Source organism: Amphibalanus amphitrite, unplaced genomic scaffold, assembly GCF_019059575.1.
Source record: "Amphibalanus amphitrite isolate SeventyFive unplaced genomic scaffold, NRLGWU_Aamphi_draft 000150F_arrow, whole genome shotgun sequence".
Classification (NCBI taxonomy): domain Eukaryota; kingdom Metazoa; phylum Arthropoda; class Thecostraca; order Balanomorpha; family Balanidae; genus Amphibalanus; species Amphibalanus amphitrite.
The window spans coordinates 612,537-683,428 of NW_024881645.1; the positions used below are offsets into that span (position 1 = coordinate 612,537).

The window sequence follows — 70,892 nt, forward strand, 5'->3', positions numbered from 1 at the left end:
TGATAAATTAAGTGCCATAATAGATCGCCTCTGACATATTTCCGAGAGATGCCAAGTTAATGGTTTGGATTGATTTATTAGGAAGATGTGCGACGCACGACTTTCTGGTCCCTTAAATGCGTAATGTGATAGCAGGCACCGGATTGGTTACGCATTCGTTCCTAGGTGCCTAGATTGCAAACAATGTCTTTATTACGGAGCGAGCGAAGCGAGCGGAGTCTTACGTAGAATAACGGAAATTTCTGAGTATGAGCGGCCGGCCTGCCGGCCGGCCGTGGTCACGATTCTGCGACGCTTATATCTCAGCAACCACTTGACCTATTTACATGCGGTAATTTTTGTAAGGTAGCTTCCTTCCTTCTACCAAGTACACTGAGAGCTTTTTTGATTCCTTTTAAGCATATTAGGGGAATTGGTCTAAAACAACACCCTGATCATTTCTCCGAATATACCCCAGATACACTTTCTTTGAATACCGCTCTGAAATTCTTCTAATATACCCTACACTGAAAACCTTTTTGATTCCTTTTAAGCATATTAGGGGTTTTGGTCTAAAACAACACCCTGATTATTTCTTCGAATATACCCAAACTATACCCTTGTTCTTTAAAGGTAGTGTGCCAGCTTTCCTGGACCGTATGGAGTTAATGGCCCAGCTAAGGCGAACCGGATTTTTAGAACTTATCCATACCTTCAAAACTCATGGAAACGTCTTAAATTCTTCAAATTTTGAGTACCCCAGTGCGAAATTCGCCCCTACGGGTTGTCGGTCGTACCCCAACCACATTTCACACCACTATGAGCAATAAATGCACACACTGAAATCGCTATTACCGATAGGCTCATCCAATCAAGTTTCGATAAACCCGTTCATCATCATCTCCTGCGGTTTCGAACACGCCTGTTAGGTGGTGCGGTAGACCGCGCCCAAAGCCAGGGCCCCGGTAACGTGAGGTAGCCGAGTCGGGGCAGCGTGCGCTGACCCAAGCCGGGGCCGCGCGTGCGCGTCCTCCCGGTGTCATGTGATAGCCCGGGGCTGCCCGGGGATGCGGTAGACCGCGCCCAAAACGCGGCCCCGGCTTGGGTCAGCGCACGCTGCCCCGACTCGGCTACCTCACGTTACCGGGGCCCTGGCTTTGGGCGCGGTCTACCGCAGGTGGCTTCTGCTCATACTTTGTGGTGCGGTGGTGGTGCGTCGGGCCGCGCGCTCTGACTTCGGCCAAGAAAAATGCGTCAGCTGATTATTGTCATTTCTGCCACTTTCATGCGGTGAGATGGGGTCATAACTTTAGAGACGGCTGTTTCATATCAATTATTTTACATAAAATAATATTTCAAACCATAAATTAATGTTCGACAGCCAAATTAAAGAAACAATACCAACACAGGCTTACAGTTTAAATTCGACATTGTGTTGTCTACGATTAGACAGCTGATAACTCATTCCCGTACGTCGTAACTCTATAATGACCTTTGCTTATTGTCACATGTGCGCCGCATTCGCGATTGTTGCCGACGCCTGTTTGCAGTTAGCCCACTACAGTTGTTATACATATCGAAAAACCGATAAACTTTTAGGCGAAAAAAGCACTATTTTAGGCCCATTTTTGATTTTTTTGCGATATTAGGTAAAAACAGAAGCTTCTTATCCTAGGAAAAATAAAATGGGAAATCATTGGAAGGTGGCATACTACCTTTAAATAGCTCCCTTGAATTCTTCTAATATACCCTAGTAAGTACCGAAGAGGAAAGAAATATGATTCCTGTTCTATTCCCTGCCATACCCACAGTACACTCCTTTTAACCTACCAAAATACCCTTACATCGAAACCTCTAGTATTCCTTCTAAGCGTATAAGGGGAATATTTTGCAAACTATACTCGCATTATACCACTTAACACTCCCGTATTATTCTCTGATTTCCATCACTGATCTCAATGTATTCCTGCATTAGACCCAACATAAACCCAGAAGGGAAAATAATAATGCCCTAGGTATATTCGTCGTAGAACTTGCTCAGAAACTGTCTCATTACTCTCAGCTCCCTCGACCGATTTCCCTTTATATATCGTAACACATCCAAAACTCACAGACATTTGGTCTTTTATTATTATTCATGTTTTACATCGGTGACAACAGCATGGACATAGCTCCACCGTTTCTCTTCCGATAAGACGCAACTTGTGATAAGTAAATCTGAGATCATCATGAATGGATATTTAATATCTATTTCGGTTATAAAACACGAAAATCAACGGTGGTTTCAGCTACGCAAAAATGACGCGTATGTTAAATAACTGTTCATTACCAAAGAGATGTCATTAGAGCATTGCATATCCTGTAACAATTGCTGACTTTCACCTAGCAGCTTACACGACACATTTTTACAAGACAAAACTTATATGCCGGACCCTGTAAAAGGGATAATAGGACCAGATACTGCGCACTGCTCGGGTCCGGGCGCTGACCGTAAAATAGTCATGCAGATCTACACCGGGTGCGGGCAAACACTCCCACCAAGGGTCTCTTGGGTGAATTTTCCGGTTTCCGGCACGCCGAAAAGTCGTTGTCGTGCAGGCTTCGTCTTTTCTGGGTTCCACAGCTGTGCTTTCGATGTCCTCCACGACGTCCTTTGCTCGAATGATCAATGCACACACTACACACCCGCTATCACCCGCGCTGAGCACAACCGTCCTTCTCCACTGCACGCTCAAACTCAACTGGCGCGCTCAAACCCTCTGAAAATTGGCGTGCTTTCGGCCCAGCTGTCTGATCACGTGTCATGTACGTCACTGCCGGCGCTGGATTGCAGTATGCTGATTGGGTGGCGGTTGCGAATCACCTAGCTCAAACGCACTTGCGCCGCGACTGGTTATAGCTGCCCATACCGCGCGTCAAAACAAGCTTATAGCTGCCTGTTATGTCGTCGCACCGCCCACACGCACTCAGCGAAGACGGCACCGCGTTTGGTGCTGTACTAGTGGTCAGCAACGCGTCCAGGGAGCGACTGCCCGTCCTCCCCGCCCGCCCGGCCGGCCAGTCCCGGCCCGCCGACCGGTCACCGCCGGAGGCGCCGAGCGGCACAGGTACGGTATCTGACAGTAGCGGCAGAGACTGTACACTAGGGTATATTTGAAGAATTCAAGGGAGGTCTTTAAAGAATAGGGGTATAGTTTGGGTATGTTCGTCAGGGTGTTGTTTTAGACCAAAAGACCATTTGCTTAAAAGGAATCATTTGAGGAATCATTTGAGTATCTTAAGGGCATTCCGCCAGGAGAACGGCAGAGTTATAGGAGCATGACACACCATGATCAAAGGGAATAGAGAATCGTTTTGGTTGTCAGTGTATTGGACTATTCCCGATGCATGTGGGTGACCCCTTATGCACGTGCCACGTGCAAAACGAAGAGGTTGTCGTGATTTGTGCCTAGCGCCGTTTAGTTTGTTACGCGCTCAGCGGTAGCGGTCAGCCGGCCGGCGAGCGGCCGGCGCGGTGGGTGCACGCGTACATACGGGTCGTGGGCCGTGTGCTGTGTCTATGGCCCGGGGCGGTGACCCGAGCTTATGTCAGGGCCGGTCAGGTAGCGCCGGCCAGTTGATCTCTGGACCTCCTCGCGAGCGGGTACGGTACTGTTACCGCCCCGGTCTGTGAGGCAAGCGCCGGTCGTATCAACTCGGGCTCCGGGTGGAATCGGTTTAGCTACCGGTCCACTGCACCCCGGTGTCGGCGAAATTAAACACTGGCAAATAACTTAAACTATCAATGTCCCCACTTGAATATTACGTTGTATTGATCTCGATGTAAGGTCCGCTGGTTTAGTTTGCCTCGTTTGGGTCGCTTCGATTAGGCATAGTGTGAGCCTTGTCATATCTGTTTGCTCAGTTGTATGCAATACAGATCCACTTGAGTTAATTTCTTGTTATTTTGAAAATCAAGGCAAATCGTTCGGTTGGTGTCGTCACCATCGTTCTGATCGAAAGACGTTAATGTAACAAATACAGTCCACTTTTATCAGTAATCACAACAGAGGTGTCACTTTTGTAATAGTTGCAATATCTCGGTAACTACTGGGCCGATTGCGCTGAAAGTTGGCATGTAGGTAAGCACCCACTAGGCAATGTATATCCATGTGCCAGAGTTGGGGTGCTGCTGCACGTGCGCACGTGCAGGGGTCGATTCCAGATCTCGAGAACGGCTGGACCGATGGCGCTCAAATTTGGTACATGGTTAGGGACCGGTTAGTAGGGTGCCGTGCAAAAGTCAGTTGGGACCCATTTTGCACGCGCGCACGTGCAGGGTGCCGCTTCCAGATCTCGAGAACGGCTGGGCCGATTGTGCTCAAATTTGGCACATCGCTAGAGACCGGTTAGTAGGGTGCCGTGCACCAGTCAGTTGGAGGTACCCCCTCGCGATTTCGCGCGTGCGAGGCCCACCCTCTCGCTCGCTCCGTTGGTCGCCCCCAAAAGGCGCTATACTGGTGCTTAAGATTCCTTGCACTGGATTTTGTTGAAGCTTTGTTATCTCCTACGCATGCATTGTTAGACGTTGGATGCTTTCAGGCTGTGACCGTTAGTGATATTATACCAATCCATCCATGCTGTGGCATACCATACCAGTGCCAAGGACAGTGAAATATGTAGTTCGAGACTTAACCCTTGCCCTGGCAGGGGGGGGGGTCGATGCGACCCCCCCTAAGGTTTTTCAAAGATAGCGTAAAAACGGCGGCGCACAGCGCCGCCAAATTTGGCACAGCCTATGGGGCAACCTTCTTACATATGACCTGAAAATTTCAGGTCCATGTGACCTTGGGTCAGGTCACCAGGTCAGAAAAACCGGTATAAGGTCATGGTCAAATTTCAATTTTCTTTTTGCACCTGCCGAACTCACAGTTTTTGACTGATTTCCTTCAAACTTTCAGGATATGCTAAGTTCACCGAGTTGTACAACATATAGTTCGGGTTTTTTGAGGTCATTGACCTGAGGTCAGTTAGAGGTCATTACGTCGTAATGTTAAGCCTATGGGAAAATACTAAATTCGGAAAATACTGCAGATATCCGCTTTGTTCTATCACTTTTGTGCTTTGAAACTACAGCACTTAACAGCAGGTCACTTGTCGCTTCTTTGTTTGATGTACTTATCCATGGGTCAGGTCAAATGAGGTCAACTGAGGTCAAATGACGTTTTTGCCAATAACTTGGCACATAATGACGCTAGAGCTTAAAAATGGTGTCATTGTGTTCCTGGTGATCAGCTAAATCGAATGATATGCAATATGATACAATTCGGTTAACTTTAAGTTAATTAATTAATTTAAGTTTACTTAAAAATTACGAAAAAACGTTAAGTACACTTAAGCAAGCAAAAAAGTATATCATTCGACGCGCCTTGACGTGCAGAGTTTACTGGTGCTTTTCTTTTTTCTCTATCTTAATTAGTTCAAAAGTTATAAGCGAAAAACGTTTGACCTGTTTTTAGCGAAATTTTTACATTTATACCCCCCAAAACCCCCCTAAATATTGACCTAGAGCAACCAAATTTGCACAGGACCGATAACTCCAGGGGGCCCACCTACCTGCCAAATTTGGTGTTTCTAGGTACCATAGGAGCCAATCGCGAGGGGGGGGGGGCTCGCATCGACCCCTGCCAGGCCTGCCAGGCCCCTGCCAGACCGTGTTATGAAAAATGCCCTGCCAGGGCAAGGGTTAACCCGCGCCCCGTTGGGCTCTGCCGAGCAACGCGCCCCGTTGGGGGGGGGCCATTTTGGCCCCCCCCCCTAAGATCTCGAGAACCACGCAACCTAGCGACAAGCGGCAAACGGTGTTGGATAGCCCTATCAGGGAACTACCTTGTGACCCAATTTTATTGACCTGGGTCAAACCGATGACGTCACAGGTCAGGTCAAAGGTCCAATTTTCACCGTTTACAGGCATTTCAAGAAATGCGTTGGTAAATCGAGTAAAATGCATTTCATTGAAAATCATCGATGGGGAAATGTTCTTCAAACACATATTTTGCTATTTGAGGTCACTGATACCAGGTCAAGTCACAGAGGTCAGGTCACTGGGGGGTCACAATATTGAAGTGTCGTGTGATATGTTTTATGGTCCATTTTACATGACAAATGCGATTATGTGGGTCAGGCAGCCTTTGGGGCCAGCTCAGGTCACGTTTTGGTCAAGATCAGGTCAAGGTCAGGTCAAGGTCAGGTCAAATTAGGTCAAATTTCAAAGTTAATATTTTTGCATAAATTGGATATCGAATCGATGCAGCTCGTCACGGGGAGTTCAATGGTGGTCTTTGTTTTGCCGTACGTAGTCTAGAATCGCTAAAAATTGAGTTCAAAAATTTGACGTCATCATTTTTGAACAGTTTTTTCGCTATAACTTGGCCAAAAAACGAGATATCGATCTGAAATTTGGTATGTATATAGAAGGAGGTAGGGACTATCACATATATTCCGGTTTTTTTCGAAATTCGGAAAAATTTTGGATTTCTTTTTTAGTTTTTCTAAAAAAAATCAAATTTTCAAATTTTTTGGGTTAAAAACCCAAAGTTTTCAAAATCCGAGATAGCAGTTTTGTAGCGCCGCTTTTTGTCTACTAGACCATATAAAGAACTTTGAAATTGCTTGATAACTGTAGATTTGGTGAGCGTTTCAAGATTGCATGTTTTTTGCTCATTTTTGCTCGAACATGACCTCAGTTTGACCTCAATAACTCCTGACCTAAGGTGACCTAAGACTTGAAATTTGGTGTGAAGGTGTCAAATAGATGCCCGGGAAGGTACTAAAAATTTGGCGGCGCTGCGCGCCGCCGTTTTCCTGCTATTCAGGAAAAACCACAGGGGGGGCCAAAATGGCCCCCCCCCAACGGGGCGAGGGTTTTAATACGGCACATAATTACGGTCGGATAGCTCTTAGCAGCCTATTGCTGAATGAGCCCAATGGACAAAACCATTGAGCGGCCGATTCTTGTGTTTAACCAAAATGTCACGTCTCACTCTGAGAGCTGCCTGAATACAAGCGACCCCGAACTGAAAAGACCCGTAACTACCATTGCCTCGAGTGGCATTTATATGACAGCGACTTCGTATTGGAAATGAACACACTCATGAGCGGACTCCACTTTCGCAGCCGAAATTTGGCTTTGGAACGTAATCTTCTTTAAGAACTTCGCCTAAGCTAGAGGCCATATGAGCTTTCGACGTGCCACCGCATGGATCCGCCAGGATACTAGCCGCTGCTATATTCCAACTTCAATCCATGTCAGTCCAGATGCTAGTTATAAACGTTGTCCTACGCGCAACACGAAACGTGCCTCCGCATCAGAACGGCTCTTGCCCGCTCCCAGAATGGCGTCCGATTGTGCGACGGATCGAATGAGATGAGCCTCGCGTAGGGTGGCTGTGTTGAGCTTCATGACGAGCAAGTTTGAATGTTGAGCGCAGCAGGACGCATGAGGCTTTATGACATTAGAGACAATAGAGAGCGGACACTGAACACGTCGAGATCCTGGTCGACACTTCATCAGCGAGAGTGCACAGCTGAATTCACGTCGCCAGTCGGGCGCCTCTCGCCTGATGATGGTGATAATTTGGATTATAGGGTGTCCCAGCCACGGAGGCCATCGCCTGAGGTCGGGTAGACGTCCGACACCTCTCCGCCAGGGCTCGTGTCGACGCCTGGCACGTCCGCGACTGAGCGGTGCTCCTCGCGAGCGTCACAGCCCGTCGGCGTCAGATTAGTGCTGTCTGGTTAGCGTCCGACGTGGTCCCAACCAGCTCACCGAAGAAAAGTGGGATTAAATGCTTGGCTCGCCCGGCGGCCAACTAACCGACCATTCGTATCTGGATTCTTCCGGCTGCTCTCCCACCTTACGCATCTTATTTTGATCCACACCATTTATTTACTCGCCGACTGATTTTGACAGATGTGTGAAAATTCGATCGCTTCTTTCATCCGTTTCATACAGGCTTCTGTAACAGCGATATACGTTATCCTCAACTGGAGGCGAGCTTGCTGTGGACGTTTAAAGGCCGGGTCCCGAGATCGGATGGATCCCTGTGCTCTTGACAAGCCCTCCACTGAAAAGACATTGAGAAAACAAGGTCCATCTGCAGTGCTATCTCGCTGTTATGTGCTGCGTTCAGTAACCGTGAATGAACTTCATATCGATACTGACCTCGGGATTCCGTTGTAACCATTCTTCGGAGAACAGCTGTTGGAGCCGCGGCTGAGCTGAGCGAGCGCTGCTTTATCTGACAGCACGGACCGAGCTTCTACTCGTCTGGTCAGGCAAGCCTGTCCGCCAACTTCATTTTGACTTACTAACTTGTATCGGTTCATAGGACTTGATCGGCCTAACAATGGACCTCGCCCTCACAAAGAAATGGCATACCTAAGAATAGCCATTTACAAAGCACAAATGGCGTTATGTTTAACTTTGCCTCGAGTTAGGGCGGAGGCTCCGCCTTAACCGCGGAGGGCACCGTTCAATCACCCCAGATTTGATTGACAAGAATTGTCGATCAACTGCAGTGAAGAGCCTTTTTGCGTTCAGCTCTTCCGATTGTAGACGTTGTAACTTGTAAGCGACGGAGGAACCAAGAAGGTTACTTAGTCTCGGTTCGGAATTTGATATCCGTTAACGCAATCCGGTTGAAACTTAAATATCATAACCATATTCATTCGTGATGCCCCCAAGATTTTTGACCAAACAACAAACATGGCTAGTGTCCGAAACAAGTCACTATCTCAGCGCTATCTGGAGCCGTGAGCCTTCGGAACGACGCTGGCTGTGGCGACATCGAACCGTGAACCGTGACATTTTCTCGGGAGCTGGGCGCTACGGGCTTTATCGGCCCTACTTCCTCGGACGATCCGTCAGAGGAAGCTATAAATAGGGGGACGTCTCTGGTAAACTGCACAGTCGGACACAGCGACGGTGGACGCTGAGTACTGTTCAGCTTTCAGCTGTCCAGATTAGAACTTGGACAGTGCACACAAAGGCCATTGTCGCGATGTTGTACGGTAATGCGACTGTCTGCTAGACTGTCTAGTGCCATACGGGATACTGCGACTACTGCGTCATTGCATGACCCCACGATGGCGTTCCAGCGGCCGGGGTGCTGGAACGCCGCGCACCGGCCGGACGGGGCCGCCGCTGCGAAGACAACTGGTCAGACAATAGAGACGGTGACCAAAGTGCGGCTGCTGTGGCGTCTGGCCAGCGGCGCCGGCCCGAACACTGAGAGCCGAGGCGGCGGCACCGGCAGGGTGCCAGCGCTGAGCAGTGAGCAGCCGCTCCAGAACTGGGCAGCCGGCCGGACGTCGGATACATCGATCGTATTGAGACACAGCGGCGCCGGAGACACGGCGGACGGTGGAGAATGGACGGCACGGCGGTGGATAGAGAAACACAGGGGACGGTGGATAGGGGGAGCCGGGGGAAGCCCGGCATAGTAAGCTCTTTTTCATTTTTATTACGTATCATACGTGCTGTATAAAATGTTGATATGCTGTTACCTAGATGAGTTAATTGGCCGTGTTTTCCCAAAAAATCGGTTTCGTGGAAATAGTATAAGGCTGAGAAAATCGAGTTTTAAAAAAGTGCTGATCTTTCTGGGGTAAGCCCGGCATAGGGGTAACGCCGGCCACCTCCCCAGCGCTTCACAACGAGTTGATGAAACCATTACCTATGTGTCTTTCAAATATTGACTGAAAGTGAAATATTAAGGTGCCGATTAGCTCTGGACATCTTAGAGTTTATGTCACTACTGGTATTTTAGCTAGCGTCTACCACATATACAGTACAGGTCGATGAAAATCGTGATGCAAAATTGACAAAAAATGTGTATTTCAAAATTCCTTAAAATTTATTTTTTATTTACCTAAATGCATCATATTGCATATCATTCGACTCGGCTGATGAAGAAGAACACAACGACACCATGTTTGAAGCTCTAGCTTCCTTGTCTGTTGCGTTATCTGCAAAAACGTAGTTTGACCCTAGTTGACCTCAAGTGACATGACTGTTCCTGTAGCATACAAACATAAACTTAGTCACTTATTGATATAAACTGATGGAGGGTAACTAAAAACCGTTAAAATGGAGCGGATATCTCCCATATTTTACAGTAAAAACCAGGCAAGCAATCGCCCTTCATCCATACCTGATATTTATAGGCACTGGAATAGAGCGACAGGCCGAAGGGCTTTGTCTATGATAACATGTTTATTTTCGAAATTTATCTTTGCTCTAGGTGTAAACCAAACCTACTCAGTACCTATTATCTCACGGAAAACAGTGGTTTAGTGGCATTGCTCTCGGTTGGGGGTAAGCTTGGCCACTCGCCCGGGGATACCCCAACGTGCTAATTTTTATTTTAGAACAGCGATGCTCGAAAAAATGTCATACTTAAGCCAGCCTGCCTCGTCACCCCTCACTACAAACACTTAAACGGTCCTTGCATAACATTCGTATAAATATTAAGACTGTATGGTATAACCATAGTATAACATTAACAGTACAACATATCTCACTTTCTAGCTAGAAGCCCTTAAAATACCATTTTTGCTCTATAACTTTAAAAATATACAATTTTTGTTAGCCTTAGCTTTTTTGCTGGCGTTACCTTAGCTGCCACGCTGAAAGGACAAACAGTTGAGCATTTTATTGTGAATAATTTAGCCGGAAACGGGGTGGCCGGGCTTCCCCTGCGCCCGGGCTTCCCCTAAGTGGACGGACACATGGCGGACACTAGACAGTGGACGGAGATACCAGTACGATAGATGGCGGAGGGTGTGTTACCGGCATCCGCTGGTCACGGTCACCTGACATTTCCCTGACCATTCGCAGTTCTGCCAAACTGTCAGTCCTGCAGGCAGCCACAGGATCATCAATTCCAGATCCCACAATTCCACCACTTCACATCCGGACTAAACGAGCACCTCCCGCACTCCCTCATGGCCTAACCAAAACAGCACCAATGATAAACTCATTAGGATGACAGTTCAGATCTCACAGCATATCATCCGATCATTCGAATAAAGCGAAGCCGGGTCAAACCATCCGACCAGTCAAACCAAGCCCAGGCCCGGGGGTTTTCCCGGTGCCCATCTCGAGCTAATTGACACTTGATATCTGAGCGTGGATTTGGGGCTGCACCGCCACGGTCGGTTAAACCCGCTAGGCACGGCGCCGCCGACCGAATGAGATTCATTAAACTCCACACAGTGGCGTCATTCGTGACGTACACGATAGCGTTAAACTTTCAGCCGCCATGGGAGAGCCCACCTTCCACGGAAGGATCCGAGGGGTGGACGGAGCCAGACAAGGCTGCTACACTGCTTTACGTCATCCGTCTAACTAATGACCCGCTAGAAACGGTGAAACGAGATTCATTATTCAACAGCACTCGTAACGGCTCCGTCGGGTGCCATTTCATTCAGCATCGCCTCAAAGCAGACCCATGCTTCAATCAGCAATGACAGCCTTAGCCCACCACGCTACCTCCAGTTTCCATGTCCGGGATATTATCCTGTACTCGCCAGCTTTCGGGAGCGGTCGGTCGGCGGCCTCGGTAGCCGCGCTTCGTCCACCGGTCATTAGGAGAGCTCAGGAGCCGGATGACGGCGTAAGCTGAACGCCTGTCACTTAGTGGCCGCTAATAACAAAGGTAAACACGGCCCCACCGCTGGGTCAGAGCAGAACGCAGAAGCAGGGTAACTGGCCGGCCGTGCGTGCAGGTTTACGGGTAAACGAGTCGGTTTCTGCACGAAATCAGACCAATTCCTAGAACAGCACGTATACAGCGGTTGAATGTTTCATACGGGGCCTGTGCTGCGCGAGATTAACATGTAACGCGGTAACACGGAACTGACAGGCGCCTTTGCATTATTGCTTTCCGACTCGTGAGTCCAAATCCCAGGAAAGCTGATCCCTAAAAAATAAAACTCAGCACGGAAGCAGCATTTGTAAATGCACCGGTGCTCGGGAAATCATCCCGCAGAGACGATTTCGTTTGGGCCTACTAGCCCAACTTTTCTTCACTGTCCGATTCTCTCCCGACCCCTCCCTGTCCACTGGGGGAGCCAGGACGGAACGGCGACACGCGGCTAACGTATGGCTCACCGGGACGTATAAATCGCGCTGCGCTGCAGTCTACAACTGAGGGAGCGCTTCAGCCATTCGTCTTTGGTCGGGCACGCAGCCTGCGGTGGCGTGCACCGACAAACCACTGACGTCGGTGGGATTTAGTGGAAGGAAACTGCAAGGTGGATCGGTTACGATAGAAGTTGAACGCGGGTTGTTCGTGATAGAATACTGAGATCTGAGCTCACTTTGCACGCCGTTGATTTGTTTATGAGGGCTTCAGGGCACACCGACTGCTGAAATTATTTTTTCCTTACTCCATTGCACACCGAACCTTCTTAAAATAAAACAACACGTAGAGTGAAGAACAATGCATGAAAAAAACTTTATCTAGCTCAGGCATAGCAACATCGCAAAATTTAAGATTTCATCACCGCGATGGCATACACGGCTTCCCGCTTGAGCCCTCCGATCGGTAAGAGGTGCTCCCCGTTGGCTGCTCGCGAGGGCGGGTCCATCCGGGTGGGGGTGGAATGCCTCCATCGAGTGGCCGCGACGTGCCCGAGAATTTCGACAACGAGCGCGCCGGCCGGCGAGTGGCCACTCGGCGCGTCCTGTTCAATATTCAAAGTGGAGTACTCGGGGCGTGAATTCAATACTGTCCACCAGTGACTGCGGGCCGGGCGGACCAGTCTGCCCGACCACAGGAGAAACTGGCTCACTCTCTGTTTAAGTAAGGCTGGGAGATTGGGAGCCGTCGGACCACAGCTCACAGGGCGTTGCTTTACGGCGTGAAAGACAATCAGAAGCGACCAGGCGAAGAACAATTCTGCTGTAAGTCAGGCTTTGAGCGCGAATTTGTTAGAGACTGTGGGTAAAACCAAGAGAGAAATTCTAAGCACGCTGTACGAGGCGTGTCCTAATCCCTAGATCCCGGCATGAGTTATATCCGGTAAAATTAGAAGCACAAGTGATCTTCAGGTGTTGCGATGGTCTCGTTTTGGAGAGCACAACCACACACCTCTAAACGTTTTATCTTCAAGTTTCTGAACAGGTGAAACATATGAAAATGATATTTTATTACCTAGACCATTAAATATCAAATCATTGTCATGGTAGGATAAAACACAGAATGAAGATTGTCTAAAAATCGTGAGCATTCACAAGATTTATTGTGTCCTTAAAATAACAGGCTGACAACAATGTGACAACAGGGCTAGTCATAAAAACAGCCGAGCATGATTTAGCTCGGGCTATTTCCGGCACGGTCGCTCTCACAGCTTGGTCTAGCGGCTCGGCCATTTAGATGTTCGAGCTACAAGGAGCGCTGTATCTGGTTAATGGCAACAGGACAGGCGTGGAAGACTATACAAGAGACACTGAAGACGGTACGGTAGTCTATGGCACCGCTACAAGTTACAACACTAGCCGATAATGGTTACGGCGGTGCGAAGCGACGTTAAATGCAGCTATCGCAGAAGCTTATCTCACACTTCATCTTGAGGTGGACCCGAATCATTGACGTCATGCTTTCAGGCATTACCAAACAAATAAGTACAGGAAACCGACGTACGAAGACTTTGGTGCGAACATTCTGACAACGTTGAAATCAAACTATGAAGGAACACAGGTAGAGTGTTTCAAAGATGTTTTACGGATGCTCTTCATTAAATTTCGAATGAAGCGAACTTCCCGTTTCATTGCTCACAGCTGAGCTCAAAGTATCTTTCAACATTAATCGGCCATTGTTTCATCCCTCGATAGGTACCAACGCACAAATTACATCAATACCACTGCTGACCGCCGTTGCAGCTTGCAATGCGCACCACCAGACCTTCTCAGACCCCGCTCACTCTCTCGGAGCCACCTTCGCCCCCTTTACGGTCACTCTCCCTCCTCCGCGCACTAGTGCCGGACCACGGCGGGCCGCGCGCTGCGGACCTCGCAGACGCTCACCTCCATGTACGAGGCGTCCGAGCTCTGGGTCATATCGCAATCGCTGACAGAGCGGCGCATCGGACGCACCCGCACAGCCATGTCTGGCACAGAGAATTCGTCATTCCAGCGGACTCGCCGGGAGGCGACACTCTTGTGGCCTGCGAACAGAGAAGGGATGGGTCAGATCGATGAGTGTAGCAAGGCGTGATATAAGACAACACAAAAACGCATTGTAGAAGATCCATCTCAGTTTTCTGATTCTATAGCTCATTATATCAGACATACGCTACCACCTAATTCAAAAAGTTTTCTAAAAGAAACGCACGAAATTTCCATGCATCACTCCGCAGAAATATGCTGTGCAGTACTGAACATAACAACTGATGAAGAGGCTCGTAAAAAACGCACGGCGGGTTCTATCAGTTAGTAGCTGCCAGTTTGCCTCATTCAAACAGAACCACAGTGCCCACAACGCCTCCCCATAATCAGGTAGCGGCCCTCGCGACTGGTCATCCCTAGTGAGGCTGTCCGCTGCGACCAGCCGATGACAAAATATCCATCACCTTACCTGTGTGTTTGACAGCAATAACCGGAGACGGGTTGGGCAGGAACCGCCCGGCCTTGCGATTCTCGGCCGTGTTCTTACGAACCAGTTTGTTCCACGCCGTCTTGTCCTGCGGGGCATGAGAAAGACAACGAGTTACATAGCCGTCCGGATACGCCAGATTTGAAGAGACAGTTGGTATGAATCAAGTACACTATACGATGAAAAGCGCATGGGTCAATATACAGATACAACACAAAATATGTCTAGGTGGACCTCACGAACATAGTTACGCCTCATAAAATTGATAACCAAATATGTGAAAAAAACAGCCAGGTGACAGAACATAGTTCACCAAGCTACACGCTGTTCCATAACATTCCGTTGTTGCCCCTGGCCGTACCTCATCGAGGTGAAACCAATCAGCGGTCACACCGGACCAATTTATCAGCCACTCGACCAGGCCTCGCTAGTTCGAACCACCGTTCGGCAGTGAAAACAATCCCTCTCCTTCCTCCCCTTCGCGAGACGGCCCCGGGGTGACACTGGACTTGCAGTATCCAGAGTCCGAGCCATGGTCCGACGCCAGAGTCCTCAGTTAGTCCCTGGCCGGGGATCGACACTGTGGCGTCGACGGCGTCGGGGCGGGACGGGAGGCGTGACTATGACCGCCGCCGCCGACCGTCGAGCGTTCCCCACACTGATGAGATCAGCTAATCGAATCCGACTTGCCGACCGACCGACCGCCGAGCCCGTCGGGGACAGCGACGGCGGGTCTGCCAACCCCCCCGTCGAGGACATGAGTGTCGGCGTGTCCATCCGCTGCTCTTAGTCGGAACATAAATTGGCACAGTGGATAGGACGTAGAGGTAAGACACAACGTCACTGACCTATCAACCCCAAAGAACGTCACCACTCGTAACCGTGCAGTCAGGATCACCAAAGTCGGACATGACCCACTCAACCGATTACCAAAATGAGCCGTCTAGTGCTGGTGTATAAATCGACACGTCAATGTGCGAACCTCCACACAGAAGTTCCATCTCCGCAGATCTAGTACGAGTACTTCTCTCACAATGGCGGACCGTCCCCCAGGAGCTGTATTTGTTAGCGAGGTGCCAGCATGGAGACGCTGCGCAATACCTTCACTAGTTCCCGGAGTCGGGTCGGTCGCAGCCGCCGGCTAGTTCAGACCGAGCGGCGGCCAACGCCTCTATTGACGCCACGGCCCGGCTCAGCTGCCGTCCGGAGCTCAGTCTGATTGATTTTCATACCGATATTGGTATTCATAGCGTTCTTCGGTCAGAACTCACGGGGCTTTTCCTTCAAGCATTTTCTGGCAAACCTTCCGGCGATGGGTGATACAAGTATTCCGCATAAGTTCAATTCCGCACTTCAAACGTATCTTGTAAGCCCACGAGCCAGTCTGGCAAATCGCAACCAAAGTAACAACAAATTTCTTCCGTTTCCATCATACGGCTCAGGCACCCAAACGGAGCATTTCAGCTCAGCCGGAACCGTAGAAAGCGGATAAAACTCTTTGAGCAAGCAGCGTCTCCTGGCTGTCGAGCCTCTGCGGCGCTCGAAACCCCTCCGAAAACATCCGTCTCCTCGGATCACGCAGCGCACAAATACCAGTCTTAGAGACCCGTCGTTCGTCTTCATGTTTTCACGTCTACTCGTCTAGAGGCCCGCCTTTCGTTTTCACGGACCAGAGACGCGTTTACCCGTCTTGAGATCCGTCGCTTGTTTTTATGCTCTCATGTCGACCCGTCTGAAGGTCCGTCGTTCGCCTTCATATCTTTACGTCTACTTGTCTACAGAGGTCCGTAGCTCGTCTTTATGTCGTCATGTCCACTCGTCTCGAGGTCCGTGACGACCGGTCGCGACAGCTCCGTCCCCGGGTCCCCACGCACCGGCGGCCAGCGGCGCCGGCTAATGAGACGCGCTGCTAATAGCCCGCCAGCACGCACAACGGCGACAGGGAGGGGGCGACTCGCAGATGGGCCACCCGTGCATGACCCCTTGTCATGAGCCGTGTCACGACCTGTGTCAAGCTGTGTGACACAGACTATGTCATGAGCTGTGTCGTGAGCTTTGTCATGAGTTCTCTCATGAAGTTTGTCAGGCGCCATGAGGTGTGTCATGTCAGGTGTCACGAACTATCACATGGTGACACCTACAACATGCACTGTCACGATTCTGTCATGAGCTGACACCAACTGCATTATCAGCTGTGTCACGATCTGTCCTGTTAGATGCGTCGCAAAACTCACTAGTCGACAGTCGTGTTAGGGGATGTCACGATCTACGTCACGGATTATCGTCTCATTAGTCGTGACACGCAGAGACACGGGCTCTGCCAGGACGGGGTACACCGTGCCAGGAGTGGCGGTGCCGCGCGCGACGGAGTGGTTCTCACCAGCCGCCAGCGACCGTTGTAGCACTGCCCGGCGACGGCAGCACAATAAATAACAACCGAGCGAGCGCCGGCGCTCGGTTCCGAGTCACACAAATCAACGGTATCGTGGATACGACGGACAGACAGCGGTGAGCAATAGCGCCGCTCATTCTCATGTGCCGTTACTATTTATTTCATGACGCTGTTTGCGTCAGACCACAAAAATATCGTGACATGTGCCTTCATTCGTAAAATTTAGAGCGCGGATTACGTGTACGCTTTTTCAAATAAATGATGTCATTCATGGGATGTCAGCGACCGCGTAGCACAGAATCATCATCCCCGCTTCTTGTCAACAAAAGACACCCACAGAATCACCAAAGGGGTTTGACTCTAGACATTTCAATTTGTTCGGTCCATGTCCACAGTCGACACTGCAATAATATGGTAATATGGTGGCTTATAGGGGGCAACAGATAGAGTGACGCGCAAAGGATAAGGCGCAGATGGAGACCTTGCTACAGCCGCTAAAGCACTCAAAGACTTGCGAGTAGTGATGATACCGATACCAGTCAGCCCACATCCACCCTAAAACACCCCCGTGTTGTCCGCCTCCTCTCTCTCTCTCTCTCTCTCTCTCTCTCTCTCTCTCTCTCTCTCTCTCTCTCTCTCTCTCTCTCCCCGACAGAGGTGGTATCGTCGTCGCCGTCAGCGGCGCGGCGCGGCGGTCACGCGCCGTCGCCGGACGCGCTGAGCTGGCCGACGCGGCGCTGCTGACCTGGCCCGACACGCTACCGTGCGACAGAGCGCCGGCCGGCCCTAATACGCAAACAAGCACCGATCGCAGCGGCATCAGCGGTCCGGGCGGTCCGGGCCCACGCCCACGGTCAGACGACAGCATGACAGGGGAATAGAGATGGGAGATTTCTTGAGCGAGGGAGTTAATTGACCGTCGTAAACCGCAGACCACCACGAATAAAGGGCGATCGTTAAATGATAGCGACTGGAAATCATAAAGAAGATAGTGCAGGAATTAATTAAAGAAGTGCGGTTATAACCAGCTAATAGCTACTGGCATTTCCAGATGAGTAGCAAAAATGGCTCCGATTAACTAAAAATAGCAAAATGAACACCATGCAAAACTCCCTACGTCACTGCAGTGTAGCTTTATTTCATTATTTATATAATCAATATAACATCACCCTTTTAGAAGCCCACGAACTGCGCTCGCAGTTAGAGCTAATCTCGCTGCTCACAAGTTTTCGACCGCGAGTTGAACAAAGAAGACGCGACTCTGGACGGCCGCCACCCGTCATTGAACGGCCAAGAGTGACCCGAGCCGGCCGATCACAAGAGGCCGTCCGCAGTTGGCAACTCTAATGGAATGAACCGAGGACCACCCCCGCCAGTTCTGTCCGTCGCAGAACGACGCGGGACGCGGCATTGCGGCCCGGCGCTAAAGAGCTGACGATCCTTGGGGGAGGGGGAGCGTCCTGACTGCATTGATCACTGGTGAACAGAGATTTGATCTTCCCAAAATCGGACCGAGGGTTAATCCCCTCAAACTCAGCCTACTGATCTGATCTTCCTGAACTTGGATCGCTCGGTACAGGGTCGTTGGAGTTCAAAGGCCAGTATTGTGAACTCTACTGTGATTGAGGTAAACAGTCCGCGGCACCAGTGTCGCCGGCCGCGCCCAATCAGACAAATGGCGTTGATCCCGTCAGACTGAGCAGTAATGATGTTTGTAACCGTCATCCACACGGTACAATCAGCCTATGGGTGTCTGTGACACAGAATCAGGGCCGCTCCCAGTCTGATTGACAGTTGCGCAGCAACTGATACTTAGTCAATTCGCCTTATGAGATGTCGTTGCTTCAAATTTGAATTGACAGCTTACAGTAATTTAAAAACTGCAATAGCTTAGCCAAGAAGCTTCATGCCATTCTCTGCACAACACATGCAAGTAACGTGGCAACTATTCAATCCACTTTCCCAAAGCCGTCCCCGGTGCGGATCTGGCACTGCACGTGAGTCGTGGACTGGAATGGGCAGGCCGAGAGGCACTCACCATGACCAGATTTCCCGAGGTCTTGTAGGACACTTTGGGCAGCGACGCCGCCGGCGGCTGATTCTCCTGGTCGGCGGCCGAGCGGGACACCTGTAACGAACGACAAGGGACGGTCACTGGTCAGTGGTGGGGTGCGGACAGGTTAAGCAGAGCTTGGGGACGGGTTTAGCAGAGCTGCAGTGCGGACACCTGAAACGGATGGCAAGGGATGGTCAGTGGTGGGTTGCAAACCGGTTAGAAACGAAGCTGCGGACGGGTCAGAAGGGGGAAAGGGGAAGGACTGGAAAGAGCGCTGTCAAAAATATGTGAGTGGGGAGGGCTGTGGACGAGTCAGAGACAGAGCTGCTGTCGGGTTGAGGACGGAGCTGCCGACCGGTCAGAACTCAGAAGGAGAGGCTCAGGGTGGTGAAAGGTCAGTATCGAGGGGGGGGGGCACGGACGGGTCACAGACGGAGCTATTAACGGATTACAGAGGAGCTGCAGGCCACGAAGTCACCGTTTCAATGGACGAATCTTCTGTTTCTGGTGCATTAGATAGATAACGGTCCGGTCTGGCAAGTTGCTGATAGTTTAAAAGTTTGCAATGCTTTCAGCTGATAGCAGAACTCAGCGAGACGGCAGAAATGACGTCATCAGTCGATTGTCGACCTATCATGGTCGTATGAGGGTCAAAAACCCCAGTTGTGTACGAAACACCAATGATTCAGCCACCACTGTCAGTTTGGGATAACGGGCATCTTCTATGATAGTGTCTCAATCCTCGAAGTAAGGCAGGAGAAGAAACGCAATGAAAAGCAAGAGATAACAAATAGTTTTATTTTCGTAACTTACGTAGCATGCATGTCTTGGCCCTACTTGAAACTCCGCAAACCATTGACACCCACATTCTCCCAAGCATGTCCTCGGTACCCTCGGCGTCACCAACCGACTTTGACACAATCCGTGAAGACTGCCCGTGACGGGACACGGTTACAACGCCTCAGATCGTGCCGACAGCCGAGCAGTGCCCGTGCCGCTCTCTTTACGGCCGGCCGGTTCGTCAGAGAAGCTGTCCGGCTCAGGGACGGGATTCGGTCGTCACCCGGAGTCGGCGGTAGGTCATCGGGAGGTCACGGGGGCGACTGGCGACAGCCGGTGACCGCAGATGTGCTGAACGGTGGACGGAGGAGAGGAGAGGAGAGGGGAGAAAAGGAGAGAAGAGGAGATAGAGAGAGAGAGAGAGAGAGAGAGAGAGAGAGAGAGAGAGAGAGAGAGAGAGAGAGAGAGAGAGAGGAGAGAAGAGGAGAGAAAAGTAGGCGGCGGGGTTATCGGAGGGTAGGAGGCCGAGGGCTGTAGGGTGACCACAGCTGTACTGAATGATAGACGGACAGGGAACAGCGAGAGAAGAGAACTGTTTGTAGAAAAATGATGATGACCTGAGGCGGTGGATTGCGGCCTACCGGAGCGGCGATGGAAGGTGGACGACTAACCGACCCCTGAAACCATATTCCACACAGGCGGACACTGCTCTGGCAGCCGAGTTCCCTCCCTCTCCTTTTCTCTCCCTCCTCCGATGTGCGTAACACCCGGCGACGGCGCGACTGTCGCGGTCTCCGCCGACGAACCAGACCCGCCCGAGGCCGTGACAGTCTGTGATCACACGGCCCGGTCCCCGGCGCGGACCGGCGGGTCGTAACGACACGGCGCGCAGCTGACACGCCGACCGAGGCACACACGCACAGACACCAGCGGCCGCTGTAAACAACCCGCAGCAGGGACCCGGGGCAGGTGGACGTGGGTTCCGTGAACGATCGAACGCAGGATAGATGGTGGCTGGTGAGCGACCTAAACAAAAGAAATGACGCCAATGACTAGGCACACCTTACTTGTCCTGGAAGTCAGGACAGTGAGCGTAGTATGCTGAGGGCAGGAGAAACGATTGCCGAAAGTATCATAACCCTTGCAGTGACAAACTCCCAGATACTAGACCCAGCTTCAAGCCTTTTCCAGTGATAGAGAAGCGTCTATTGATAACCACCATTCGATCCATCTCGGGCTATCTTTTACAGCCGACAGTCCAAATAAAAACCCGGCAACTGCAATGATCGCTAACTACACCATTCTTCGATCTATTAACGCCAATGAAATGTTCTGTCACATCCACTCCGAAAACCAGGCAAACATATCATCCCGACTTATGAAGCGCATCTTACTGGACAGAGCTGTGTGGCGTTGCTATGCCGTGACCGGTCAAGTGAACCTCGCACCTGCCCAACGAAATAATCCTTACCGTCGCTAAGTCGAGGGCCAGAGCCGCATTGGAGCGCTGAATAGAGGCCGCGTTTTTCTTCCTCTAGGTCAGCGGGGCACAATGGCAAACGGGGTGTATGGAAGGGTAAGCGATTGAGGACCATAGTCTAGAATTCGATCGATAGCATGGGACGCATTTAATAAAAATGGCAGGACAAGTAGTTTGGCAGGAACCTGAAGCACCCATGGGCAATCTAGCCATCGAGCGTCGCGATGTAGGCTATGAAAGCACGCTAAATTACTTAACGTTACATTTCATGAGGATTAATTGAAGCCCCTTAAATATTTGAAAGGCTCTCTGACAAATTGGCCGCTGACATGCCTCATCGTCCATGTCCTAGAGCTCATTGAACCATTATTACATTCAATGTGGGTCTTCATCACTGAACACTAAATTTCACCCGTGCTGGCTTGACCCATCCAGGCTACAAAACACTGAATCGCCGGACCGATTCAGGTCACAAAGCACTGACGCCGGACTGGCCCAGAATACAACACTACCCTGACTGTCTAAGCTGACGACAGCGGCAGCACGTCACCCAGCCCCTGCCCGGTGTCATCTTACTGCCGCGATACAGATACGATCAATCCCCCTCCCCCCCCCCCCCCAGACACACACAGAGACCGCGGCGCCTCAGATTCCGCCCGACCCCCTCCCCAGGCGGCCGACCCCACCGGGTGGGGCAGACGGCCGGTGTCCAGTGTCCACAGAGCGTCTGGCGGCTCGTGTCACAGTTTGGGCGGCGTCCCGGCCGGCCAAAGGTCAGGGGTCAGGCCGCGCGGTGCCGGCCGCCGTAGCCACCCATCAGCGGGGTCCCAGAACGGCCGCTCATGGGGGCGACCCCACCAAACGGCCCGCGGCACCGGCTGACAGACGGCCTGATTTGGACGACCCATGCTCACAGAAAGGCATTTGCATGGGGTGGACTCATGTGAGTGCGCTGTATCATGGTGGTAGTCGGGTAATGCGAACGATTGGTGCATGTCTGGAAATAAAAATGGAGAACAAAGTGATGTCGCCTGGTCAAACCAGACTTAACCGGTGTCAGCTCTCAAATCTAAAAGCGATATAAAACAAAAATCAATTAAAGGACACACCTAAAACCAGGATACAGCGGCACAGGCAGCTGTTCGCGGCTACGAAACTTCCCGTTGTTCCAGGCACGTGCTGCCGCCTCGGCTTTGTACCGTCCATCGTTCCGCACCCGGGCTTTGTAACATAGAGCGCAGTTCAAGTTCGGCCCTCCTTTGACCTGTCGGAGTGCATCGTGAGCCTTTGTTCAGCTCACAGCTCCGAACTATACCGTACGACGGACACAGCGATCGTGGTGAGCGGTAGCATAGCATACAACGGCAGCTGGCAGCAGAGGGAAGTAACGACAGTCGACAATGCCAGACGACAGAGGAGAGCGAGTAAAGGGAGCTAACAACGCTCGACAACGGGAAAAGCGAGCGAGTAAACGAAGCTAGCAGCGCCCGACAACGGCAGAAGCGAGCGAGTAGCGGCAGTCGACAACGCCAGACAACTTCAGAGGCCAGCGCGTAACGCCAGACAATGTCAGGGACAAGTAACCGCTTAACTACAATAAAAAACTCGCCAACGGCTTAAGTGAAAAGCCGCGTTATAACAGCGAGCGACCTCTGTCTACGTAAGAGACGAACAACTGTGGCGAACAACACGTCAAAAATACAGCACGAGTCGTCATCATCGGGCGTGGCTGTCGTACGGGACGAGGCTGCGGGGATGACGGACACGTCGCCCGGCGCTGGACGTCCCGAGGGGCTCATTACGGGCCGCTAATCCAGGGAGGCTGAAGTGGCCAGCGGCGACCGGACAGCGGCCACACAGAGCGAGGCGCCGCGGACGTGACGAGAGAGAGGAAGAAGGAGAGAGAGGGAGGGATATAGAGGGAGAAGGAGAAACGGACATAGACGGCACATGACGAAGCAGAGGAGGGAGATGTGGAGAGAGAGAGAGAGAGAGAGAGAGAGAGAGAGAGAGAGAGAGAGAGAGAGAGAGAGAGAGAGAGAGAGAGAGAGACAGAGAAACACAGACAGAGACATAGATATATAGGGAGATAGATACAGACAGTCAGCGAGACACAGGGCCGAGCTACACGCGAGTCCGGCTATCGACCCTGCGGCGACCGCCGACAGCGACGTAAAATGGCTGTCTCTCACAAGGACATGTTGGTAAATGCACCAACTGATGCAATTACACGACCACCGCGAGATTGCCTCAGAAGCGAGGCGAGGAGATGGGTCTGCCGCCAGATCCAGACGATAAGAAACAAGGTCATCTTTTCCACATGCATACACATATCTTGAGAGAAAATGTGAAAAAGTGAATTATTCTATCTTGCTCTCTATCTATGTTTCAATACCTATAAGCAGAACGCTGAGTTCATAGCTAACTGAAGATAGCTAATAGAGAATATTTATTTTATAAGAAGATGCTCAAGCACAAAGTTATGATGCTAAACAATAAACAGTAGACATGAAAACGCAAAACAGCCTTCACCATCGCTCCACTCGAAATGAACGAAGAAGCGGGGCGATTCAGGAGACCACCCAGGGTCACTCTCGGAAAACACAGCCGGCCGCGTGACGTCAGTTCGATCCGGACTGGACCGGACCGGGCGGCGCCAGCCGGGGGTCACAGAGAGGGAATCCAGGGATGAACCGAGCACGTCACAGCCGGCGGCGGCCGCCCGGCGCGCGCCATTACCCGCTGCCCGTACCGCGCCGCTCCGCCGCCGCCCACGTCCATATTCATGGCCGCCATTGGAGTCCCTCCACCCGTGAAACGCGCTAATGTTTGTGAAAATGAGCCGGCGCAGCCTCCTAACCTCAGTGGGAATCGTTTGAATCCGACATTTCCCACCCAGGACCGATCCCCGCCCCACCTGCCGGTTGGGACAGCGGTACGGCATTCCTGACAGGTCAGCGGTGTTGGAGTAATCTGTAACCGCGTCAGACAGCCGACACCGTCTGGAACCGCCTGTCGACTGATCGGTATATCCGGCGGGCGGCGAGTGAGGAAAGGTACGACCGGGTGAGCGAGGAACGCTTTAACCCGCGCCCAGCTGGGGGTCCTGGATTTCCACGCCCTGCTGGGGGGGGGGGGTGTTTGAACACCCCCCCTTCTAACTCGGCTCCTGGGCCACGTAGCGATACGCAGAAGGCGGCGTTCGAAAGAGCGTCAAAAATAATGAGGAAATCACTTCGGTCAATTTTTTGGTCAGGTCAAAGGTCAGGTCACCAGAGGTCATTGAAGGCAAAATTTCGCCGATTTCCAGGTCGAATGTCGACAATTTCCAAGAAGCCAACGCATAACTCGGGAACCAATAGAGCTACAGCGCCGCGGAAAAGCGCATTCGATAGCCCTATTAACGTCCTTTCTGAGTAATTCTCTCAGATTTGACCTAACGTCAACGGTTTTGCCTGCAGGGGGCAAAAACTGCAAAAATAGCCGATTTTTTCGGAAACAGTTTTTCTGCAATAACTTTTGACCCAAGCCATGTACGAGCTTACTTTTACCGGCATCGTGTTCCTCTCGTCAAGACGCATCGAATGAACTATAACTTGACCTTGAAAGGTCAACTTGAAAATTTGACCTCAGGTCAAGGTCATGACCTGACCGGAAAGGGTCATGTTGCATATCAGTCGATCCGTATCGTCGAGCTGAACACATCTAAGGCGTTTTCATTGCTCTAGCATGCCTCTATCAAAAGTTATTTGCGAAAAACTGTTAGATACCATTCGTGACCTAAGATGACCTCAGGCCATAAACAGGGGTCACGGACACCATTTTCATGTTCAGTGTGTATAAACCACTTGTAATTCAGTGTTTGGGAGTGTTTATAATGTCTTTCGTCCAAAAGAGGCGCATTTCAATTTTCTCCCATTGACTTAAAATGGGGAGGTCGCAAAATTGACCTGACCTTAGGTCATCGATATCAAAATTCTGAGATATACATTTTGTACATGCTATTGCTCTTAGCAATCGCTGAAAGTTTCAAAGCGATCGGTCACTCGGTGTAGCTATGACAGACATTGAAACTTTTTATGAGGTGAGGTCACTTCAAGTGACCTGGTGACCTGACCTTGAATGACCTTGGTCTGAAATTTTCACAACATGTGTAGAATTGATGTATGATAAGGTGTACCAAAAACGGCGGCGCTCCGCGACGCCGTTTTTGAGATATTCGCGAAAAACCACAAGGGGGGGTGTTCAAACACCCCCCCCAGCAGGGCGCGGGTTAATTACCGGTGAGCGAGTAACAAGTTGATCGAGGCACAAGATGATCTGTGAGCGAGGAACAATGCGCCCGATTAGTAACTGAGGCTAGTAAGGTTAGTAAACAAAAAGTAAGGATAGTTAACAATATGAATGGTGAACGAAGGACAGAGTAGCTGGTATCGTGGTACAAAATGACCGACGATGAGAGCACGTAATGATGATTAGGGTTTGTCGGCGCTACAACCACGAGGGGAGGGACAGCGAGCGAAGGTTTCCTCGAACACGGGTCGTGAGCCCGGCTCCGACCCGTTAGTTGTACGGCACAATCCGAGCGGAAAGTCGGCGTCGCCGAGCCGACCGGAAGGGACGTCGAAACGTCGTCGGAAAAAGGCTGAGCTTCTTCGTCCAAGCTGGACACAGTGCAGAGTTCGAAGGTTGTGAGCATAAGACATTTGAACTAGAATCTATTTTTAGGACAGGACAAGTCTCAATGAGGCAAATCTTGACATTAAGGACCCTTATATATGTAAAGTCGGAATATGACAGATGCGAGAGTTATTGAAATCATCAGGACGACTATAATTGAAAATTATGCCATGGCTGGTGGCACGACTGTAAAGGAAAACAACATAACACACATGCATGTCACAATCAACGCATCGTACTTTGATTGACTAATAAGCATCTATCACAATCACCGATAGAAATTTGCTTAGTAGGAAAACATCATCTGAACGAGTCCCACAACAGACATTTCCCTCAGCCCGACCATATCTAGTGAGAGATGATCTCCATTCGCTCACCTTGACCGGTATCCTGCTGCCTCCTGCCGCCGAGGAGCCCGCCGAAGCCGTGGACGCGTTCGAGGTGATTGAGGTGTTCAGATCGCGCAGTACATTGTCCTCGTCCTGTGACGGCGCGGCGGACGCCTCCTCCGCCAGCGGTGCCAGCTTCTGCGGCGTGGGCCGCGCCCGGGGCACCACGCTGTTGAGCATGCGGTTCTTGGGACGCAGGTTCTGCACCAGGGTGGGCTCGGGACCGTCGTGGATGTAGCGCGCTACCGGGCTGACGATGTCCTGTGGGAGGAACAGAGTGGAGCCGTGATTATTCCGAAATGGAGCGAGATGTTATGGACAAAGTTCAATATAAGAATAATTATGAAAAGCTGTTAGTCAGCGACATTTTACAGAATGATCCCGGAAAATGAGCAAGATCGGGGCAGCGCCTATATTACCGTGCGAAAGCCGGCCGTTGTCGGCACCGCAGCGCCCTCGCTCACCTTCAGGTTAGGTTTGGTTCTCGGAGTAGTCGGCTGTGACGCCACCGTCGCCGTCCTGGCCACCGGTGTCGGCGTCCTCAGGCGGCTGGCTTTGGCGGCAGAACGGGCCGGGGACGGCGTCACCTTGGCTCGCGGTGTAGTCAGCCGGCCCGGGGACGGTGCCCCCATCTGCTGACGAGGGGTGACCGCGGCAGGCCGGCCCCGGCCGCGGGGGGTGACCGAGGCGGGGGTCGCCTTCTTGCCCTCAGCTGGCGCCGGCCGGCTCGGGGTAACCCCACTTGCCGCTGCCGCTAATCGAGGCTTGCTCTGAGGTGTGGCCGCCGTTGGAGCGCTCACAGCGTCGCCCACCTCCGACACCGACTTGTTGGAGTGGAGGAGGGTCTCGCCCGCGGCCGTCCGGTTCTGCAGCAGCGTCTCCAGGCGCCGCTCCTCCGCCTCCATGGCTAGCAGCTTCTCCATCATCTCCAGCGTGTCGTTCATGTCAGATCCTGTAGATGTACCGCTCATAAACGAGCCGGCTAAACTGCTCTCCGACGCCAGACTGGTGACCCGGTCCCGGCCGGCCAGCGACGGCGAGCGGCTGTGATCGTCACTGGTCGCGTCGTCCACCACCGCCGTCCGTTCCATCCCTCCTGATGGCTCACGAGAGGCCTCAGCTGCCGCCTCCGGCTCCGGAAGATCCTCCACACTCGACTCGTACAGCCGCGAGTCATCCTCACTGTCGGACTCCTGCGCTGCCTCAGCTCCCAGTGTGCTGTTGGGTGGTGCGGCGGGCGTGATCGATATATCTGAGAGGGTAGACGCAGATGTCAGTCTCCGGCTGTCGTCCGCCGCCCTCCCGCCGTAGCAGGTGTGGTACGAGTCGACAGAGGTGGCCACTGAGACGGCGCTCGGCGAGGAGAGTTGGCGGTGCATCGCCTGCAGCAGGCCGCCGCCGGGGGACGAGAAGCTCTCTGGTGGCGAGCGGATGGCGCGCGGCGTGGCGCCGGTGACGGTCACACGCGGGGAGCGGGCCGCAGCGGCCGGCTCGGCCAGTTCGTCACAGAGCGCTCCGAGCAGCGCACCACTGGCCGTCTCGCGGCGCTTGGCCCCGCCACCAGGCGCGTCCTGTGCTCCGTCCTCCGAGGCCAGCGTGACCCACAGGCTTCCGTTCACGGCAGGCTCCCGCTCCTCGGATAAATCCTCGCAGACACTCTCTTGGGCAGCGTCCGGCGGAGACACGGGACACTCTGAGGGCATCTCCTCCCAGTGCTGGCTCCTCTCCGCCCTAGGAGATCGGGGAGCATGGTTTACTGACGGCATCTCCTCCCATTGCTGGCTCTCTTCTGCGGTCGGCGAGGAGGGAGCGGGGCACTCAGAGGGCATTTCCTCCCATTGCTGGCTCTCTTCTCCGTTCCGTGGCGAGGGAGCCGGACATTCTGACGGCATCTCTTCCCATTGCTGGCTCTCTTCCGCGTTCCGTGGGGAAGGAGCATGACACTCCGTCGGCATCTCCTCCCATTGCTGACTCTCCTCTCCACGTGCCGGCGCTGGCAGAGGGTTCTCCGAGGGGAGTTCCTCCCAGACTCTGCTCTCACCAGCCGGCTCCGGCAGCGGGTTCTCAGAGGGCATCTCTTCCCACTGCTGACTCAGCTCGGCCCCCGTCAGCCGGGTGGAGGAGAGCGGCTGCTCAGAGGGCAGCTCCTCCCAGTGGCGGGACTCGCCCGTGTTCTCAGCAGAGGCCAGCGGCGCGGCCGACTCCTCCAGGCGACTGCTGGTCACCGGGTAGCTGGGGACAAATGGCAAGGTTAGCGTCACAGGCAGCCAAATACACCCATGAGTCTCCTAACAGCACACCCAGTCTGAACAGCAGAAATGACCATTAAGCTGAGCTGATATCATGCTTGCCTTTCAAGGTAAGAAACTGTTCAATAAGCAAAAACAACGAATCTATGAATAATGAATCTATCAGCCTATTTACTAAATCTATCTACTTAATCCATTTATCTTTATTAACTATTTAATCTATGAATCTTGTTCGAAGAATGTGACATCGATACAGCAACTGGATCATCAATCACCTAGATAGAAAATACAGTACATCCCGCGCGCAAACTTCATCGTTTCCCTCCCCTCACACGGGCGTCACTCACCGATTGGTACCGGCCGCGGAGGTCGGCAGCTCCAGCTCGCCCATGGTGAACGACTCGCGGGCTCCCTCCAGGGTGACGGCCCGCATACCACCCTCCAGGCCGGCCATCGTGTTGTTGGCGCTGTCACTGCGCAGATAATACACAAGAGATTAGTGGTGGAGGAAATGAGAAAGACATGCCATGAGAAAGACATTCCCGTGTGCTAATGCGACTAAGATAAAGCATTGCTTCAGATTCGTCTTTGCTTGGTTTTCTAGTTTGCAGGCATGCACAAAAGAGCTATTTCACCTTTATGTAAAACCAATAGAATATTGAGATGGTCGATATTAAAGCGTGATCGAGTTGTGTCTGCTTATTAATATTGCAGCTTCCTGAATACATACTCTGGCCCTTCTTTGTTGAGCAAGACGGCCCTTCTAGCCGCATCAAAAACGTCATCATGCACTCTTACGTTTAAAGATCACGCAGAAGAAGCATGGCAGAACTAGGCATGACCACACCCATGACCATTCAAAAACGAAAACGTATTCTGTCAAACTATGCAAACTATGATAAATCGTTCGTTACATGCAGTGCACACCATAATGTTCAGACCCAATCTATCCATTAGCCATCCCCGATAGACGCACCTGGCGTCGCCGTCAGCGAGGCAGATGGTCTCGTTGAGCAGCCGGCTGATCTCCAGTTCCCGATCGGTCACGGGGCCCATGAACACCACGTCCTCTTCGCTGTCACTGGCCTCGCCAGCTGCCTGGCGCCACGCTGTCGCCATGGGATGGCCTGTGAATGGTGCTGAAAACAATGACAAAATATTCAAATTTCCATAAACTTACTCAGATGTGAATTGTAGAATTCACTGTGAGGTGTGACCAAGGGTGTGACCATAACTTATTCCATTGTCTTTTGATACTTTGAGCAATGAATACATTTATTGGAAAACAATGCTTTGCTATAAGAGACCAAGATAAACTGGCCAAGGGCCTAGCTTTTCAGTTTGAAAAAAAGCATCAACATAATAAATGCAACATACTGATGGCTGATGCTTACCAGTAGAGCAAGCACCGCGACTAATGTAAAATTTGCAAACCAGGTACCAAACCAGAAGCAGACTGGTCACAGTGGGGTGTTTCTATGTGAAAGACACATCACCAAAGTGACTTTGGACTTTGGACAGGGTACCGAGGGCATGGCCGTGGGCATACACCATGCATGATGTTCTACGAAAGTGAAGGGGTTTGTGAGATGGGCAAGAATTAACTGTGGTTTGTCTGCTTTGTATTGGTATGAGTGCATGAAAAAGGTCTGCCAAGTCAGAGTTAGAGCTGTGGCTGGTTAGGGTTGACAGTTTACAGTTCTGCCCATTGTCTGAGTCTCAGTTGGTTTTTGGAAGCCAGAGTCAGAGTCACCTAAAATCTGTCAACACTGCAGTCCCGGTAATTCACCTGCTGGCATCGGCTGCATGTACAAATGCAATAAAATTTTTGGTTAAATTGAGTTGCAAGAGGGAACATGATGCTTACAATCATTTGAAACATTTTCTGAAGCTGATCATGATGCCAAGTTCAAATTTAAATCAGAAACGAGTGGCACCTTCCACCTAATTGTTATTGGTAATTTACCGACACCTCACACAGCTTGAGACTGAGACATCAACATCAACAACATGACATTGGCATAGCAGGGGATTACCTTTCAATGGATTACCTTTTCAGAGAGGAAGAAATCTAAATAATCTTCAGGCAACTTGAACTGGACGCACTTTGAATCCCCCGCGTTAATTGAAATCTGATACAAATGGGCTTGATCCAACCAAGATCCAACTTGGATATCCAACCGTGAGATTGCAGACCCAAAACACAAAAGCGCAAGAAGTTTGTTTTGAATCTCGCCACCGAATTTCATCACGATTTTTTGAAATTATTAAACATCGTATCTTTTAGTCACTAAATCTTTTTGTTGTTTTTTGTTAAAATAAAAAGACTATTTTTGGGCATATACCTATTTTTTGGATATCATTAAGGCCTCTAGGTTGTTAAAAGTATAAAAACCTAAAAAAGACATAATAATTATAGCTCCTGACTAAGATGGCGACTCCCTGTGCAAGAGGGCAAACACGACGCACTGCATACGTCTCCAAAAGTGTACACTAAAGTTGCCAAGGGAAGTTGAACTGAAGTGCACTGAAGCGTTGGAGTTTTGATTTGCTTTCGGACTCTCGCGGATTATATTTACGCTAATGCGTCATGGTACTGTTTTTAATTTTCTGTGCATAATTGTCTTCCAGCCTTGCCCCTGCCATAATTTACAAGGAAGGACGTAAACCACCCGGATATTTGCAGACGATATGGCATTTCGCAGGCTATTGAGCTTCAGTCATGTTGGCAATAATTTTTGTCGAAAATATTGTCAAGGTAAGTAGTTATACAAATTTACTGAATAATGTGGTGGGGGCGTTTGTTGTAGTTTTCAGTAACTTGAGGACTAAGATAACAATGAAGAATCTGTTTGCGACAATTGTAAATCAGGTTTCACACCTCTCATTCTGATTCTTGGACTGTTTTAACTGGGAAAGCGTGCTTTCACCACGCGGAGTCCAACACTAAGAACTGAGCTATGGGACCGGTTTTTAGGGCTTCTACAACAAGCTCTGCTTGATAGAGGCTTTGAATTATGAAATCATTATTAACTTATAATAATTTAACAGGGTTTAGGTTTAAAGGTTTATATTTATAAGCTTTCATTTTATGTTCACAGGGGTAGCCAGCCGAGATCCTTCACTGTATTTCTTCAGCAGCAGAGTCCAAGAACTTCTTTTTCAGCTGAATGACAGGCAACATGATCTGGTTTTCAAGCCCAGAAAGCTGGGTCAGAAGCTAGAGGCTCCCCAGTATGTGTTCATGACTGATGAAGATCTTGACAAGGTCAGACATTCTTTTAGGTCCTTTCCTGTGCTGGATTTAATATTTTGTATGAAACTATTTTCATTTTAGTGTTATTTTGAATGGGCTTCATCCTAAAAACTTGTGTCAACCTTGATCATTGCTGCTCAGGGTTTTCTTTTTTAAGTGCTTTGTGATTTTGAAAGTGCAACTTGAAAAGGAGGATAATCAGGTGCTGGATTTACCAGCATAGTTTCATTTGATGACTTAAGCTGCACCCACTTTCACTCATCACTCTTGTCATGAACATTCAGCAATAATATTCCTTATTTAGCTTCCAGTATCCTCTAACCACTTTCCACTTCTTTTCCCAACAGGAGCGCCGTCGGATCGAGCAGCGTCTCCGCGAGAAGCTCCAGGTACCGCCCGTACTGGGCCCTCGGAAACCCATCGAACGGGTCCTGGCCAAAGACCCGCGACTAGAAGGGCTGCACGACTCCAAGCTGGTCTGCATTGATATCTCGCCAGATCTATCCGATAGGGTGAGACTCGAATTCAGCGGAGATCAGCGAATATTTTCTTATGAGTGTCAGATTGCACATTTTTTTCGAATAAATTTTATTGGCCGTTTATTATAAATATAATTAGGCGAGTTTCATTATGCTCTCCGGAAAAGAATTAACCTGGTCTGTACTCCTACCGCAGCTCAGTTGGTAGAGCATCGAAAACCGAGTGCTGAGACCCGAGTTTGAGTCACCCCGGCCCGTGCGAGACTTTTTACGGCGGTACTCTGTAGCTGGTGTGAGCGAGAACTGAGAAGCCACAGGTTTGAAACCACTTGAGTGGAATGAACCGTGTCCGGCTTTGATGGGAGCGTTAAACCTTGTCATCCAAAGTTTCCCGATTTTCTTAAAATGATCGTGACGATTTTGGATCATCGCCGTTTTCCAAATTATGCCTGTTGGCGTTTAGCGGTTTGTTCTAGTGCTACAAATGCACCCATACCAGTCTCTGACCACTATTGCCTCTCGTGCCATTACAGAAGCGGATGATCACCGTGCGAGAGCCGGACGGTACGCTGCGGACGGCCAACTGGAATGAGCGGGGCCGCATCAACCAGATCTTCCTGCCGGTCGACGGACGCACCGTCACCATGCCGAAAATGTTCGAGGAGCCTCATCTGACGGTGCGTTACGGATGCTGAACATTGACGGCCGCGTTTTCAAAGCAGCTCTCCTTTGAAATGGTGGACGAATTCGTACGCCAGTCATTATATTCGTATATGTTAAAGTAGTAAGTGCAGTTAACTGCTTGGGGCATATTCTTGCAGTAATTGTTATTCAATTATTACGTTTCCGTGAAGGAAACGGTTACGCAACCGGTGCATCATGTATCACTTCTACTATACCCCATAGCCGTCTTTTTCGCTGTACAGAGGGGCTCACTCTAGCTGAACTGTCTGTCTGATCGGCGTTCTCTCTTCCAGGAGTGCCTGGACCGAGAGGAGTACGTCTCCGTTCTGGACCGTGCCTGCGTCCAGTTCGAGCCCGACGACCCGGACTATATCCGAGTCACCAGCGCCACCTATGACCACGTGGACGCTGCCCGACTCTACGAGCGCCTGCAGAGCACCCGGCACTTTGGTGCGCTGGCCTTCTACCTGACCTGGCACAGGCGCATCGACAACCTTCTCCTCTACTTCATCCAGCTTGAAAAGTTAGTGGATGAGAGATTTCGGGGCGCTGATTTGTCTGTTACAGAATGCGTGGTTGGTGTTTTTTATCATCTCAGTTCTAATTTATATTTGAATTCAGAGTAAGAACTCCAGTGTTGGCGTGCCGTAGTTTGTTGCAGGCTGGACGCTAATGCCTAATGGATGTTACATTCATGAGCATTTGGCGTGCAGCCCTCGTTATCCATCATAAAGGCACTATTTCTGTTCAGTGAATTGACACATACCGTTTACTGTGGTCTTGAACCGGAGCGTGGGTCTGTGACCGAAAAGTAGCCGAACTGCCCCACCTACCGGTGACAAAGTTTGCGAGACGGCCGTCTGAGAAATGCTCCGGTCGATAACAGAAGTTTATCAAAGTTTGGGCCGTAGCACACGGTGGCTGAGCCATTGCGTCCGTGACGCTGATTGGGTTTCAAAGAGCTGGACCTCGACCGTGCTTCTGCTGTCATCTTGCTTTAATTGATGACCTTTTTTGTTCAAGGAATTATGTTCACGTCAGCCTAAGACGTTGTACCGGTGTAAAATAAAGAATGTGCACACTTTTCTTTTTAGGGTGCAAGGACTGCTATGCAATCAGCAGAACATGATCCAAATGCTCGTGACCAAATGCTCTTATTTGTCAGTGTTAGTGGGCCAGTGGCTGAATGTGACGCTGCTGTTCGATTAACCAATGTATCGTGTTCCACGTTAGCTGCGAAATGAAATACGAGATGCATTTTCATTTCAAGTTTCTGAGATTATACCCGTTTCTCTGACTGGCGGAACATCTGCAGAAACCAGACTGTTGTACATCGGGAACCGTCCTATCAAATACCGGCTACGATTTGACGTTTAACTCGCCTTTTGCCAGGTTGGACCAAGCAGTGAAACTCATCCATCTGTATCGGTTACTGCGATCGGCGGAGCCAATCAGCGATCAGGCTCCGCCCACCAGGCAGGAATCCAGCCAATCAGACGGCTACTCGTCATCGTCCGAGTCTGGCTCCGAGTCTGAGTCATCGTCCTCGGACTCGGACTCTGAAGGAGTCCAACTGGACATAATTCGGGTGAGTCTGACATTTAGAGCGAAGCATGCCGTCGCATTCTGTTGTGAACTTCACGCTAAGTTATGGTGAGGCTTGTTGAATTTCATATTAGGTGCTCGTCGTTTCCCTACGGAGGCGAATATGAATATAACTGCATTGAAGTGCCACGGCGAATTCGCAGTATAACCGAATTGAAATTAATGTAGCACACATTTTCGTGCCAAGCCTCAATCAGCATACCGCGCCGTAGTTTCTCAGACAATGCCATTAGCAAGTAATGGGCGTGCCGATACCAACATGTGCTCTTTCCCACGACCTGCGACAGTTTCTTTATTTTCTTTTGCCGACATTTCCACGGCTTCGCCACAAAAACGGGATCCGGATGTCCGGCTACCTAATTAACATTGTAACCATAAATCGAACAGTACTGGCACGCGATTATGTAATGTGGTGTCATAGGGCATTATCAAAACGTATTGTTATACCATACGCCATATCCAGATCCTCCAGATCCAGACTCTTCCCTTTTGTCGATTTTCCCAAAACCTTACTAAAAACTGTAGTGTAGCTTTGCTTTTGTATTCTTTGCCCACGGGTCCCGGCGTTCTTCCTCACTGCCTCTTGCACCCAACTGACGTATTTCTCCCTTCCCTCCTTAGGATTACATTGAGAACGCGTCGGTGAAGCGACCGGTGCTGGAGCTGGCGCTGCAGAATTTCCAGCACCTCTCGGCCGAGCGGCGACGGGTGGAACGGGAACAGCGCAGAGCCGACGGCAGGCAGTGACCTGACCTGAGCTGACATCGGGTGAATGTCGGGTCGGACGGGCCCCGAACTCCGGAGACGGACCGGTGGGATGGCCCCCTGACCCTAGTATTTGTGAGAAACTGAAGGTGAGACAGTTGCTAAACAGAGCAGGCGATATTTGTTGTGTGGAGCTGGTCCTACGTTTGCCGGACTGAGACCATCAATGGGTCAATTTTGTGAAGAGAAGCGTGAAATGGCATGTATGTGCTCCATTTATAGTGTCTTTAGTCAGACTTGTTGGCGCAGAATCGCAGTCTCCTCGAATTAGTCGCGAAGCTGTGGTTTTCGTTGTCTTCATTTTACTGTGTTCAATCGGGCACAGCTTTTTTGATAATATCGTTTGTAATTTTGATGCGTTTTATTGTCGTTTCCGCCTTTAATATAAAAAACGGTAAAGGAGAACCGGTCAACAAAATTTACATCGAGCCGAACTCGAGCTTCATAACAAGTTATATTGGCCGCCATTCGTGCGTGCTCCGTGCCACTTGTCCAATGATTGTGTTCGGGGTTGAACCTGAGCGTGATAGTGTCCGTAGCAAAATACTGAAGCGACTTCGCAATGAAATACAGGATGTCTGGACGGAAATGCCATTAAGCTCTATGTTGCATGGTGGGACGCGATGCCATCTGATTTATGACAAGCTTAGTGCTTCAATAACAGAAGCGCAATGCTATGCTACATTTATAGTGTTCCCTTGTGACAACAAGGCTCGCTGGATAATTTAGCAGTTTGCAAGACAATATCCCGGTCGGTTCGAAAGGTGGCTTGTGTTGACGGGAATTATGGTCTGTTGGAGAATTTCGAAACTTGTTTGAATATGCTCGGGGCGATATTGTCTAGGCTGGCAGTCACGAACTAATAACAAACTTTAACTTTGGGACGAATCTGGTCGCCTCGGGCCGAAGGACGCACATCACAAGATAGTATCCGCCATATATTCTTACTAGGAAAGTGCGGCATGCTTAGGCGTACCAATATCGTTGATCCAGAGATCGGCTCTTTTGAAGAGACAGTCCCACACAAATGTGGTGAAAATAGCCTAATTACTCCCGTAGTCACATTATTGAGCGATAGTGTGAAATAAGAAGTTTCGCCTACCATTGTGCAACGTGCAATGTACATGCATGTTATATTACGAGTACAGCAGGGGAGTTGCATCTCTCTTGTCAACTAAGTTGGAAAGACACTTAATGACTCAAGATGATCAAATCCTCAATTCCAGATCAACTTAAAAGTTAAACATCAACCAATGATTACGTACATTCTGAGTCTGACGGTAAGCTCTGTATCTCATCTGGACCGGTAACATTTCATCGCCAGGACCATTTCATTACATTTCAGGCTCGATAGGTATTTAACAAAATCGTGGCCTGTGTGATTCTTAGTTACCGTCCCAGCTGTAGTCACATCTTACACATCATCACCAACACTCAGCGCGAAACAGCCCACCCCCAGCGACCGGCGCTGTGCATTCTTGACATTCTTGCCCTCAACAGCTCAATCGTCGTCACTCTCGTCGTCATACACCTCGTCGATGTAGCCGCCGCGTCCGAACGGCGGACTGCGCTCGTAGTCGACGTCCCGGGCGCCGTCTCTGAGATGCGCCGCCCGTAGCGCATAGTCCTGCTGCAGCTGGTTCAGGAAGTCGTCCTCGTAATCTGACGGAGAGGAGAGAGCGGCGGTAAAAAGTTGCGGCAACTGTAAAGGATTGGGCAATGGGCGTGTCAGGTCACTCAGGTGTGCTGATTTTCGAAGGGATAGGTACCGGTTAAGAAACTCACAACTAAGTTCATACGTGTTCGGAATATTATAATCGCTGTGACTTTTTTGACGATCGATTAGTGAGGCACGATTTTATGTTTATGCGTTATTATCATGCTGCATTGCTGTTATCAGTCTCGCTGTCGCCTGCTAGGTTGACATAAGAACGAGCCTTCTTTCTGCATAGGTCGGTTACGAAGGGCTCCCTCTTGTTTGCCGCTGAGTTTGGCGTCCAGAGCTCTATTCGGTCGCTGTTTTTATATCAGCGTGCTGTCGGTTTTCCCCATATAAGGAAGTTATTGCTGGCGCTTCTTGGCCTCTCATTGGTCTAACGAATAGACCACTTGAATTCGACCAATGAGGAGCCGAGAAGTAGCAGCATGCTCGCAGCCTGCTGATAAATAAACGGAGCGCGAACAGAGCTCAGACTGTGTCTGTGAGTCGCCGGGCGCTACGCCCAGGAGACGCCAGACGCCGCATCCCTGCCTCCAGACTCGCGTTCGTGAGTCACCGCGTGCTACGTCCGGGACTCCGTCCGGGAGTCCGGGAGCCGCCCCCCCCCCTCCCGTCTGGGAGCCTCCAGACTGCGTCAGGAGCCTCGGGTGATCCCGGATTCGGGAGCCACCGGGCGCTGCATTCGGGAGTCGCCGGCCTCCGCGCCCGGGAGTCGCCGACCGATACTGGAGCCGAGAGAGCAGCTACCGACCAGGAAGTGTCTGGGCGCGGGGCGGACCTCCCCCGGCCGCGCGGCGATCGATAGAGGTGATTACTCCGGTGTTTGTGTGCCCGGCGGCTACTGCGTGTCCGCGGGCTCGGGAGACTGGACAGTGCTGCGGTCAGCAGGCAGCGCTCGGCAGCGGGAAGTCCGGTATTGATTAACCGGGAGCACACCGTATCAATTTCCAATCAGTGTGGCAAATGGAAGTTAGGTGTTGCTTAATGGGGCTTTTAGTGATACGCAGCAGCGCAGTAAAGCCTAACCACTTTCCCTGACCCTTGTCATACCAACGTGGGAGTCAGACGGCTCGGGGGGGGGGGGGGGGGCGCAGTGATGGACACGACATGGAACAGCTTCATAAATACATGACGAGGTGGCGGGTGCAGTGGTGGGAGCCAGGACAGCCGGAGCGTACTCAAGAGTGCTACTCTGTTCCAAGCCTCACCCCACCGGCCGTGGACTGGGCACATTGCAGCCCGTTGGTCCAGGATAAGGTATATTGCAGCCCACCGCCCCGGATACTGGGTATATTGCAGCCCGCCGCCCTGGAGGCTGGGTATATTGCAGCCCGCATCGACCGATACCCACCTCCTGCATCGTCCACGTCGTATTGAGCGCTGGCGCCGCCCAGCAGGGCGAGAGCCGCCAGCACCATAGCCGCCTGAAAACGAACGCCACGCGCCGAGTCATTTGACGGGAAAATGCCGAGCGAGACAGCGAGGTCGGTGGTGACCGCGGCTCGCCAACCGATCGCCCCAGATACTGCGGCAATCGACTGGGCGATGTTGGGGCGATCGGTCGGGGTATGGTGTGAATTCAGAGATATTTAATGAATGACATGAATAGGGTAAGGTGCCTAATTAGCGACCCTTTCCGATTTGCGACCTACCTCCCTACATAAAAACTGGCAGGAGAAAACGGGGTAAAAACATCGTCAAAAGGTCAGCCATACTTTGGTTATCAAATTAAATTATTTTCCGGTCGTCGATGTTTCTGGTGGGACGTTTCAGGTGAGTTTAAATAAAAATGACGAGTTTCTTACCCAAAATGTGTGTGTTTGGGCCCTCTCTGACGAAAAGCGATGCACATTAGGATGATGCACCTTTTTTATTCTTAATCGACATTCCTTTTTTAATTGATTGCCGTTTCCCCATAGTGAATCGCTCAACTGTGCACAGCATGGCGGTTAAAAATGTGTCGCAACTCATATTTCCTATTTGCGCCTGACATGGTCGCAAATAGCTCCAGAAGGGAAAGAAAGGGGAAAAGAGAGAAATGAAAATGAGGTGTTGCTGAGGCTTGCAATGTGTGGCAGGGGATGCCAAATGTCGTCACCGACTGCAGGGGTGCCGAATTCAGCGCGCACCTCGAATATCATACAAGACAGCCCGCAAAATTTGGGTTTCCGCCTTCTTTTCGCCTTCGGTGCATCACGTGATCAGTTTTTACTTACGTAAATGTGTTGGATAAACGTTCCTGTTCGAGTGATTGAGTGCTTTGCGTATAGGTTACCTTTTTGAGATCATATTTCATCTTTTCAAGCGTCACATTTTTATGCCATTTTTAATATGGGGAAACCCATAGACTTATTAGCGACCCTCCCCGGTCGCTAATCGGGAAGAGTTCCCTATTAGCGTTTTTTGCAATGGTTTGCCAAAATGCTCACTACAAATAAGTTAGTGACTATTTGGGCAGAAAATGACTATATTTTAATAGAAAAATGAACGATCTCTCCGAAAATCAAGCCAGTAACACAGTGGCGCCTACAGAGCGTGAGCAATGACGGTTCAAATTAAGGGGGTCGCTAATTAGGCACCTTACCCTAGACCTTGAAGAAAATGGGGCGAGTAATACATTTCATAATGCGCAATGGGCAGTAACATCACACAGCGCGTGTAAATGGCAAGCATGTGGGAGCCATTAGCAAAATTACTGTCGTCGAGCTACCGAAATGCATTTGGAGAATGGCCACTGATCATCCTGATAGCTGAATGACCCTGGCTAGTGGCTCTCCATGTGCGCATTTAACGACGGTTAGTTCTATAATGTATGAGGGCTACATGAAACAACGGTATTACAACACGTTTACTGGCAGGTTGTATGATTGTTTCATAACCAACCACCATAAATTAGCGCAACTTGCAAAGGCATCGTTAACCCTGTTAGTGGCAGGGGGGGTTGTTTTCATCCACCCCTCAGGTTTTTCGGGAATATCTCCGAAACCGCTGAAGCTACGATGCTGAAATTTTCTGACTTTTCCTAAAACTAAATTGGGCCCATTCCCTGAAAATTTCAAGTTCATAACTTTACCAGGGGCGGCTCCAGAGCACTGGGAATTGGGGGGTCCTATTCGTGAAGCGAGTCATTTGGGCGAAGATCACGATGCTGCACCAGTTTTACGAACAGTGAATGAAAGGTATCATGTGATAACATATACAGTTACTGTGCATCCTCTTTTGACACGTTTTTGCTATAATAGGCGGATCCAGGCGTCCAAAAAGGGGGGTTATGTTTTACCTCCCAACATAGGTGCCCTGACACCGCCTATGCATGACCAATACAATTGTAGTCGTTCTCTCATAAGAAAATTGTAACATAACAAGACCATTACCACCCTTTTTAGAAACAGTACCAACAAAAACCTTATTAACTATACTTTTTGTGTACCCCCAATCTCAATGATCTGTATCCGCCTATGATTTTTGAAAATGCATATTTTTAGGATCCATGTGAATTCCTGGTTCATTCTCTATCGATCGGCAAAAGTTGCGTTAAGATTGGTTCAGAAACCTGGCCGTGATAAACAGTCTAAAATGTATCTGCAATTTGCCCGTTTTTACCCCCCCTCTACCCCCCTATTGACATTTTTTGATTTTTATTTTTTAGAAATGTAGATCACGTTGAGCGAAATCGAATGCCGTTTGAATTTTGAAAATCGGCCCGTTAGATCTCGAGATATCAAGGGGGGGGGGTCGTAAAAAGCCCCCCCCCCCCTGCCACTAATAGGGGTAGCCAGGAGCCTGCCACTAATAGGGTTAAGCACACACATACACAAATCCACACATATCCGCACCACGGCATTTCGTGTCGGTACTGTTTCCTCAGGTACTTTTAGTTCACAAACTTACCACCAAAGTAGCCTTCATCCTTCAGCGCTGTCTTCTCCTCAGCTCTTTTGTAGCCCTCTCCTCGCTCTTCCTTCCGTACACCCTGTCCACTGCCACCCTACGGTCTATCCCAGACTGCGCCCTACTCCAGGCTCCAACCAGCGCCTATCGACTACCTCTACCCCTCAGTGAGTCGCTCCTACCGCCCTCTGACCCGCCGTCTGTCCGTCTGCCGGCTCCGTCGGCTCGTAGCGCCGTCGGTGGCCACGATTCTAGCTCCGTCGGTGGCGACGTTTCTCCGTCGGCGGCGCAGGCCCAGCCGCGTCGGCAACAGGTTCTGGTCTGGTCCGACGGAAGGGAAGGGTAGGCTAATGATGATGGAATATAATAAGTTTGGAGGAAGATAATGGTGCTGGCTGGCTAAAACCAATGTTTAAGTGGAATAGGTATGTCGAACAGCCGCACTCAGTGCTAAATTGATCGCATCCGGCTTTGCGAGACATGCTTTTGCTTCTGAACCTCACGAAAACCTGGTGAATTCCCCATCACTTGATGGCAAGTCCTGGACGTCAAGCCCGTTTACTGTGGGCTTCCCCCTAGTCGGCTCGTCCATCTAAAAGGTCAAACTAAAATGGAAATGTGCAAACGGGGAAATTGTGTCTGGTTGCTAAGGAGACCGTCTCACCGACTCCCGGTATAACGTATGAAATTGCCTGCCATGGGTTGCAAATGGGCTATTGGGGTGACGAGGGTATTCATGCCTCGTACTCAACATTCGCAATGCAGATGGAAATTCAGTAAGTGGTCCATCATGCCGCTTGGGACTGAATGGGTTCTACGATTCGTTCAATAGCAATTGAACGTGAACGGAATCGAATAGAATGTCGGTATTTCAATTTGAACTGAGATGACGTAGTTTCCTGATAAAAACAGTGTTATAATGAGGATGTTTGATTCGTTGTTTGCTCACTTTTTACACAAAACACTACGAAATGGAACGCCCTTGATCAAATACAATCACAATCATAATGTGACATGCCCAAGGCTGCTATCGGGTAATGCCCTGGCAGGGCTGTATGTAGAAAACCGATAGGTCCTGCGAGGGTTACTAGAAGTAATGACGTCCACGACAGTGCGCAATCAGCTACATTTAGAAAGCATACAAGAAACGAATACTTGTCCGATAGATTACCATAATTGCTCGTGTCAATAGGAGTCGCAGCGGTCTATGAACGGGGCCATTACCGTCTAAAGATGGCCACACCGTGACAGCACCAAACGTCCACGAAGAGCCATCGACCCAATATCCTACAGATGGCATTTCACACAATTACACGGAATGAAACTTCAAACAAATTAGCAGAACGTCAATTTGTTACTGTCACCCTTCCCTCCATTCTTAGAACACGGTGGCTCTACAAACTGTTGCCATATGGGAGCAGCTTGTACCGTTTCAATTCGATGATTAGTGAATGCCTTGAGAAAATATGGAAAAACTCGTATATTGCGTCAATTCTTCAATATTTCTCAGCGCCAATCGCACAGCGATCATCGAATAGTTCACTCAATGGAACGTATCATACAACGGACACGATCTATTGATAAAATGTCTGGCCCAATACTGTTCCCCTAGACATCCGTCGATCACTAATGGTAGCGGTCCGGGGCGAAGGCCGTGTATCAGTGTCATACCACACGCACCACTGACTGCCATCACAAATGTCGCCAATCAGTGGTCGATATCGTTCGAGAATACCAAAACACGCAAGGCACGCAAACGCATACTGATGTGAGGCAGATTCCTGGAATTGTGCTGACCGCCAAAATGAGAGGCCGGGGCGAGGACGGAGTGGTGTCAGCCCGTGGGACTAGCGCGAGTGTAGTGTTATTATAGTCGTTACATTCAACGTGTAACAGTCAGTGGTACCCGCTATACGATTGATTTGTGCCCCAAAGCGATGACTTGTGGCTCAAAGCGACATTAGAAACGAGCTTAAGCCTCGTCATATGTTAGGGTAACTCATGATCATAAAGTTAGGGCAACCGGATCACTGATACCAAAAATAATGGAATCCAAAAGCAGCCACCGGATGCTTTCCAGCCGCGTTTATCGGAGCATATTGAATCTGCGTTCCTCTGGTAGCAAAAATATCGCAGAGCTTCGCCACGCTCAAACTCTTCAAAAACATCACACGCCAGCCGTGCCGGTGAGCTCACCTAAGAGATCAATACCGCCGGTACAGCTCAGCTGCGACACCGCCAGAAGCTGTGGGACGGTGCCGTAAGGCGCAGGACGGACGCGGGCGGTAGACTGACGGCCTCGCAGGGTTATGCATCGCCGGGGTCCTCGTCACAGCGCCGCCTCTTCTCGATAGAATGTAGCACCGCCTGTGAAAACAGATGTGGTTTGAATAATGAAAAGGACCTCTAATTAAACTGCTGGGGGCTTAGTTCGAGAAAGATGCTTGACTTAAAGATGCAAACACTCCAAAACTCCCAATATGAGTCCCCGAGCTGAGTCCCAGTAATGAGGCTGCCACAGCGAACATTTGTAAAAATGTCGTGATAGCGCTTTGTTAAAGGAAAATACAGCATTGCCGTTAGCCCGTCGCTCTACTTAGCTCAATACCGCTTCAATTATACATGGTATTCCCTGAAGCTGCGTTTGTCATATATTTCTGAGTGCAGTTCTATCGACCCTGTCTGAGTTGAAAGCGTCGGACCCGAGGGACTCAATCTGCCAAAAACATTCCATTTGCAGCGGCCGACGCACGCACTCTGAACAGTAAACAGCCGCTAAAATGCTATCAACTGAATCTACTATGGAAACAGATTCAGCGTGCAATAGACCTCCGCATAACTGGGACTGACGGCAATCTTTGCATTTATTGCATATTTTATTTGTCAGCTCTCTGCATCAGGCTATCTCCAACAACACCCATAGGAAGTGCAAAGCTTATGATATGTTGTGTTGCAATCCGATAAAAAACTGCCCGGACCTTTGCCTTCAACTACGATTGACCGCGACAAGCCGTCCCATGAGCCTTCCGTTCGTTACTTGCCGGATCTTGGATCCATTCCTACCTATTGGATTCGTTACCTGTTGGATCTTGCATCTGTTACCTATTGGATTCGTTACCTGTTGGATCTGCTCGCGCACCATACGCAGCCGGTCGGTCGTCCGTTCCATCAGACTCTGCTCGGCCGAGGAACTGCTACTGCTAGTCTCGGCTGGCTGGTTTGGCTGCTGCTCCGGTGTCTCGTGTATTCTGGAATAGACAAAACTTCAGGATCACGTGACATGATAGGACTGTAGTTCTGAGAGATTGTACTAAGTAAGGACTAGTACGTGAAACGGAACAAAAAAAGAGGGCCGGGTTTCTGTAAAACTACCGTCTCGAGTGTCTGAAACAAAACAATGTCTTATTCCGTTTCGGCCACTTTTTCTATGAAATATCCACGCATCGGATTTTGTTCGTGTTCTTCTGCCTTTCCTCGGTTTGTATTTTTAGCACCTCATCTCGTGTACTTAACTGGGATAAGACTTGTTCAAAATTAACAACAAAGTCGGATTCGGACGAGTTTGCAGCAGCACGGCTTAGTTTTACATCCCGGTAGCGCATCAGACTCGAACACTACTTATGTAAACTTATATAAACTTCGCAAGATCACTCGTTCTGTTGAGTTAGGTCATGTTTGCTCTAGCTAATGAGAAAACTTTGATCATTAGAAAACGAGACTTAAATGCTCGTTGGACACGCCACAACTACCTCGCCGTCCATTTCATACCGTCGTTCACGGTCACAAAATGCCGCCATTGATAGGTATCGAACGAATCGACAAGCGGTCAACTGCGTAGTAGCGGCTGTGTCAAGTGCCATGCGGGGCGTTATTTTAGCCGGCAGAGGACATCAACGCCCATCCTACTACCAACAGCCAACGAGTGACTCGCCGTCGCTACTCACCTTTTCCGTTTGAAGACGATCCGTTTCCGTGGCCGGTCAGGGGCGGTCGGGGGCTCCGGCTGCTCCGGCGGTGCCGTCTGCTGTGCTCCGCCGTCCGCCGCCGGGGGGGCCCACTCACCCGGCAGGGGCAGACAGGGTCCGATCAGGGGCCCGGGGGGCTCGGCAGCGAGCGGAGGGTCACCGGAGGGGCCCGGGTCGGCTTCAGGTGGCGGTACGGCCGCCGTCCTCTCTCCCGGTCTCCGACCACCCCGACCTCTGTGGGAGGGTCCCGGGGTTAGACGCAGTATATCGAGCGGGCGTGGACCGTGAGTGCTGGCCAGCCAAGCGTTCTGAACTATACAAAGGGCGATGATCAAAGTCATCAACACGATGATAGGCTATAAGCGGGTATTTCCAAGAAGTAGGGACTCGACGTAGACCTAATACAGGATGTACTGTATCCCGCGTCAGGTCACAATTCGATTACAAAGACGAAATGAACCAATTAGTTTCGTTCCAGAAAACAGTGGCGAGCAATTATAGACCTATTGATCTCTCACCAACAGTCTGGGTGCTCAGCTGAGCAAGAAAGAGCCAAACGATGCCCTATCGCGAGGTATAAATCAGAAAAAACGTACTGACGCAAATCAAGTGTAAATGGTCACAAATTATAATTGGAACATGTCACAGGTTCGGACGTCATTATTGTAAATGGCAGCTGTGTGAGTTGCATTTTCCACGAGAATGTCCTCATTACTTTACACGACCTACAATATGCACCGCATGCCTTCTGACACTCGAGAAATTGCGGATGTCTTTGCTACGTACAGTGAATTGCATGAAAAATTCACGTGTCCAATACAGCACGAAGATATCGCAATTCGAATTCATAGAAAACAATGAGCCTTGAGACTGCGACGCTTTGCAGTGTCATTTTAGTGACGAGACTACATAACAGGTCTGTACCACCTCTACCTCCACTTCATCCATATCCCTTCCCCATTCCTCCAGCACTCTGTAAAATGATCTCTCCTCTACCCCACCTGGCCAGTCCGTTTCGGTAGTAGAGTCGCCTCCAGCGCAGTTTGTCGGCCGTCTCCTCCAGAGTCTCCAGCTCAGGAGCGTAGCACGCCTTCAGGTGGGTACCGAAGAAGCTGAGGTCATCCAGCTGCACTTTGGCAAACCTGGGGAGCAGGAAACAGTCAGCGGTTGTTGGAGGAAAAAAACTTAATACTGAAAAGAAAGAACTCGTAAAAACGACTTGTGCGATTCCTAATTGGATGTAGCTGATGTAATCATGACTCCAAGACAAATATGATTTTTAAAAATGATCATTCAAAAATCACAGATGTGTCTTGATTCCCAAGCCACTAAACCTTATATTATCGTGGATATCCGGTGCTGTTATCATTATTGCCGCCGCACAAACAGCCCGACCCCACACCGTACAAGTCAGTCCCTCTCCCATACCTGGCGGCCGCCATCCGTTTGTACTGGACATGGTACACCTTGGTGAACCGTTCCGTCTCATAGTCATCCACGGGTCCGAACTGAGCCAGCGGGCCGAACCGCTGGCACAGCGCCGCCAGCTCGTCAGCAATGTTCAGAGAGCTGACATTCCGCAGCAGGAGGTGCCGCGACTCGTCAGCGACCGTGTACACCTGTGAGAGGGGTGAGGGTGTGAATTCACACCTGGGGGAGAGTCAGGAGTGAAGATACACATCGGGAAGGGGTCAGGGTGAATGTGCACCTGGGGGAGGTTTCAGGGAAGAATGTACACCACTGGAAATGGTAAGGGGTAAATGTACGCTTGGGTTAATAATCACCTGAGGAGGGGATTCAGGGGTGAAAACATGGTTGGGGATAGGGGTGAGGGCTCCGGTAAGTGTATGACTGTGAGAGGTCAAGACGTGTAAATATACACTTCCGGAACGAATTCGAAGAGTAAATGAGCACCCGTCTGTGTGAGAAGGCGAATGTACGGTTGCCTCTTGTGTGTGGAGCGGGGTCGGATGACAAATGCCAGAGACAACAAACGGTACAACCAATGTTGCTGGCCTGGCTGGTATGTGACCTATTTATCGCTGTCCACTGTGGCAAGACAATAAATAAACATTTTTGTCTACATCTGAGTAATATCTTAAAACCATCACGGGTACCAGGAAAAAACAACAGCTTGATTTCAAAATGTATTTTCTAGAAAAGTGCATTGCAATCGGGCTCAGCTAGAGCATACTAGCATGATGAATGGGTAACAACGTTTGCTGGAGTCCATAGCGTGAATGTGACGCACCATTTGTGACGCATTCCAACGGAGTAACCGGAGACATACACGTACAAACGTGCAAAAAAAATCGCATAAAAAGAACGTGCAACCAGAATCGTCAATGAGTAATGACGGCCTGAGTACAAAACATATCACGTCCTCGCCGTAGATAAACAGTCAAAAGCGCTTGTAAGTCACTGGAACCAGCCGACTCCCCGCCATTCTGCTGCCCTGTCTCCATTACTCAGTCGACTTCCACTTCATGATCGCTCTCCCCTTCCTAACCTGACACTCGCCCCTCCCCTGCTCTCCCTCAGTCCACCTCCATTTCGTTGTCACTCTCCCCATCCTCCTCTGCCCGCTTCCAGACACACACCATGTTGTTATGCGTCACGCCTACAACATACTGTTCGTCCTCACTCAGACACACGCGGTTCATCAGAATCGGAAAACGGTGAAGCGGCACTTTCCTCGCACGGGACAGCTCTTCGTCCTGGGGTCGCGGCCAGCACAGCGTGTTCACAGGCTCACCGCTAGAGGCGCCACTGTCACGCCAGTTCCACATCCAGATGGCGCCCTTGTCATCACCGGCGGCTAGTAGGTTAGTGCCGGCTCCTAACCCCAGGTAGCTTTCTGTGGTGTCACTCCAGCGGAGTACTCGGCACGGCGCGGGGATGAGATCCACGCGAATAGGAGCTCGTTCACCTTCCTGAGGCGGCTCGAGGTCTGACAATGACCACACGTACACACAACCACGAGAAGCACACTTCACCGCCACTTTCTCCGTCCCCAGAAGGGTAATCGCGTCCACAAACTCCTCATCCCCTTCACTGGCGCCTGCGGGAGGCTCTGGGAGCTTGTACCGCACCTCCCGCGGCTGCCGCTCACCCCTCACCACATCTAGTGTCAGCTCCCAGCCGCTGAGACCGCCCTCACACCCCGCCAGCAGCAGTTCGGCAGACGCGTGCACGGCCAGCGCCAGCGGCGGCGTGGCGGTCTCCAGTCGCAGCAGCTGATGCGGTTCAACCTTGTACAGCGGCGGTGCTGGTACGCCGACATCCCAGAGCGACACGGCACCGTTACCAGTGGCGGCCAGCAGCCAGCGCGAGCGGCGAGGGTGGAACACCAGCGCCGTCACCTCACAGCGCCCCGCCGGGCCCGGTGAGAACGTTGCGTACCAGGTCAGATTGTCCGGGTGGAGGAGGTACACACGACCGGTGCCGCCCACAGCGAGAATGGCGATCCGACGGGCACCGATCTCACTCAGTCGCAGCCGGCTCCAGGCGAGAGCGCTCAGTCGCTCGCTGATGTCCGGGTGGGAGAATTTCTTGAGCAGTTTCCCGGTCTGTACCTGTATCAGACAGACCGAGTTGCCGCCGCACGTGGCTACCACGTCCCCCACGTCTCCCCCGCCGCCTCCGGGCATGAACTTGCAGTCCCAGAGGTCTGTGTGGACGTCAGAAGGGTCACCGCGAGCCGAGTGGCAGCGAAGGAAGTGAGCGGGCTCGTATTTGGTCGACACTTCGTCATCAGCATCCCAGTCGAGGTTCGCGCCGTCACTGTAGTCAGCGGGGTCGTACTGGATGGGCGGCGGGGGCGCCTTGGGCTTGGCCGGAGGCTCAGGGCTGGCCTCTCGGTCGCCACTGAGGAGCCTCCGTCGGGCCGGGGTGCCGGGGGTCCCAGCTCCGACACCAGAGCTGCCGGTCTTCTTAGGAGTCGACCTAGTGGCAGGGGTCCCGCTCCCAGCTCCAGTATTAGTGTTCTTTTTCGGAGTCGATTTGGTGGCCGGAGTCCCGCTCCCACCTCCAGCGCTGGCTGTTTTTTTCGGAGTCGACTTGGCTTTCTTCGATGCCGAGCCGCCGCCGCTGGCCCTCTTGCGGCGGGCTTTGGTGTCCGAGCTCCGAGCGGCCGACGGTGTCCGCTCAGGCGAATCTGGTGACTCGGACAGTCGGAACCGGAGCGGCACACGGGCGCTGCGGCCGCTGCTGCGCCGTCCCTCCGCCGGACTGGTCGCCGCTGACGGAGCCGCTGAGGCCCGGGACGATCGCACCATGACGCCGCTTCAGAACACAGAAACAGACAGCCTCCGATCAGTTGGTGGCATCTTCCAGCCAGTACAAGTGGATAGAATAATTTGCAGTGTCCAGCTGTCAAATGTCAGGATTGCACAACATATGGGGGTAATGGATGGGGTTTAGGTGAAACACTGATGCCTTTCAGATTTGGAATGACAATGGAAATAAGTTTTCAATCATCATCAATTTATGGGCATTTCAAAGAAACTGCACCTATGGTTAGTTGCACCATAGTCTATTGGATTATCAAAGTTTAATGATTGAATAATTGGCATATAAATCTATGTGAATTCTTGTCAAACAGCTTAGAATAATGCTAGTTTTCTGTTCAGAAAATCAGGCAGACTTTACTTGGGTTGGACACAGTTTTGAGCTTCTTGGAGACACATCATCAAACCATGCTCTCATTTTTCAAAGCTTAAATGACAAAATTGCATATGTGTGCAGACACTGACAGCAAGTTATATACCTATGTTAGAATGAAAGGCAGTGACAAAATTATAGTATTTTCCTTTAAAAAGAATATGAAGAAGTGTTCACTTTACTAGTTCTTTTTATCACTAGGCATCTTATTTGATAACATGTTTCTGCAACACCCACTAAATTTACACTGTTTTGTTTTGTAAAGCATTATTTGTTAGGTATTCCTTCCTGAGGTTCAAGGGAGAGGTAAGGTAGGTGATTGGAAGATGACATTTACAATAATTAAATTGCTTTTATTTTATCTCAGTGTAGTGTGCTCCAATGCTGAAAAACAGAAACATGATTTTGGCAGGCTGTTAATTTAATCATGCCTTGGGAAATGCCAACTGCAAAGGTCATTCCACAAATATTGGTATTGTTATAGCAGGCGTCTCACATGCTGCCACCGGTTTGGGAAAAGTCGCTAGATTCGTCAGGTCTAGAGATATTTCTACCAAGTCGCTATATAGGGTAATCACATAGCGGTGATTTCAAAAACGGAGTCAGTTTTTTTCTGAGCTGGCGGGGGGGGGTTTGGGGGGGATTGCCCCCCCCCCTTGCCGATAGCTCGGGAACGGCTGAACGGAGCCAGGCTTGCAAGGCGTCGTTGGAAAGAGGTCGAGTAGATAAGCCTAATTAGTAATGCAAACTATCATCGGGATACTGGGGGGGGGGGGGGGGCGTAGGGGCGTATTGCCCCCTTGCCGATAGCTCGGGAACGGCTGATCGGAGCCAGGCTTGCAAGGCGGCGTTGGAAAGCGGTCGAGTAGACAAGCCTAATTAGTAATGCAAACTATCATCGGGATACTGGGGGGGGGGGGGCGTAGGGGGGATTGCCCCCCTTGCCGATAGCTCGGGAACGGCTGATCGGAGCCAGGCTTGCAAGGCGGCGTTGGAAAGCGGTCGAGTAGACAAGCCTAATTAGTAATGCAAACTATCATCGGAATACTGGGGGGCGTAGGGGGGGGGGGGATTGCCCCCCTTGCCGATAGCTCGGGAACGGCTGATCGGAGCCAGGCTTGCAAGGCGGCGTTGGAAAGCGGTCGAGTAGACAAGCCTAATTAGTAATTTGCAAACTATCATCGGGATACTGGGGGGGGGGGGGCGTAGGGGGGATTGCCCCCCTTGCCGATAGCTCGGGAACGGCTGATCGGAGCCAGGCTTGCAAGGCGGCGTTGGAAAGCGGTCGAGTAGACAAGCCTAATTAGTAATGCAAACTATCATCGGGATACGGGGGGGCGTAGGGGGGATTGCCCCCCTTGCCGATAGCTCGGGAACGGCTGATCGGAGCCAGGCTTGCAAGGCGGCGTTGGAAAGCGGTCGAGTAGACAAGCCTAATTAGTATTTGCAAACTATCATCGGGATACTGGGGGGGGGGGGCCTAGGGGGGATTGCCCCCCTTGCCGATAGCTCCGGAACGGCTGATCCGAGCCAGGCTTGAAAGGCGGCGTTGGAAAGCGGTCGAGTAGACAAGCCTAATTAGTAAAGCAAACTATCATCGGGATACTGGGGGGCGTAGGGGGGGGGGGATTGCCCCCCTTGCCGATAGCTCGGGAACGGCTGATCGGAGCCAGGCTTGCAAGGCGGCGTTGGAAAGCGGTCGAGTAGACAAGCCTAATTAGTAATGCAAACTATCATCGGGATACGGGGGGGCGTAGGGGGGGGGATTGCCCCCCTTGCCGAAAGCTCGGGAACGGCTGATCGGAGCCAGGCTTGCAAGGCGGCGTTGGAAAGCGGTCGAGTAGACAAGCCTAATTAGTAATTTGCAAACTATCAGCGGGATACTGGGGGGGGGGGGCGTAGGGGGATTGCCCCCCTTGCCGATAGCTCCGGAACGGCTGATCGGAGCCAGGCTTGCAAGGCAGCGTTGGAAAGCGGTCGAGTAGACAAGCCTAATTAGTAATGCAAACTTTCATCGGGATACTGGGGGGGGGGCGTAGGGGGGATTGCCCCCCTTGCCGATAGCTCGGGAACGGCTGATCGGAGCCATGACTTGTCTACTCGAACGCTTTCCAACGCCGCCTTGCAAGCCTGGCCCCGATCAGCCATTCCCGAGCTATCGGTCAAGGGCAACACCCCCCCCCCCCCACACACACACACACGCCCCCCCCCCAGTATCCCGATGATAGTATGCATTACTAATTAAGTAATTAGGCTTGTCTGCTCGAACGCTTTCCAACGCCGCCTTGCAAGCCTGGCTCAGATCAGCCGTTCCCGAGCTATCGGCAAGGGGGGCAATCCCCCCAAACGCACCCCCTTCCCCTAGTATCCCGATGATAGTGACTTGTCTACTCGAACGCTTTCCAACGCCGCCTTGCAAGCCTGGCTCCGATCAGCCGTTACCGAGCTATCGGTCAGGGGGGCAATCCCCCCAAACGCACCCCCCTAGTATCCCGATGATAGTGACTTGTCTACTCGAACGCTTTCCAACGCCGCCTTGCAAGCCTGGCCCCGATCAGCCGTTCCCGAGCTATCGGTCAAGGGCAACACCCCCCCCCCCCACACACACACACGCCCCCCCCCCCCCCAGTATCCCGATGATAGTATGCATTACTAATTAAGTAATTAGGCTTGTCTACTCGAACGCTTTCCAACGCCGCCTTGCAAGCCTGGCTCAGATCAGCCGTTCCCGAGCTATCGGCAAGGGGGGCAATCCCCAAACGCACCCCCCTTCCCCTAGTATCCCGATGATAGTGACTTGTCTACTCGAACGCTTTCCAACGCCGCCTTGCAAGCCTGGCTCCGATCAGCCGTTCCCGAGCTATCGGTCAGGGGGGCAATCCCCCCCAAACGCACCCCCCCTAGTATCCCGATGATAGTGACTTGTCTACTCGACCGCTTTCCAACGCCGCCTTGCAAGCCTGGCTCAGATCAGCCGTTCCCGAGCTATCGGCAAGGGGGCAATCCCCCCCAAACGCACCCCCCCTAGTATCCCGATGATAGTGACTTGTCTACTCGACCGCTTTCCAACGCCGCCTTGCAAGCCTGGCTCAGATCAGCCGTTCCCGAGCTATCGGCAAGGGGGCAATCCCCCCTACGCCCCCCCCCCCCAGTATCCCGATGATAGTTTGCATTACTAATTAGGCTTGACTACTCGACCGCTTTCCAACGCCGCCTTGCAAGCCTGGCTCCGATCAGCCGTTCCCGAGCTATCGGCAAGGGGGGCGATCCCCCCCTACGCACCCCCCAGTATCCCGATGATAGTTTGCATTACTAATTAGGCTTGTCTACTCGACCGCTTTCCAACGCCACCTTGCAAGCCTGGCTCCGATCAGCCGTTCCCGAGCTATCGGCAAGGGGGCAATCCCCCCCAAACGCCCCCCCCCCCGCCAGCTCAGAAAAAAACTGACTCCGTTTTTGAAATCACCGCTATGTGATTACCCTATATAGCGGCTTGGTAGAAATATCTCTAGACCTGACGAATCTAGCGACTTTTCCCAAACCGGTGGCAGCATGTGAGACGCCTGCTATCATAATACCCAAATATTTTACTGAATATATGTAATCAAAAATTCAGCCCTCACCTTTACTGCAGTAAGCTTTTTGCCTTGTCTATATTTTGCACGAGTCTCACACAGTGGCTCTTCCTCGTGATGCGGCAGCTTCACAATCTTCACAGGCTCATTGCTTTCCTCCATCAAATTACACACTGAAATGAAAACAAGCAATAACATCAATTTTTCAGCACTTACATTGGAAAATTAGATATCCTAATTGGTATGTGTTAATTGTTTCATTAATCATTATTCATTAAAAGTACCTAGGTAAATTGAATGGTTGAGTTGATATCGATCAACATCTGGCTCGTGGAAATAAAAATGTTTTATACCTTAACTAAGTAGAACTTAATAAGGTCTTCAATGAATGATAAAAATATAATTATGCATGCATTTTAAAAATATGGTGTTGCTGACATACAATATTCAATAATCCCATGATATTCGACTTTTACTTTACTTGTGATGCGATGCAATAACTGTCCCAACCACAAACGGACAAAGCTATGAGATAGGTACTTACATATTCAGGAACTTATATGTGCATGAAAGGTTTCGTACAGCTCTGCAAAAAAGAAGACAATTTTTAATTCAAACTTTCAACTGAAATCAAATGCGACTGAACGCAACTACCTACCTATCAAACAATCACGCTCTTTGCATTGTTATTGCGCGCGATAGGCGGGAAACTCAGATAAGTAGCAGTTGCGCTATACCTGTCTTACTTTTCATCAGATTACGACAACTAAATAAACATGGGCCATGACCAATGTTGAAAGCACGTTTACTGGTGCATTTTTTGTGCAAGATGTCTTCAATTGACGCTTTTTAAGTGCAATAAAATTAGTCACAAATAAATTAAACACTTTTTTTACTCTGTTTGCAGATGGTTTGCAGCATTCTGCAATATACCCCATGCAGCTGTATATCACGATTCGCGGACCGTTTCCAGTGCGATCACGTTGCCACTCACCACTCCCATAGGCTAGATGCGATGACTTCCAATAGCTGCAGCCCTCATTTCTAAAGCTCCTGCTCGACTATCTCAGATGACACAGAATGTCTAACTTCAGAATAATAGACCAGCATCCGAACCCTACGGTCACTGGGACACCGTCCATGGCCCCAACCAGTGTCACGCTGCGTCCCCGTTCCGCCCTGGCCTTTTGTCGCTGCGTCTGATCTCCATAACGCCGCGGGGTCGGGAAGGTCGGCGGGAGGTCGCAGGGCGGTGTCCCAAAGTCGCCGGTCGACACGGGACATGCTCCAGTTTGATACGCGTCGGGGACAGCCGGCGCGGCGTCCCTGAACGCGGCCGACCTCCGTCACCTCAGCCACAAACAGGGGGCGCGTCCCGCCGGTCCCGGCTCTGGGTCCGCGTGACCGAGCGCCGTCCGCGCCGTGGCTGTTTGTAATTCATGACGCTAATTACACCCTGCCCTGAGGACCGACGAGATGTCGTCAGTTACACGTGCATTGTGGCGGTCGGTCGGGCACGTGTCTTGCCGCCGCCGACTCAGTTCTGCCGTGTACGCACCCGAGTCATCCTACACGCGCCGCACTAGCAAGAGTTAAGAGACAAACGTTTTAGCTATACCTAACCTAATAGTTAGTACCTAATAGATGCATTGCTATGGTTGTAAGTGACGGTATAATACATTGTCCCAATAATTAACGCTAAAAGGAATTTTCTCGCTCCACATTAAAAAAAAAATTGTGGTCGTTTCGTTTGACATTAAACGGTTTCCAGTACCTAGAGTTTTACCCATTGTCTAATCGTTTTAGTCGTACAGTAATACAATGGTTAATAAATACCTACAATATAGGCTACATGCCTAAGCATTTGGTTATTTCAAATTAAGGTTTCATCTATGTACCTATGTATTGGACAAAGAACATACAAATAAGGGCAGTGGAAGACGTAGCATTAAAACAAGTGGAAGGCTACTACCAGGAAGGAAGAAGGCGATGCAGATTGCAGAGTGCAGACCAAAGAGCATGGACAAATAAACTGATGCCAAATCAGCAGTTTGCAGAGTCACTCGGTGCCTGCCTCGTCCTTATACGCGGAGCTTCGTGAGCTCTTCAGGTTGGCGCTAAACAGCCCGTCCGGGGCCGGGCCCCGGCGTGTCGGACAGGACAGCCCGACCGTGGTACCGGACAGCCGGACAGGACGTGGACACCCCGGACAGTCGACAGTAGCGACGGACCGGACAACCATGCAGGCTCCACACAGCCTGAGAGCTTGGCACCTGTCCACCAGACAGAGGCGAGGTAGCAGAACGGAACGGACAGGATCTGGCAGTACCAAACCGGACAGGTTGACTGTGGTACGTACGTACCAGACAGCCGAGTGCCGACAGTATCAGTAGTGTACCAGACAGCGGTTGCCGTTCAGTCCGGCCGTGCAGGCTCTGGACAGCCCGGGCCGCGGCGTCGGACGCATTGTTTGTGTTCCGTGACGGGTGTGTGGGCTCTGTCCGCTCACAGAGCTGACAGCTCGCTCCCGCCAGACCGGCAGCCGTCATAAACAACCCAACGCGCCGCTCTGGATCCCAACACATACTGCGCAACCAGCGGCAGTGCGTCACTCGATCCACTGCAGGTCCGGATCGCTGTGAATGATAGATTGATCCGAACTTTGCCGCCGTGCTGGTATCCTTCTGTGATCGTGAGATGATGAGAGCGACTCGACAGGGCGACAGACTGCGAGGACCTCACGTATGAGATGCGCTGCACCGTTAGACGGGCGTGATGTGTATGTGTGTGTGTGTGCTCGCGCGTGCGTTGTGGGCACCGCCAGTGCGTGTGTCGGCGTGAGGAGCTGGGAAGTTGAGATGCGTGGGGGTGTATCATTTGCTGATCACCGAGCTAGGCCTGCAGTACGGGTGGTCTTTATCAGTGGCGGCCGATTATGAGGAAAACCACGCACCTGAAGGTCTCACTCGTCCGCGGAATGATGAGGAAGGGAATAACTGCTGCAGCTTCCATCTGTTTAGATATGACGTGACTACATATTTGACTACTGTCTGTGTTATTGCACGAAATGAAGTTGTAAATGCACGGCATTTGCCAACAGTTCACCTGTAGGAGTGCAATGATTATCTCATCTATTCAAGGTCAGCGATTCTTCCGAGCAAACAAAACGTGACGTCACGTCGATATCATCTGGCCTTGCTCCCTTTACATCCCACGTAAATGTGGCGCATCGGAGACGGGTTTTACTCGAAGGGATAAGTTTATCTACAGAGGTTAATGGCTGTGCAAAGTGAGCATGCAAGTTACGCGTTGTACCAACTCAGAAGACTGATTTGTTCGTACAATGTTAACAAATTTCTCAGTTGTGTAACAATCAGCCATTGACCAACATTCGTTTCACATCCCCTCCTCCCGCCTCCCAGCCTTCGTCGTTCGTCTTTCGCCGACTTTTCATGATGGGCTGAAGTGCTGAGAAACTGTCTGACTCTTTGCCTGCGATGTGCGTGACTGCAGCACTGGAGCAGAGTCGCCGAGCTCACTAACAGAACATCCGGGTGAACACGGTCCTCATTGACGTGTTCATCCAACGTGGGAACTGGTTCGTTATAAGTCCTAGGAATAAGAAGGAGGATTGTAAGATTTAGCAATCGAGGATATGATCCGACACTGGATACGGTCTGTGGTGTTTGGCCAATGGTCAGTAACTAGCGATCAATGTTTGCAGAGAATCAAATAAGATTTCATTGTATCCCATTATCATTTCAAAACTTCAATCTATGCATTACACCACCTTTGTCCCAGCTGTTTACATCAGTGAGTACAATTGTGCAATGTGCAACTGCAATGTAGGCTCATGCAACGATACAAGTGACAGTTATCACCCGAACATGCTCATCCATGCAAGATGTCTCCAGTCATTTCTCGAACCCCTAGCACAGAGATAAGATTTTATCTCCCTCTGCCCAACATTTCTCCCAACTGCTCCTCTGTCATCTCAAATCACAACACTCTATTGTTGTTTCCAAACCCTCTACCCATCATCTCTCACCCTCTTTCCATCCCCTTTGCACCCTCCGTCACCTCTGACCAGCGCCGACACGGGGTCGTCACGCCGTGACCGAGCCGCGGTCGGCGTGACGCGCGTCACCCGTCACGCACGGCTCGCGCCCGACGGTGTGACATGCACACTGTCAGCGCCTCAACGTTTCGTGAGTCGGTGAGATGGCGTCTTCGCTCTCTGGATCCTGTTATGCTCGGAACAAACGCTAAGATGAGCCATGGCCAGACCCGCTACCAGTTGGGCACGCGCATCTGCTGAGAGGTTTTAGCCAGTTTGCGTGTGTTGCATCGCATGTGCACTGATAACTAGACCAGCCTAAGCAATGTTATGTGAGCATTACTATGAGTGGGAAAGTGAATTTCACTTTCGAGAGCTGTAATTTTTGTGTTCGTGTCTGCATAATTATGACTCTGATCTAAGCCGGCATGTTATTTGGGTTAATCGTTCACAAAACGAATCCTTCTCTTACATTTTTCAGCTCCTGTCCAATCTGTTTCGGATGGAGTGGCGTGGCGTCATCGGCCATACCTAAATCCTTGATTCATCCTATACATACTTGTCTGCAGCCTGGTTCTCATGGAAATGCTAGCCAGTGGCATTGAAATTCGGCAGTAATAGGAAAACGACTACCTTCTGTTTGACCATTGAGCATGTGGTTATCTATTACGAGGCGGTATTGCCTGCATGATCTGCGTATTCCTCATGCGTCAGCGTTATTCTCTCTTGTGCGCAGATGCAGTTCCCAGCATGTGGCGCTGCTGTCTACAGCTGTTGCAGTCCCCAGCCGCCGCCTGGTGCTATCGTTTTGTACAGCTGTTGCAGTCTCCAGCCATCCTTGGTGTTGTCCTGAATATACAGCTGTTGCAGTCTTCAGCCATCGCCTGGTGTTGTTGTCCTGTACAGATGTTGCAGTCTCCATGTGTTGTCTGGTGTTGTTGTCCTGTACAGATGTTGCAGTCTCCATGTGTTGTCTGGTGTTGTTGTCCTGTACAGATGTTGCAGTCTCCATGTGTTGTCTGGTGTTGTTGTCCTGTACAGATGTTGCAGTCTCCAGCCACCGCGTGGTGCTGCTGTCCTATACGAGTGTTGCAGTCTCCAGGCGGTGGCTGGAGACTGCAACAGATCTACAGGAGAGTTACACCCAAGATTCTTACAGATAGTTACACCATAGGTAGGGGAGAGTGGGGTGGGTTGTATCAGTTTTTACTCCGAGACCCATAACCTCGTAACTATCCGTGATAAACTCATTATTTCCATACTATCTTCTTCCTTGATTCTTCTGCTTTTTTGTGCAAAGTAACTTTTCCGCTACCTCTACCAGTTTTTCTTCTACGGTCTGCCGAATAGAACAATGTTTTTGATACAACTTGCCCCATGGCTTGGGTGAGTTGTATCACATGGTGGGGTAATTTGTATCACTATTTCACGTTTCAGGGAGTGTGCTTGCTACTGGTTTTGAACATAACAACAACATTAAATGGGGTTAATACAATGTATATGCTCAAAGGCTTCACTTTTATTAGACCAAACTTAGGTCAATCCGAACGAAACATCGAAACGAACGAAACATCAACAGACTAGACGCAAAAGTGGCCCGTTAAGAGCAAAGAAGCCAACACATTGTGCCGAAATGGAACGAGTATTGACTAGCTACCTACAAACGCGAGCCAGGGCTTAGCTTTCGCGATCAAAAGCAACATACCCATACATGCATACATACATACATGTTACAACATACCCCACCCGGCTCTGATACAACATGTACCTGCCGCCATCTTGGAAAAAACATCCTCGTGCTAAAAAACAGCGGACAGCTGGAGAAATCCATTTTCACTCACGCAGCCTTAGAACCTACCCTCACCACCGCTACGGAGATCTTTCAAATTCGTGCACATCTAAATGCCCAAAACACACATTTTCTTGCAACTTATTTTTTTAGAATGACATTAAAAAAACATAAAATCGGCTCTCACCTCGAGACGCGTCCACCCAGCCACACGACAGAGCAGGGAAAGATGGCGCCCGGAAAACCTCGTCGGCTGGTCGTATCACGAGCGCCATCTATTGGATAAGTTTGGCACAATTCGCCCTGATACAACTTGGACATGATACAACTCTCCCCGCTCTCCCCTACATTTAAAACTGCATCAGCGCACAAGAACGAATCACACATGTAGAAATGTTCGTTTCATTTTGTGACGTACTTATCTATAATCTACGGAGCGTAAAACTAAGATCAGGATATCACCTCCAAACTATTTTTAAAACTTAAAATATTGAAGTAGGTAAAGCTACCAGTTCTGGACCGTGAACTCCATAAAATATGTTTATCAGTCTCAAGGTCTCGCAAATTTCCTCAAATCCATCCGGGTGCAGTGTCTGACATGTCCAAAGCGGCTGCCGTTTTTCAGGGTTTGTTGTCGCTGTCACATGTGAGCAGCCACAAACGAGCGTTACTGCCCTGTTCTATTGATGTGTCACGCAAGTCACCGCCACGCTGGCTTCCTCATTTGCTGCCGAGAAGTGCGCCATGAGTTTTAAAAGTCTGACTGATGAGATGTTATATAAAAGGAGAAGGACATCGGACAAAACTGAAGGAAGGAGTGGCGGGAAGGTTTAGAGAGAGAGAGAGAGAGAGAGAGAGAGAGGGAGAGAGAGAGAGAGAGAGGGAGGGAGGGAGGGAGAGAGAAAGAGAGAGAGAGAGAGAAAGAAAGAGAGAGAGAGAAAGAAAGAGAGAGAGAGAGAGAGGGAGAGAAAGGGAGAGGGAGAGGATATAGCTATTCCGGTACTGAATGTTAGAGAGTCTCTCATATGCAACCTTGGATCACTGCTTAGATCAGTGTAAGATGACTTGTCATTCGTAAGGGTTAGGTATTCCCAAAATGACATAATGCGCTCCCTAATATTGTCCAATGAATACTAAGCAAAGTGGATCGACGCTTCAGCGTCATAACACGACCTAAATTGGACAGCACAATCCATTCGTCCTTACATGGCACGGGCAAATTTCAGTTGAAACGGCATGATTGATGCCGACAAAATAAGAAAACCCTCGGCGGGATATTTCAGTTAGAAGTTAAACTGACTGATATCGCCTTAAAACGAAACTAGTTAGTAGCCGTTTTCACGACAGCCATCTGGTACACATTTGGTGCACATCTGGTACAGATTAGGTGCAGATCTGGTCAAATCAGGTTCAATGTGTCTCTTAGCAGCTATCAGCTAGGGTTGCACTAATTGCTTATATGCCTGCTTTGTCATATTATCAGAGAGCATCATCGATTGAAACACTGAAATAGATTCATAAAATGAAGATATTTGCTGTAAAAGAAATTAGGTGCAGAGTTGGTCAAATCAGGTGCATTCGCCGGATAGCCCGCCGTGAAAACGGCTATTAACTACCTAACTAGTAAGTAGAAACGGATGAAAACGACTGTTTGAAAAACAAATGACACTTAGAATCAAATGGATGATCGAAGAATATATTGGATAATAGACGGCAACTCTTTGTATTTTGTGTTGATTTTGCGAATGAATTTTTGTTTACAAATTGCAGCAGTTCATGTGATTTTTAGCTTATGAGTGTTGCAAAACAATGCTCCCATATGTAAAAAGCTAAAAATATAGGATCCTTCGACGACCTGCAGATCACCCTGTTCTACGAGCCAAATCCAACGTAGGCATTCATGCATTCTTCTCAGGTAATCAAAGCACGTCATCACTTTCTCACATTCCTGGTATGTACTACCACCGTACGCCACCCGTGTCCCTTCCTCCCCACTCCCTCACAGAGTCGCTCTGGTGAATCGGATGCACACCGTCTGCCAACACCAGTGAGCCCCGCATGCGCACCAGGCCGTGTTGGCGTGCAGTACTGTGCAGTTTCTCCAACCGACGCATTCTTCCCGGCCGCAGATCCGCGGTTGGTACTCGCACCTCGACTCTGACCGTGAGAGGTTGCGGCCGCGGCGCGAGGGTTGTGTTTACGGCGCCGGGGGCAGCGGCGGAGGGTGGTCGCTCCTCGGGAAGGTCGCCGCAGTGGCCGCGGAGAGCAGTCAGCGGCCGGCGTGCGGCCCGGTGGGTTCGGCGGGCACCACGTGAGCCAGTGCGGAGACTGCCGTGCTGGGTGAGAGACACCCGGCAGCTGCGGGTCATCGGGCGCCCGCCGGTACTGGAGGAGAGGAGACAGCAGGTGGGTCGGGGTGGAGGGGTAGCTAGCCTGTAAAAAGCCAATCTTTTCGTTTATTTTCTTTCTTCAATCTTTTCGGTTTCCTTTCCTTCTTCAATCTTTTCGGAGTTTTTTTTTCTCAATAAAGACTTTCTGGGCTAGATAAGTGAAACTTTTTTTAAATATAAAGGTACTGTGTTATCGAAAGCCTTCGCAAACGCGTTTTGAACATATCTTAGTCAGTGCTAGCTTCCCATAAAACAAAATTAAATGCATTATGGGAATGATTGCACATTTTGATTTTGTATTATGGGAAGCTAGCACCGACGAAGATATGTTCGAAACGCGTTTGCGAAGGCTTTCTATAATACAGTACCTTTATATTTAAAAAAAGTTTCACTTATCTAGTCATACATGTCACAATGAACGTTCAACTTTCTGGGCTAGCACCAAACCATCAGTGGGGTAACTCATATATGGAATCACTGGATGCGCCCACTGATATCGCGTGAGAAATGCATGGGGATATTGTCATGGCCAAGCTGTAAGTCAACGAAGCGTTCGACCTCTGTTGCAAGAGAATGAGTACGAAAACGGATCTGTACCGCACTGAGCAAAAATTAGTTTGACACTTAAACCACTCTATTATTAAAAAATATGTACCATGACGTCTGCGAAACAAAGCGTGAATTACATAGACCTACCTTTTAATTAACCCGGCAGGCGGTGGGCCTACCAGCCACCTTCCGCGCGGTGGGGGGGGGATTTTTTGCCCCCCCTCGTATCTCCGAAACTACTGGACGGATCCGGAAAATTCAAACGGCGTTCGATAGCCCTGTCAAATTTGTCAAGGTAAACCAAACTTCATTGACCTCGGGGTCACCGATGACGTCACAGGTCAGGTCAAAGATAAAATGTTTCACCGTTCACGGGGCTTCTAGGGAAAGTGCTAAAACACCGAGTAAAACGCATTTTGTCGAAAATCAGCGATAAGGCGTCAGTTGTCTAGTACATATGTTGCTATTAGAGGTCACTGGTCATTCCAGGTCAGGTCACAGGTCAGGTCACCAAAGGTCACCAAGGGTCACCACATGAACCCAACTTTACTAAGGTTGTGCGGTGCATGTTTTATGGCCAGTTTTTTCATTTTCAACTCAATGGTGTTGGTTATAAGACCATCAGGTACGGTTTAGGTCACTTTCTGGTGGAGGTCAGGTCAAGGTCAGGTCAAAAAAGGTCAAATTTCAAAGTTGATATTTTTGCATAAAATGGGTATCGATTCGATGCAGCTCGTCACGGGGAGTCTAATGGTGGTCTTTGTTTTGCGCTACGAGGTCTAGAATTGCTAAAAATTGAGTTTGAAAATTTGACGTCATCAATTTTGAACAGTGTTTTCGCTATAACTTGGCCAAAAAAGAGGTATTGATCTCAAATTTGGTATGTAGATAGAAGGCGGTAGGAACTATTACATATATTCCGGTTTTTTCGAAATTCAAAAAACTTTTTGGATTTTTCGGCTATTATTTTCAAAAATATATTTTTTTATTTTTAGGGGTCAAAATAAAAAAAAAATGAAAAACCGAAATAGCAGTTTTGTAGCCCTCTTAATTCCACACCTTTTATGTCTGAATCATTTTTCTGTATCTCTAAAGCTGTAGGCCTGACAGCTCTTCCCGCAAAACCTTTTTTTGGGTCGAAAATGGCAAAAATGACGTCACTCTGACGTCATTAGCGGCCAACCTATCATAGCCTTTGGAAAAATTTTGGTCAGCATGTGCGCTAGCTACTCCCGGGAGGGTACTGAGAGTTTGGTGACGATCGGCGCAGCGGTTCTCGAGACATATCGAAAAAACTAAAGGGGGGCAAAAAAATGCCCCCCCACCGCCTGGAAGGTTAACCCGCGCCCCGCTGGGGGGGGGGGCAGAATCTACCCCCCCTCCCGTTTTTCGCCAATAATTTCTAAACGCGTTACGCCAGCGACGTCAAACTTTCAGTACCTTATCATACATCAATTTGACACATTCCCTGAAAATTTGAGCGAAATCCGTCGGAAATTTTTGAGACATTGACGTTTTAGTGACGTCATGTTCGCCATTTTGCCTCAAAACGGCAAAATTTCAAACGCCGCTAACATCTTCATTTGTAAAGGAATCAAGACGTAACAAAAAAGGTTATACGTGATTCTACTTTGTCTATCAAATGGCTATCTCGGTTTTGTGAAAATTTTGGATTTTGGCCCAATTTTTTTTCAAAAAACTGACTTTTTTTTGGGAAAATGATTATAACATCCAAAATTTTGAGTGTATCGAAAAACCGGAATATATGTCAGAGAACTGCTCTATGTGCACCTACATACCAATTTTTAGAAGAATCGGTTCAAAAATGTGGGAGTTATTCAAAATTTTATGACGTCACCCCAGCCAGCAATTCGCTTGGGCTGAACTGTGGCAAACGTCGGGCAGCTTGGGCTTAGCTTGGGTTTGCCCACTTTGATCAAAACCAATGTATTTTTTACTAGGGCTGAGCTGGGGCATGCCGCAGCTATGCCCACGTGCGGAAAGCAGTAGCTCAGCCCGACATCTGCCCGCGCATCCAAAACAGGCTTAACTTGGGCGGAGCGCGGGCTGATCAAGCTGGCTGTGTCCTTCGGCTAACTGGAGTAAAGCCGGAGCTTAGCCATACTTGTTCGGCTGTTCGCGCATGCGCAGTTCTGCGCCAATCATGTGCAGCGTTTGTGACAGTCTGCGCGCTGTGCGACGAAACGACACACCGGTGTTGGGGCATTTGGTGGTTGATGTTTGGGCGCGTGTGGCAGCGCGAAGAAGGGATAGTGCTCACTGCTCTTATCAAGTGGACTGGCATGGAGTTTTACGGTAGGTAAGTGTATTGAATGGTGCGCTTGATCGTATGTAAACGTCATGATTTTGACTGAGTTTCACACCATCAAACGTGAAGCTGAATAGCTGTTCAGCCTGGCGACTTATAGGGGAAGCCGGGGGAAGCCCGGCATAGTAAGCTCTTTTTCATTTTTATTACATACCATACGTGCTGTATAAAATGTTGATATCCTGCTAGCTAGCTAAGTTCATTGGCCGTGTTTTCCCAAAAATTCGGTTTCGTGGAATAAGTATAAGGTTGAGAAAATCGAGTTTTAAAAAAGTGTTGATTTTTCTGGGGTAAGCCCGGCATAGGGGTAACGCCTTACGCCGGCCACCTCCCCAGCGCTTTACAACGAGTTGATGAAACCATTATGTGTTTTCCAAATATTAACGGAAAGTGAAATATTAAGGTACTGATTAGCTCTGGACATCTTAGAGTGTATGTCACTACTGGTATTTTAGCTAGCGTCTACTACATATACAGTACAGGTCGATGAAAATCGTGATGCAAAATTGACAAAAAATGTGTATTTCAAAATTCCTTAAAATTTATTTTTCTTTTTACCTTAATGCATCATATTGCATATCATTCGACTCGGCTGATGAAGAAGAACACAACGACACCATTTTTGAAGCTCTAGCTTCATTGTCTGTCGCGTTATCTGCAAAAACGTAGTTTGACCCTAGTTGACCTTAAGTGACATGACTGGCTTGGTCTATGATAACATGTTTATTTTCGAAATTTATCTTTGATCTAGGTGTAAACCAAACCTGCTCAGTACCTATTATCTCATGGAAAACAGTGGTTTAGTAGCATTGCTCTCGGTTGGGGGTAAGCTTGGCCACTCGCCCGGGGTTACCCCAATGTGCTAATTTTTATTTTAGAACAGCGATATTCGAAAAAATGTCATACTTAAGCCAGCCTGCCTCGTCACCCCTCACTACAAACACTTAAACGGTCCTTACATAACATTCGTATAAATATTAGTACTGTATGGTATAACATTAACCCTATTAGTGGCAGGCTCCTGGCTACCCCATATTAGTGGCAGGGGGGCTGTTTACGACCCCCCCTTGATATCTCGAGATCTAACGGGCCGATTTTCAAAATTCAAACGGCATTCGATTTGGCTCAACGAGATCTACATTTCTAAAAAAAATAAAATTAAAAAATGTCAATAGGGGGGTAGAGGGGGGTAAAAAAGGGCAAATTGCAGATACATTTTAGACTGTTTATCACGGCCAGGTTTCTGAACCAATCTTAATGCAACTTTTGCCGATCGATAGAGAATGAACCAGGAATTCACATGGATCCTAAAAATATGCATTTTCAAAGATCATAGGCGGATACAGATCATTGAGATTGGGGGTACACAAAAAGTATAGTAAATAAGGTTTTTGTTGGTACTGTTTCTAAAAAGGGTGGCAATGGTCTTGTTATGTTACAATTTTCTTATGAGAGAACGACTAAAATTGTATTGGTCATGCATAGGCGGTGTCAGGGCACCTATGTTGGGAGGTAAAAAATAACCCCCCTTTTTGGACGCCTGGATCCGCCTATTATAGCAAAAACGTGTCAAAAGAGGATGCACAATAACTTTGTTTATGTTATCACATGATACCTTTCATTCACTGTTCGTAAAACTGGTGCAGCATCGTGATCTTCGCCCAAATGACTCGCTTCACGAATAGGACCCCCCAATTCCCAGTGCTCTGGAGCCGCCCCTGGTAAAGTTATGAACTTGAAATTTTCAGGGAATGTGCCCAATTTAGTTTTAGGAAAAGTCAGAAAATTTCAGCATCGTAGCTTCAGCGGTTTTGGAGATATTCCCGAAAAACCTGAGGGGTGGATAAAAACAACCCCCCCCCTGCCACTAATAGGGTTAACAGTGCAAGATATCTCACTTTTTAGCTAAAAACCCTTAAAATATCATTTTTGCGCTATAACTTTAACAATATGCAATTTTTGTCAGCCTTAACTTTTTTGCTGGCGTTACCTTAGCTGCCACGCTGAAAGGACAAACAGTTGAGCATTTTATTGTGAATAATTTAGCCGGAAACGGGGTGGCCGGGCTTCCCCCGCGCCCGGGCTTCCCGCGGCTTCCCCTACCCTCGCTCAGAAAAGCCGCATTTCGTGCCTTTATATCTTTGTGAAATACCAGCACTTCTGGACCAGGAAAATGAAATACAAAACACAAATATTTATCTACTTATCACCGAGCACGCTCATTCTCTGTCCGCGTTGAAAATCGAATGAACATTTTATATACGGATCAATGAGAAGTGCTTTTACAGTATAAATGTAACAATAAGTTATTTTTCAAGCAAACATGCAATGTAAATTAAACCAATTAATCTCTTTTTCAGGTGCGTACCATTAGAACAAATGGTTCAAAAAAAATGAATAGTTATACAAACCAGGATCGGGTCGACGCCGCAGTCGCCCTCGCCAAGTGGTTTAGCGGAAACTGTCTGCTTATAATTAAGTAGGTACACCTACATATGTATATGGAAACTGCGCCGAAAGCTGGCCGACCATCTATGCAGATGTGTGTGTGTGGAGGAGCTAGACGCCTACAAAGCTCCCATTCACCAGAGTGAAGTTCCTTATAAACGATTGTTTGCTAATTGCTTTATGTCTTATGAGCGATTACTTGCTGTCCTTACTTTATGCTTTCGGTGGGGTGTTCAACAAGTATTATGAACGGAGAGGGAGGCTAGCGGGCCTTGTGATTGTTTTATAGTTTTAATGGCGCTTTTTCATGACTCATGCCTTAATATTGCTGCAGTTTGCAGTCCACTGTTTCATGTATTTTTGTTTCATTTGACGTGTCTGTAGTCGTTTGAAATACACATTCAATCAAAGTCAACCACTACTTTCCTTTCGCAATGCTCGATGACCGGTTAACAGAGCATATGAGTGACCGTAACAATTTTGGATATGCATTGTAACCGCACAACCTGCTGAAAGTGCATTGGCTGCTCCTTGCTACTTGATCCAGTGTGAAGCAAAAGCAAGATGAAGTCAAGTCGAGACTTGAGAAAACAGGAGCCGTCACTCGAGCCGAACCCGAGCAAAGCCACAGCAGTTTGCAATGTATAAACCCCATTCACTTCTATGGCTTAAGTCGGGATAGACAGGGCACACAGAGTGGGCTTGCCGGAGTTCAGCCCGCTCGGGCCCAGAGTAACCTCCATTATATAAATGGATTCACTGCTCGGGCTTAAATCGGGCTAACGCCAATCGTCGCTCAACTAGGGCTAAACTACGGCTGTCCGGAGCTCGCAGAGCGGGCATACCTCCGGCAGAGCATGGGCTTTAGTCGGCGTTTTTGTGTCATACGCCGACTTTAGCCCAAGCCCTAGCCGACTTTAGCCCTACTAAAAATCTCGGGCAATCCGCACTTTAGCCTGCTTGGGCCCGGAGCAAAATTGCTGGCTGGGACGACACACAAATTTTTTGAAAAAAATGAATTTTTTGAAAGTTTTAGACCTCGTACGGAAACAAAAATAGCACCATTCGATTCGCCGTGAAAAACTGCATCAGATAGACACCTTTTTAGGCCTTAAAAACCAACTTCAAAATTTGACCTCACTTGACCTGACCTTGACCTGACCTTGACCTGAAATTCATCCAGAGGTGGTCCAGATCACTTATTGAGTGTGCCTTTTGAATTCTATGAGTAAAATGACCCATAAAACATGTGTCGCACATGCCCTTTTCTATATTTTGTTTTTGGTGACCTGACCTGACCTGACCTTGACCTTGACCTTTGAATGACATTGTATGCAACGAATATTGCCTTGGTAGTCTAAGAACACGTTTTGGGCAATCAGCCTCAGTCCAATCTTCGGCAACTACGGTGCAAGGCCGATACTGTAGAAACTTGTATTTTGTACCCTTGACCTGACCTTGACCTGACCTCTGACCTACTTAAGCAAAAAAATTTGGGCTCTTAAGATCCGCCTTGTTGAGAGCTTTCGATTGCCGTTTTTCCCGTCTTTCTACGACCATCGGTTCGGAAGTTAGACAGGGGGGGGGGGCAGAATCTGCCCCCCCCCCCAGCAGGGCGCGTATGGCTGAATAGCCCAGCGGGGCGCGGGTTAAAATTCTCATACTTTAAAAACTCATACGCATCAGATTTCTGGCGTATTGCGTATTATATAGTTCTGAAGTTGATATAAAAGCAATTCACGCGATGTCATCGCCGCAAGTTCTGTTTTGATCTATACCGGACAGTCCCTTAGAGTGGCAGCCTAACTAATCCTCACGTAGTGACAAATGACCACAAACACCACAGCGTCATCCGAACGCGCAATGCATCGGTATGAACTGCAGCTGGTCCCATCGGGAGGTCTGTGGCGGGGACAGAAAGGTTACATGGAGTCAGAAAGTGGCCATTTCACGAGAGGGGACTTCCCGCTACGACGGGTGTCCGACAGTGTGCGCCAACGTCGTTCTCAGTGCAAACGAGCGAGCCGTCACGAGCAACCGAATATTACGGACGTGCACGTAGTACGACATGTGGAGGAATTATAGTGGCTTCGGGACAAACTAAAATGACCAAGGTACCGGAGCAGATAAAATGACAAAAATGGACGGAAAAACTATCAATGATATAGGTACATAAATAATTACATAACACAAGCGATCAATAAGTATCGCATTGCAACATCAAATACCCTATTGGCACGAACATCAACAATACCTATAATGTCATTGTTTTACATCTCTACGATCACTTGCCTCTGCGATACGGCACAGACCGTTCATTCCACTGCATAATTATCACACAGCCCCCACCCCACACCTTCATGGGCCGGCCTTCCAAGTGGGAGTCGGAGGCTAATTAGATGCGCCGCGCCGCGTGCCATGCCTTCCTTATGACGGCTGATGAGCACGTGACCTTGGCGGACATTGTGACGAGTTGGGCTTCTAAGCGAACCGCCAACGCCGCGGAACGCGTAGGATTTCCGCTGCATACCACCGCAAACGTTTGCTTTAGGGTGTTGCTTTTCGCGGGTTGTAAATAAGCAATAAATAGCTCGGGGCGGCAGGCATTTATAGCATATTGTTAGCATACTTCACACCACTAAATCAATGTGTTTCATTCAGGAAAATATTTTTATCTAAATATCAGCTATTAAGTATGATTTATTTAAGTGAAGATCAATGGCATGACATAATTCATGCTTAACCCTCGCCGGCACAGGGGGGGTTGATGCAACCCCCCCTAAGGTTTTTCGCGAATTACTCGCGTAAAAAGCGGCCGATTGCTACGAAACTTCCAGTACCCTCGCATTGATCAATTTTACACCTACCCTGAAAATTTCATGACCCTGACCCAAATGACCTTTGACCTGTGACCTCTTTTCCGAGACCATGTTTGGCCGGAATCGCGATTCGGCGTATGTCGGCTCGCATTAGCCGCGCGTTTGCAAGCTTTTCGTGGTTTCAAACGTTCAAACATGTGATTTGATGTTGCTTCCATACATTAGGGTGGGTGTCAAGGTCACCTGAAGGTCAGGTCAGGTCATTGACCTTTGGTGACCTCGGGTGACCTCGGTTCACTTTTTCGAGTTTTACGTGTTTCTAGGCTAGTTTTTGGAGCTGAACTCGAATTTAGCAACCATTTGAACATTTACGAAGTAGTTTTGGTGCCTTCGTAACATGTTACGAAGCTGTCAGAGGCGGTTGACACGTATTACGAATACCCGTCACAACCCCTACCGGTTGACCTGACCTGACCTGACCCGACCTGGTCTAAATGCTTCAAGACATCATCTCTGATCAAAACTAACACGATATTCGTGATCAGCACCCCGGAAAACCACATAACAGCCACACTTTACGACTTTCTAACAGGTCCCGATTTTCCCGGTTTTCGGGTCATTGACCTGACCTGGAAGGTCACCCGATGGCCTAGGACCTTAAGGGTGCGATGTTAATGTTAAGTCAATGGGAGGTGAAAAACCGCAATATCTTGAAAACCGATAGAGATATTAGCCTCAAATTTGGCATGTACTTACCTGCTCCATGGGTATACAAAGCCTACTTTGGACAAGTTGTTTGATTCCGTGCAATATTCACGTTGATATTGCACGATAAAGGTGGAAAAACTGAAAAGTTTGAGCCGAAATTCATTAAATGTCATTCAAACTAGGCGCAAAAAATGAATGGCACCCGCATCTCCTCAAAGTGGACAACAATTCTATGTAGTCCGATTTTCCATTTTCTTTTTGCAATATTGCAAAAAATGAAAGTAAAACTTTGCTCATCTTTCTTTTTTTTTTGTGTGAGGCATAAAACAAAAAACCGGCTACATAGAAATGTGCACAGAACATTTCTTCACACGAAACTGAAGTTTACTTTTCAGAAATATCTGAACTGTGACTGGAATTAAGGGTGCGTTGTTAATGTTAAGTCAATGGGAGGTGAAAAACCGCAATATCTTGAAAACCGATAGAGATATTAGCCTCAAATTTGGCATGTACCTGCTCCATAGGTATACGAAGCCTACTCTGGACAAGTTGTTTGA

At 49.7% G+C, this 70,892-nt stretch overlaps 4 protein-coding genes across 7 annotated transcripts in view; 2 read left to right on the forward strand and 2 right to left on the reverse strand.

The window, feature by feature from the left end:
- Nucleotides 1-13,249: 13,249 nt before the first annotated feature.
- On the reverse strand, nt 13,250-30,884 carry LOC122382914 (endochitinase A-like). Of its 2 annotated transcripts, XM_043368858.1 has the most exons (9): nt 30,696-30,854; nt 29,621-29,783; nt 28,992-29,117; nt 28,228-28,627; nt 26,860-28,101; nt 26,384-26,656; nt 19,049-19,138; nt 14,601-14,706; nt 13,250-14,190 (listed from the first exon to the last, which is right to left on the reverse strand). In XM_043368858.1, exons 2-9 carry the CDS (start codon nt 29,761-29,763, stop codon nt 14,000-14,002), a joined length of 2,571 nt encoding a protein of 856 aa, XP_043224793.1. In that variant the 5' UTR covers nt 29,764-29,783; nt 30,696-30,854; the 3' UTR covers nt 13,250-13,999. The 2 variants fall into 2 exon arrangements, with proteins under 2 accessions (XP_043224793.1, XP_043224792.1); XM_043368857.1 differs by having other exon boundaries at nt 26,860-28,627; nt 30,696-30,884.
- A 253-nt stretch (nt 30,885-31,137) lies between these two features.
- Nucleotides 31,138-36,027, forward strand: LOC122382917 (28S ribosomal protein S22, mitochondrial-like). Its single transcript, XM_043368861.1, has 7 exons — nt 31,138-31,402; nt 31,746-31,912; nt 32,248-32,412; nt 32,913-33,056; nt 33,357-33,586; nt 34,456-34,651; nt 35,290-36,027. The coding sequence occupies exons 1-7, from the start codon at nt 31,336-31,338 to the stop codon at nt 35,413-35,415; spliced, it is 1,095 nt and encodes a 364-aa protein (XP_043224796.1). The 5' UTR covers nt 31,138-31,335; the 3' UTR covers nt 35,416-36,027.
- Nucleotides 36,028-36,354: 327 nt separating this feature from the next.
- Nucleotides 36,355-53,939, reverse strand: LOC122382916 (RNA-binding protein 48-like). 3 transcript variants are annotated; one of them, XR_006256747.1, is made up of 9 exons: nt 53,791-53,937; nt 53,295-53,419; nt 46,438-46,628; nt 46,011-46,151; nt 44,989-45,243; nt 44,163-44,292; nt 43,241-43,411; nt 38,505-38,577; nt 36,355-37,095 (listed from the first exon to the last, which is right to left on the reverse strand). XR_006256747.1 is itself a non-coding variant. In XM_043368860.1 (7 exons), the coding sequence occupies exons 2-7, from the start codon at nt 53,406-53,408 to the stop codon at nt 43,352-43,354; spliced, it is 891 nt and encodes a 296-aa protein (XP_043224795.1). In that variant the 5' UTR covers nt 53,409-53,419; nt 53,791-53,937; the 3' UTR covers nt 42,792-43,351. The 3 variants fall into 3 exon arrangements, 2 of the variants coding, with proteins under 2 accessions (XP_043224795.1, XP_043224794.1); XM_043368860.1 differs by lacking the exons at nt 36,355-37,095; nt 38,505-38,577 and having other exon boundaries at nt 42,792-43,411; XM_043368859.1 differs by lacking the exons at nt 36,355-37,095; nt 38,505-38,577; nt 43,241-43,411; ... (2 more) ...; nt 46,011-46,151; nt 46,438-46,628 and adding an exon at nt 47,144-49,293 and having other exon boundaries at nt 53,791-53,939.
- A 7,418-nt stretch (nt 53,940-61,357) lies between these two features.
- LOC122382918 (translation initiation factor IF-2-like) overlaps nt 61,358-70,892 on the forward strand; it is a 48,066-nt gene continuing 38,531 nt past the window's right edge. The window contains exon 1 of the mRNA XM_043368863.1: nt 61,358-61,498. The gene's annotated coding sequence lies outside the window, so the exon portion shown is untranslated. The remainder of the gene's footprint in view (nt 61,499-70,892) is intronic.

Coding starts and splice junctions, on each gene's coding strand:
- LOC122382914 (XM_043368857.1), bottom strand. CDS start 29,763: ATGGCGACAGCGTGGCGCCAGGCAGCTGGCGAGGCCAGTGACAGCGAA. Junction 26,657..26,859: donor GAACCAAACCTAACCTGAAG/GTGAGCGAGGGC, acceptor TTCCTCCCACAG/GACATCGTCAGCCCGGTAGC. Junction 14,707..19,048: donor CCTCGGGAAATCTGGTCATG/GTGAGTGCCTCT, acceptor CATGCCCCGCAG/GACAAGACGGCGTGGAACAA.
- LOC122382916 (XM_043368859.1), bottom strand. CDS start 49,286: ATGGTGCGATCGTCCCGGGCCTCAGCGGCTCCGTCAGCGGCGACCAGT.
- LOC122382917 (XM_043368861.1), top strand. CDS start 31,336: ATGGCATTTCGCAGGCTATTGAGCTTCAGTCATGTTGGCAATAATTTT. Junction 32,413..32,912: donor CGCCAGATCTATCCGATAGG/GTGAGACTCGAA, acceptor GTGCCATTACAG/AAGCGGATGATCACCGTGCG. Junction 34,652..35,289: donor TCCAACTGGACATAATTCGG/GTGAGTCTGACA, acceptor TTCCCTCCTTAG/GATTACATTGAGAACGCGTC.